Here is a 60,948-nt window from a genome sequence, read left to right as displayed (position 1 = left end):
TAGAATCAAGCCGATGGATTTCATTTATTCGATCCCACAAGGGAACAATTGCTCACCAAAGTCAAATCAATCTGATAATCAATTATAACTAAACAAGCTTCTATATCAGTTTGAGTAACAGTACTTCAAAGACGATAGCATCAACCAAGCTTAGATACCAATAACTTTAACTTCTAGTATCATATCGTGGTATTTGTAATAAAGTACATTTTGGGTAGTTCAACGACTAGAAATAAATCTATCAGCCTCAAGTTGTCGTCAACTCGTTCAGTGCTATCGAAAACAGAATAAATAATACCTAGAGTAATTTAATTCTAGTTTGCATAATATTTAGCTTAAGAATCATTCACCTTAATTAGCGTAAGTTATATTCATTTTATTAATTTATATCTATTGCTACACCATTTACGATCCCAATCTCAATTGTATTTCCATGAGAGAATTAAACCGTAATAAGTAAAATTTCTAAACTTTTTTCCAAATCTATTGCCGTAGAATAATCGCATTTCAAACACCTTTATATTCACAGAAGACCGTTAATTGCCAATTAATGTAATTTCTAGGCATTCTAGTCATAATAATCATGTTTTATCCACATTCAGAAACCAAAATTCTAACCTCCCCAACACAGAGAAAGTAATAATAATTACGAGGATGTTTTCCTGTTCATCCTTTATCGTTTATTCTATTTCTACAGAATATTAAAAATAACAATTAGAAAAATATTAGTTGGAGAGTATCCATACTTTAGGATAATATAATTTATAGCTAATTTAATCATTTATTCATCTATCTATTAATCAGGAACAGTAAAATTCTTATGTCAGTTACTGTATATTAAAGTAGAAATTATGCAAATTAATATAATTTCTTGTAGTACTGTCAACTTGTGCATTTATTGCACCGGAATAGTAAAATATTCTAATCTTAATTACATTAATAGAGAAAGGTTGCAAATCAATTAATAGCAATTGCAACCATTTGTCACGGTACGCCGTTACTAATTAAGTAACTGTAAATTAATGAATGCTTATGAATAGATAAGATAAGGTTATATGCTATGTTTTAATGCGCTTGTAGCTGATAATAGGATGGTAGAAATGAGATAAAAATAGAAGTTGTTAGCAGTTAATTTACTGTAGGTTTATAAGGTGTGTTAATCTCTAAAAATTGAGCTGTATATGGACGAAGGTTAAGCGTCTTAACACCTGATAGCTTGTAGCTATCTAAGTCTGAGAATATCGACATGTATATTTAGTAATGGTATTATACTAATTAATGTAACTTGTAAAGCATGAATTCTCACTCGTTAATATTGGAATTCACTGTAGAAACCTATTTAAGCGCGTGTGTTTGTAGAATAAAGTAAGTAATTGCTCAAGAAACGGCAAGACTTATATCGTGAAGAATAGTGTAATAATTAGTCAGTTGTCTGTGGAGATCAGCCGAGAAATCGAGTTCTCAAATACTTCTCTCATAGAAACTGAAAGTACTGGGAGAAATAGCCCAAGTTTTAAGTAACTACACTAGAGTTCTTTACTTTCCTTTGCCACAAGTGAGGGTTGTGACACCATTTCATTCATTTTTTCGTAGAATTATGTATCCGTATTTTAGAAAAGTAAGATCGTAATATTTATCGCCTTGCAAAAGGAACAACATAAATTACAGAAGCTTTCATTTCAGCTATCCATCGATCTCTACTTCAGTATGCAGATAAATAAAATCCTAGCTGCTATTATACAATCATAGAAGTATTAATTACACTTAATATTCATTTAAGCCATGTGTCTATTGCCAACTCCAGATAAGTAGATTCCTAATCAAGTTCATATTTTCGTAGGAGAGTTACACAGTAGTTTACATTGCACTCATAAAGACCACAAGGAATCACAAGTAGAATTATAGATCTTATGGCCATCCTAACAATCTGTATCACTGATAGGTTTATAATTTATCCTCTACAATTAATTTAATAAGTGGAAACTGCCACTCGCTGAACTAAGTAACCAAAAATATTCACCTAAATTTGTTTTCATCTTCTTGATTGGCATCGAATATCCTTAATATTCATGCTGTTCGAGTAAAATAATAAAAATCTTTTTAAGTAATTTTCGTCTTTTATTTATACAATTTTATATTTCCATACTATATGACTTACTAAAATGAAATTTTAAATTTGATATGCGATTAAATATTGGTCCTAAATTCTTTTAACGAGGGCAATATTCAAACATCTAAATTAAATTATGATGTTTAAGGCTTTAAACTGCATGTTGATCGATTTAATGAAATAATGAGTTAAAGTTCTTGCCAGTTGAGTGATGACAGACCATTAGAACGGCTTACCATCAAAATTTGTACCTGGAATATGAACATATTATAATATATCAATTTTATTTAACTTTCGAGGATTACAGTTCATTGATTTTAACGCAGTAATACGCTCAGCTAGATATCATATTGAAATTACACATAATATTAGAAACAAAAATCTAACATAATTTATCGTACACAAGATTTGAATGTCATTATTTCTGCAAAATATAGACAGTCTATTTTTAAGAAATAAACGGCAATGAAAACAAATTATAGAGCACCTTTAAAAATTTTCTTAAAATTTATATAAGCAGCCATTTATTCTTCAGATTTTATTATATATTTTCAGAAAACATTTTTCGCAATTTAGATGCAATATTATTGTCCAACTGATGCTTATAAGTTAAGATTACTAAGTTCGTTAATGATCAAAAATAAATTTTAAGATTATAGCAATGAATTCGTTGTCGATTTGTTTATTAAAAGGACTGGTATTCATAAGCTTATTCTTTTTCAGTTCATCATCATATTAATTATTTATTATTAACCGTTTACTATCAAAATAATGAGTTATGGTTGAATACTACTGATACATGAAATATTGATATTTAATAAAAGCTGACAAAAAATATGAATTCATTCTACCGAAAGATTCTATTTCAACGGCGAAAATAAAGAATTTTAAATTATCCAACTTGTAATCTAATAATGCCTCCGGAAATAGTTAATTCGTTTAATAAATTAAATTTCTAAATCATTCTACTATACTAATAAATTACGATATATTGCTTTTTTCATAGGCATTGTTAGTACGCTGCTACAAAATATGAAAAAAGCTGGTCCTGTGATAAAAATTAATCACTGCAATATTCTGTAAAAAACTTAGCAACTGCAAACAACTATACAGAACCGTAATAAAATGACCTGTTAGTAGTGTCAAATGTAGTAGTAACTATTCAAGTGCAATTTAAACTGGATAGGTTATGATATTATCAGAAAAACTGTATCTTGATGTTTATGATTACCTTATTATTCCAATTCACTAGCTGCTTTATTATAGGCTTCAATAGTAAATATTTTTGCCTGTAAAATCACTTAAATATTTTTTAACATTAAAGCGAAAATTTTAATGTAGCTATTTACTAATCATCCTCAGTGATAGATAAATCCGGAACTTGCTATTAATACTTAAAATTTACATATTTTATTAATTGTCGGAAATCGCTACACTTTATGAATAATCAAACCAAGCCGTTGTAGCTCAGTTTTCAGATAGTATTCAATTTCTAGGCTTATAGAAGTGCGGTAGATGAAAAAGGTTTAATCTCTTGTAAAATTGCTATTGAATCCAAAAAATATAAATAACTTTATCTAGATATTTAATAGATCTAATCGTATCTAAAATTTGCGATCATTGATATTTGAACGCACCTAATAATTATCAGGCTATTAAGCTATATTAAAGTTTCATACTACTTAAAAAATAATTAATGGATAAAAGAAAGTAATATTATGTTTATAAGGTCTAAAATTATATCGATTTGTTTAGACCATAACTTCTAGTGCAACGAATTAGGATCTTCTCGAGCTTCTTATTCAATAAAATTTCTCTATCTTATTAAATAATAGGTTTTTTGCAGTCGCATGATGACAACACATAATTTCTCACTCTCCCCGCATTAATCATTCTCGAAATTCATGTATTTCCATCCGTAGCTACTAACATATGGAATAAGATACATAATATCATACTTAAGTTGGCACCTATCTCGACATTTATTAAAGTTATAAAACATATGTTTTAGTATTTTTCTGATGGCACTCAATAGAAAACGATTCTTTTTCTTATAACAGAAGATATTACAGCTTTTTTGTCAATAAGCCTATCAATCATCTCCTACGCATAAAATAATTTATGCTTGCCTTATAACAGCGAGATTATTAGTCATTAGATTAATTTCTAAATGAATCTAATATTTATAGAACTGTATTCCGATAAAGCTATCAGTGGTCGCTACGACGATCTATATTAAAATAAACTATCTCTAGCAAAAGCCTTGCAACGTTCTACCAGGAATCACCGGTAATCCAATGCTTTAAACTCATTTAATAGGGAATAAGGTTATCATCGCTATAGATACTTGCTTTTATCAAGGATCTAGTGATAGGCTAACAAAAGTTAATGAGAATGCATTTTAAACGCTATTTTTATTCTTCCTTATGCTTGTTTCATATGAAATACAACATATCAACTATGCATAATCTCCAGCTAGAAAGAACAGCGAGGTACCATAGTAGCATAAATTATAGATCTTCGCCCGTCGTAATCAAAATTAATTTTCTACTGGCTGTTGCCGCCTATAAAATTGATGCTTGCTTCTGCGTTTATTACTTGTTATCTACTTTACAGGTGTTACTTTATAGACTATTAACACCTTTACCATACAAACACTAACGTATAGCCTAACACACAGTCAACTTCGTTACACATAATAAAATAGCATCAATTAAAATTCTCACCATGAGACCGAATTTCAACGCCTTATTCGCTGTTAGAGTCTACAAAGCTAGTGAAAGGTGCTAGGAATTTATCTAATTCCTATTCCTCTATCGCAATGGTATCCAGTTATGACTAATGTCATTTACAAGGGTACCTTCATATTATACTTACAGACAGCCCTTCTGCATTAAATTCTAAGAGAATGCAGTAAACCTACTTAAATCGCCGTTATATGGTCTTACTCTGGCTTCTTGTCATCTATAACATTTTATGAAGTAGCACCATCTGTTTCATTGATTCTCGATTTGTTTGTGGATAAAACTAAGTACCTAGACGTTCTCCCGTGGCCTTAGTTACTCCTATATCATCAAAAATGTTGAAATCTAGCCTAAAATGGTTATTAAATTCTGATACTTCCGATACTACTATTTAAAACATTCAGTTATTGAGCTGACGAAAGCCCTTGTTTGCTATCAAATAAAGTTCATGAAATTAGAACTATTACGTTAATATCAATTTACAAATCGTACAGGCACAAGTAGTTCTGCATCGATATAGCATTCATATACAAAACTAAACTTGTATGTGTTACTATGTTTGTACCCATATAATTTTTTGAACTAAATTCTGGAGTAGAATGCAAATTTACCGTTTGCAATCTTAAGATCCAATTTTTAGCCTTTTATAAGCCATGTAGTATCCATGGAAGAAATACCTATTATTTCATGAAAGCGATATATGAGAGCATGTTTTATCTCATGATCTATTTAAAAGTATACTTTAATAATACTTTATATATCCTACCATACTACACAGCATTGCATTTAGTAAAAATTATTCCTACCTTTTCATTAATAATAACATTTAATTGAATTCTGTATTAACTAAGAGCCAGGTTTTATTATTTCAGTTCGCAACAAGCAGCTATAATTCCATAATACTTTTTCCTATCTAAAATGGATATACAACAAAAAGGTATTTTCTGTTATCTTTTATGGTCCATATTATGCTTGGTAAGTTACCAAAGAAGGCTTCGCAAATAGCTCAAGATAACATTATTGTAACTCTTCTAGTTTACGCCTGATCAAGAATCATAGACTAATGAAATTTCTTTTTTCTCTATGCACCTTACTACCAATTCATTGGTGGAAATTTTATAGCAAATTACATACGGTAAGTGCCTGGAAAAGACGTAATTTGAGGGAGCCAGCATAAGATTAGTAATCTATCTATTGTATATATCCCTGTAAAGTATTTACGAAGTTTTTACTTGTAAAGTAGAATTGCAATTATTTATTAGTGTCTTAAATGACGCAACCTAATCTATGAGTAAGAATTGGATATTCTTGTCCAGAGGTAGTTATGAGAGACATAGCTTACAGCACTGCAAATAATATCTATTGAAATTTAGATTAGAAAACTATTGCGAGTAAGGCATCAAAAAAATCTCTCAACATACGATTGTGCAAAGAATGAACTCTATTTATGCTATGTACTCGGTTTCTATGTCCTACATGTAGACCTACCACGATAGCTATTATAGCAATAAGTCTGTGCTACATCTCACTAATCTTCGGTAGATAATTACAACTTACAATAAGGATTCTCAGAAGTGATTCTAAGTATCCATATCTATATACATAATATATTGTGCAGTCTTGATGTATGGAGGATACAAGTGCATGGCAGAATCTTCGATAATGTTGGAATAGTTAGCAAACAGAGTTATTGAAGATATTCTACTAGAGTAGCTTCGGTGCCTTTACTTACGCTTACTTTAAGCTAAATCCAGGAATCGTCCTTGTTTATGATATGTCTAAAAATCAAAAGAAGGTCATACTTGGAGTAGAACGATGATAAAATTAAGTAGAATACATACTTTAAAAATTTTTTTGCATGATTTAAATCTAGTAGCAAATAGAGAAGCCGTAACTCAGTTGCTTTTCGATTGATGTAACCTTGAAGTAGAATTATGATTAACCCAGGGTTACTATTCCTTACGAATCATATCTTTGTATGATTTAATCTAGTAGCATAGAGTAAAGCCATAGCTTAGTTGCTGTTCAATTGGACTAGTCTTGAAATCGTATAGCGATTAATCCAAAGCTATTACTTCCTTAAGGACGCTATCTTTCCATGATTTAATCTAGTAGCATAGAGTAAAATCGTAGCTTAGTTACTGTTTAATCGGAGTAGTTTTAAAATAGAATTGTGATTAATCCAAAGTTATTATTTCCTCATGAACGATATCTTCGCATGATTCTTTCTCTATAGGCCATGGAAACTTTGACGTCGATCTTTCCTCAGTCAATTCGGGTTATATCCAACCACCTGATTACTATCCTCCAATATTTCCTGACGTAGCAAAATATAACTGGACTTTAACTACTAAAACTGACCATACCATTATTATCAACATCGTTAATTTTAATTTGACATCGCGAGTTGATGGCGTTTGTGAAGATTACCTGCGGTTCTCTTCGAATTTAGATGGGTCAGAGCCAACGGTCGAAGAATATTGTGGCACTATCCATCCAAAATATATTCATCATCACAGTCGAAATTTATTTATTGAGTTTCGAAATACTCGTCTTCGTTCAAATAGTGGTTCTTCAACATTTCGATTGGGTTATTCATTATGTGCGTAAAACTTGATCAGCTAATCATTTTCTGTTAACCCACAATATCATGGCTTGACCTTTCTTAAATTTAACGATTTAAAATTATTATTAGATCACTTGTAAAAGTTAACAATAGCTTGAGAATCTAAGTAGTCGATTATTTAATTCGAATCTTTCCATTCCTATTATTTCTACCGTAACTACTAAACAACTTGATTTAATATTTGATTCTTAAAACTACTCTTTGACTAATTCGAGTACGTAATAGTACTCCGTTAGTTATAAGTTCTAGTTAGCAATACTTAGCTCAGCAACGAGACTGATTTTGTTCGAATTTCACGTACATAAAACTGATTCAATGCATGTCCCAGAGAATTCTCATCTATCGTCAATTTGTATCAGTCCGAGTAATAATGAATTATTGCATATCTCGTTCTAAATAGATATTGAAAGTAAGGCAATACGATTTGATTACAAACAAAGATCAACCACTGGTCGGCTATTAAATAACACCAATATGCCAATTGGAAATCACAGTCCCGTTCAATTAACCTGTGGCTATAATGGCCCACTAGTATCAAAAACTGTTATTACTTGGTATCAAAATAGTCGCATTTTAGGTCAATATAAGCCTAGAAATCCTCCAACTGTTAGTCAATCAACACTTTATAATCTTACATCATCCAGCAAGGGTATCGGATTACATTTAACAACCTTAATGGTCTACAGTCAATATCGATGTAGCATTGCAACTCCAGGACAGCTAATTTTCCTTGTCGTCAATTTAACTAGACAATCTGACTATCAATTACGTATTGTCGGACCTTATAATGTTATAGAAAGCAAAGAATTCATCTTAGAATGCGTAGCAACGTTCACATTAGGTAATTCTAGTAGTAGGGACTACTTTCAATGGTATCAAATTGGCCAACAATCTCAAATTCTTGTAGGTAAGTATCCCCAAAATTTCAACTTTTCAATCCATTCTACTTGTAAATTAACCGTCTTATGATTATCCTATCATGTTGGCTAGCAGATGATGATCGCTATATCAATATTGAAAATCGAGGAACAAGATCGATTTTACATATAACTTCTATCAGACGATCTGATCTCAAGAATTATAGAACTACGTTTAGATGCAGTTATTACGGCAATGCTGATACTAAACATACCTTCCATAGTGTTTACATCTTATCCTTCCAGAATAAATCATCAACCTGTCGAAGCCAAATGAAAGATGGCTACTTCTGGCCAGAAAGTCAGGCTGGCGCTGTAGTTTATATCAGTTGCAGAGATAATAAAATTGGTGAGCTATTAATAACTCAGCTTTAAATTTAGTTGCTACAGTACGAAGTAAGCTAATAAAATTAATATTTTATCATCCTTAGATGTGTATGAAATCTTTCATATTTTATATTTTATTCTCAATTTTTGCCCTAGGTAATGCTAGCCGTAAGTGTTATAATAATTTTACTGGAAGTGAGACTAATTACTGGGGTGCTGTATCTGTCATCCATTGCACCAGTAGTTCATTTTGGACTTTGCAACAGGAGGTTCTAGCATTTTACGCTCTATAAATGAGTCATGATCACATACAAACCTATCAAGTGCTTCTGCTGCAGCAGGTGAATAGTAGACTAATCTTTGGCAACATTTATTTCTCCAGGCATCCCGGCCGAACGCAGAAAATTATAACGCTACAGCTATTTTAAGCAGATTGCAAGCCTTAACTGATCCAGTTGCTAATCGCACCTTAATTAGCGGAGATATTTTGGCATCTACTTCAATCCTGCAAAAACTAATTAATATCGAAGCTGAGCAGCCTGTTCAAGCTAGCGATACCTATGTAAGTGCTATAATTTTAAATAGGAAAATACTTCTACTATGGTTAAGATCACGATTATGGAAAAATAGAATACATCCATTATTAGTGGTATAATCTATGTGATGATCTATTAATACAAACTGCAGTACTAATTATAGCACATGCTACCGTACTATATTAGTATTGGTATTAGATCAGATAGTTGGCATCAACAGCTCAGGTAAACAGCTAAAACCTCTTCAATTCGCTTTTACTTTAATGTGCAAAACATTAATGGCTTCTAGAGATATTAAGTCACAGAATGAGTTAAAGAAAAATTAATAATGAAATCCTTAACCACAAGTACTTCATATAGACTGCAAAAAGTTATTCGCTTCAACTTTACCTGTAATTTTACTTGTAATATACGAAGCATTCATGATTCTAGAAATACGTACCGTATAAGATTACAGCTTGAGCTAAACAAAAATTAGCAATAAAAATATTTATCTACAAGAAGTTGATATAATAGAACCGTTTATATCACTTCCTTTTACAAATAGCCATTAGCTACAACACTTTCCTGAGGCAAATCTAATGTTTGCATATAGCGTAACTCGAAATTGATGATACACTAATATAACTGCTAGAATTTCATCAAGATTGCAAGCAATTTAATTGACTTAAGGAATCGGGCGCAATGGATGGAAATACAGCAGGTTCGATCTCATAAGTAAATTCAAATAGTAATAATCTCCGTAATTCCACTCACATAGGAAATAATTTAAAGGCAAATACTGTGAAATAATAAAAGTTATTCATTCTAGGCCATAGTTATTATCTTACTTATTTTTGTAGGAACAGCCTGGAACAACAAAATTAAGCCAAATTTTAGAATTATTAGCTAGAAGAATTGATGTTGATAACCGAACGATCATTATAGCCACTGAAAACATAGGTTGAGTTCAAAATGATTTTTTATGGTAGTTATGAAGCAAATTCCATATTATTCATTTACATTTTTATATTGCTTTAGTGTGATACATTTTAATTTTGAGGTATACGTATTAAAATGAAGATTTGAGAATGTGCAGAGTATATCGATTACTCAAATTATACGTATTTCTAACTATGCACATTGAATTAGTATAGTTATATCCAATGTTTGCAATCCTGAAGATAATCTCATTTAGTAAATAGAATCATGTAGGACTATGTGAAATTATCTACGGTCCTAAACATCGCATCTATGTCATCTTATAGCTATAGAAATTAGTGCTATAAGTACGGAAACGAACCAAAGCTATCATTTTCCCGGCAACACCTTTAAGCCAATAGCTGCTACATCAAGTAAAATATATTTGGGGAAAAAAATTCCTGCGTGGCTGAATGGAAACGATATTACCTTACCTTCTTCATTATTTCAAGGTATCTCCACTTTTTAGTGTCTAATTACTAATTAATTGTCAATTTATATCTAGAGTTCTAAGAAAGTGCGTTCTTTATCTTGAATTTGCTGTATATTATATTACGTTAATTTTTTATACCACATCTAATCCATGCTCAAGCTTCCTTTATGATGATTGCTGTAGAGATTTAAACCATTAGCTACGATATTATTTTTGCTATAGCCATCATAGCTTATTAAATCCTTTAAAAATGTTTAAATCTTAATAGATCAAGTTTACTATACCGTCTTATTCTATATCTGCAGAATATGAACATTCATCCAAGATTAAAATAGTTAGTCTGGCTTATAAAACATTAAATGAACTATTTCCCGCAAGAATAGACCCCAATTTACGGTAAGATGGAGCAAATTACTGGCTTTCAATTGCTATTATAAATATTTCTCTTGTATCATCTTTTAATCTAATCATGATTTTTTCCTATAAGCTTTCTGTATTCTGTTTCGTATTTTACAGCATTATTTACGTATGATTTACCATTCGTAGCATTAAAATTAACTTAAAATTACAGACCAAACTTTGAATATTGGACTCCAAATACGTTGATCATTTCCACATCACTTTATCCACCACCACAACAAGATCTAGAGGAGTCAGTTGTTTATACCTTAAAAAAATTATCTATTAACGAGGTAATTTCATAAGTATTTGTTAACTTTAATTTCCCAGTCTCTGAAGCCGATTTCAAGTACTTTTCCACAAGGTGGCAATAAGATTGACCAGTTTCGATTTCTATTAAGCTATACTATCTAAACTAAGATTACATTTATTGTATCTCTAGTCTTGGTATGATAAAAAACAATTCATCGCAACTGAGGAGTTTTCTTGCGTATTTTGGAATTATTCGAAAGGGTAAAAAATGGAAGTTTTCAAATAGTAATAAAAGACCTTCTAATCTAAGCTATTAACTTAATAAGCTAGAAAAAATAAAATTTCTAACTTAGCACTCACAGCCCACTATCCATAACATTTATGTAACAAAGAGTTGTTTTTTATCTGTTAAAATGATTAGCAGAGAAGGAGCTTGGTCTGATGAAGGATGTAGTTTGGTCTACTTGAATAGTACCCATCTTTCATGCCAATGTGATCATCTAACTAATTTTGCTGTTCTTATGCGATTATCAGAAAGAAATGTGAGTATTAGGACGCTTAAAAAGAACAGTATAGACGCCATTGCATATTAAATTATAAATACTGGAAATTGCTAGGAATTTAGAAACATAAACAGTTATTAATTAATTATTGCTTATTACAGAATAGTCAAGCTGTTCAATTTTCTCTTGAAATGATTACTTATTTTGGCTGCGGAATATCTGTCATTGCACTAACTGCCACCTTAATTATCTACGGGATTTTGTGGAAGTATGATAACTTAATTCCTAATTCTCAGCTAAATTGCAATGCCATATATGCCTTTAAATGCCGGTAAAACTGTTTAATATTACCCGATGCACCTATATATCTTACCATTATATGGCAAGAGTTTACAATATCTCTATTTGACTAGCGCAATAAATTATACTAATGACACCAGCTATTACTAAGCAAGCATATAACGTAACCCTTAAATATAGTTTACAACTTGATCTAAAATTTAGCTTGTTTACGAATTTTCTATTATTATGGTGGTAAGATTTAGCATTTGTACGTCTATAATGACAGAATGAGTTACGGTAATTAAACTTTTAATAAAGTATGAGCTGATCATTTATTAGCTCTTCTACGCTTACTTTTCCATTAATTACTGTAAAGATATTTAAAGAACCCAACCAATAAAATCCATATGAATCTATTTGCCTGGATGGTTATACCAAATATGATAATAATGGTGGTCGATTTAGCGAAGAATATCAAGGTAAAGTTAAAAATCTTTTAGATTCGGTCTAAATTAATTACAAGGTGTTAAATTTTAAAATTCATGTAATTTTATCGAAGATTAATCAGATAGATACACTTTTTTTCTCTATTTTTTGTATACCTTTCTATCCAGCCTAGCATCGACTATCAGTTATTAAATCTAATAGAATTTACATAAGAAAGCTTCACTTTTACCTTCTATTATTACTATTTTAGGTCTTGTGCGCAATATTAGCGTGCATATTACATTTTTCATTGCTAACTACATTTATGTGGATGTTAATTGAGGGAATTCACCTTTACTTGGTTTTGATTAAAGTATTTGATGTTAATGAAAAATTTTTATACTACAATTTGGGGGCAGTAGGTATGATTTTTAAGAATCGACAATGTCTCATCTTACGAATGAATTCGTATAACCTGTTCATAGCTATATAAATTTTCAATGGATATTTAACATAATTTGAAAAACTGCTTCCAGGTATTCCTGCATTAGTAGCTGTTCCAACCATAGTTATTAATTGTGGAATCCATAGCGTCGATTTTTATTTAAGTACCCAAGGGTGAGCAAGATAAATAAATATTCTATCAAAATCATAAAATAGGAGTGTATCATAACCAATGTTGTTTAATCAGGGAATGGCAAAGAAAATTTTAGTGTTGTACAATATATATTGTTATTAATGTTTCTTTACAATTTATCCACCTAGCCAGTCTTGACACAATCATTCATTATCCAAGTTAAAAATTTTCTTTATTAGTAGTTTATTCCTCTACTTAATTAATAATGATAATATCAGAACTGTTAGCTTGAAACTAGATCATAAACTGGACAAAATAATAGAATAGCTTTTAATTATTGATAAAACATTTTTGAACTCTTACTAATTGTAGCTGCTGGCTATCTGCTAAAAATTGGATTATTCTTTCCTTTATAATCCCATTTGCCTGTATATTCGTGGTATGATTGCCTACTAGTTCAAATGGAATATATATGGCTTTTCTTATAATACACGGAAAGATTTCTTGAGCTAACAGATCATTACATTTTCACATGATGTTTAATAGTATATGTATTCTATGCGAAAACCAGTGTGAATTTGATACGGTACATTTCATTGATATTTTAATTCCTTACGGTAACTAAGCTTCATACTGACTTCACTCTAGGCCAACATTATTTTTTGTGTGATGGCAATCCATACCATATTGCATACGCAAAAAATATCGGCTGATGCCAAAAAATTACATAAAATTAAGTAAGAATAACTTTATAATTATTAATCGCCTGGCTTTTGTAATTAGGCCGATATTCACTGTAACAATCTTGGACATACGTTAGCACATTTTCTTACGACACCCATATATTATTTTAGGATTGCGTTAAGAGGTCTAACTATTCTAACGCCAGTCCTTGGCTTAACTTGGTCTTTTGGCTGTCTTCTTTTACTATGGGATAGTCCTTTCGTCCAATATTTGTTTGCAATTACCAATTCGTTACAGGTCTGTTATGGCTGCCAAATTATTGTAATGATATTAATTTGAATTAAGGATCTTTTTAAGCTTCAATTAAGAATGAAAATTCTATTTTTAGGGCTTATGTGTTTTCCTGGTTTACTGTCTTTTTAATCATAATGTAAGTGAATAACGTTTACTTTTGATAATAAAATACAAAGCCTGTAAAGATGGAAGTTTTATAGTATCATTAAATAGTTTTTGAGAGCGGTGTAGAGAAACGTTAGTCTTTATTGCAGCCAGAACTAGTAGAATCATGTTAAGGCTCTATGGCGTGAAAATGATATAATCTAATTTAGTAGCTATTGTAATCTAGAATAAGGTTAAGCATGCAAGTTTACAGTAAGAATACTAGAAGTATCTCTTTGATTAAGGAATCGCTTTATATTGAATGAAAGCATACTATAAATTTTGAAATAGTATCAATATATCAATAAGTGAGATTGAGTCTTAGATAGTTTATGAATTAGGAAGTTTATAAAAATAATTAATTTCATATTTCTTCGATTGACAATGTCGCAACTTTTAGATTTTAGACATACCTGTTAAGACATAACTATTTACCAAGTATAACATCAATGAATATTGTTATAACTCTCATTCGAAAGGCATAGTGTACGGATTCGGCAGTAGCAAACATACGCAACTATCTATATTTGTTGATAGTGATATGATAATATATTTGTATTTCTATCTGTTCAACTTTAAATCAAGGTTATATTAGTATATAATATATAAAGTCGATCTAACAACAGCTTGCATAGTTAAAGGCTAAAATCTAGTTAAACTTTAATCCGTATTGAAAAAATTAAATACAGAAATTGGTGACTTCGATATTATTATAGGTTCAGGAAGCATATCAAAAATATCGAAATCACAGTAAAAAGTTAGCTATTAGCTCTGATAAACCTGGGTAATATTTATCGTTTTTACTATATTGGCTTAATAATTTGAAGATAATAGATCAACATTAGATTCAGATACTTTCATTTATAAGCTTAGAAATTTCATTATTAATGATGAGTTTGCTTGTATCCACGACAGCTTCATAGTAGAAAAGTTGACAGAACCTCAAAGACATAATTTAGATTCTAGGTAAGTAAACTGATTGGTAGATCTCAGTTACTGTACAAGTACATTATTAATAAAATATGGTATATTTAACAGAAGCGCCATTTTGCTAACGGTATAGTAGAAAATTTTTGATTCATTTCTTGGTATGAAAGCTTCTGTACCATCGATAGTAGCTATCGAATAGTTAAACCTTGCTAAAGCATCAAAATAACAATGTATCCATCGCACTTTATAGTAATACGTAGCCTTGAGCAATGCTAATGAAATATTAGTCTACTATTTCAATACTGTCTAACATTCCCATATATTTACAATTTACTAATCGATAATAATTGGTAACCTTTACATCATTATACTCAAGATTGGACTAAAAAAATATAATTAGGATATTTTAGAATCTCATTTCATAATTGCTCTACGATTGAGTAATTTACAGATTAACTTAATAATAAATTGATCCGCATAGCTGTATCTTATTTTCTTGCTCTGTTTAAGTAGTTATACTACCTACTTTTCTATTCTGGATCAGATTTGATACATTTGTATTTCCTCTATTATAGTCGGAAAAATCAAGCAGATAAAGGCACCATTCAAACTTGTACATCGGAATTTAAACGATCATCGCCATTACTATCGGCGAATAGCCAAGAATTGGGTGATGAAAGTCTTCACAAATCGAACAATTCATTAAAGACAATATCAGAATCGGCATTAGAAATTACCAATCATTCCCCAAATAGAAATAATAGTTTAACAGATAGTCTTGCTAGTAGTACACAAAGTCAAGAATCATTGCAAGTCAAGGATGAAATTGATGAAGATTCAAAGGATCAAAAATCAAGTAATAGTGATTGTGATGGCTCAGGCGAAGAAAAATCTTCACCTAATCCGAGGGAATAAAACATTTACCACTTAAACAGTACATTTCTGCAAGGTATGAGACGAAGCAACATCCACATATAGGATTTCGGTTGGCTCACTACCATTGAGATTGATTTATATCTTAAGCTGTAGGTGGACAATGCAACAGATAGTAATCTCATATCAACTAAGATCGAAAGAGCTGTAAAGATAGAACAAAATTATTTCATGCATATTTTTACCAATTTACTAATCAATGTAGCTGTAATGCAAAGCATGCGCTAGTCATCTAAGCAAGTAAAGGATTGAAGGTTGATTTATACCTAAATGCTGATTAATGGATCTACTGTACTGTAGGTGGTATTCAATTAATTTTAAGGGTTAAATATGATTTTATTCAAGGTTAAGATTTTTTCACTTTCTATTCGTAGCATGACGTAAATGCAGTAAGATAAATCTACTCTAATCCACTCTGAACTTCTACGTAGAAGTCAAGATTGGCTGTAATTCACTTCTAGCAGAATACGAGATTTGAGGGAGTTTTTCTAAAGGTTGACTATAACATAGTAATAGAAAATAAAGTAGGTAGATATGACTTGATTTTTGGTTGTCCATTTCATTTTTATAGCGTTGTGTTCTCATGCTATTATTCGTGGCATGTAAATAGTAGAAAATAAATATTACATCATTACTGACGCTTTAAATCTTACTTGAAAGATTATAGTAAAGGCTCAAATTGTGCATTCAAAATTTCCCTTTTGAATCAATTTTTAATTTCGACCATTTTAGCGTCGGAAATAGTAGTAATACAGTATACAACTTGATTTTTGATGTGTCCTAGCTAGTAATCAATTAACCACGAGAAGTATCGTATTGGAGTGATTGAATATTAAAATGTTGTGGCAATTTCTTCAACTTTCTATTCACATTACAAATTGAACTTTGATTGTTTTAGCGCCTCCAAATGGTAATAAAGTATTAACTGAAATGATATTTGTCCACACTGAGCGATGTCCTCTAGTTGACAATCTGTAACACTTTGCTATATGGATGATCGAATGTCAGATATGCGAATTTCTTGGAATTTTTGAAATCTTATAATCTACTGTTTTGTATTTTGACCCTGTACTTCTGAGCCTTTCAAGTAGCAATGACGTGTTGAAAAAATAAAGTTCTTGTAGTGGTATCCTTGTTGGCACTTCATAGCAAGCTTTTACTTAGGTAATAGAGTATAGAAATTATCTTCCACGGTTTTGGTTTATGCAAACTGTAAATTTGAAATTCTACCATCAGTTTGCTCTTTAGCACCTTTGAACAGTCATAATGTATTGATACTTGACAGTAAGATGCTGTTAAAGTGATTGAGTGCTAAGAAATGTACAAATCTCTTCCATTTTCGAACTGGGCCAACTGCAAATTATGAAATTCAATCGTTTGTTGGTTTTTTAAACGTATGGAGTGGTCTTTAGGAATGAAACCGTTGAAGCAATAATACTTTACTTATCAACAGATCCACAATACTGACAGCAACGAAATTATTGCACTTTTCAGTATTGCTAGGTCAGATTAGCTCAAGGGGCAACAGTAAAGGTAGGAGAGACTTTAAAGAGAACGATATCCATGAAGATGATTGTAAACTTGCTGGATATCACATACTTGAGCCTGCTATATTTACTATTCGTTTTTGATTTAACATACATTACAGTAGAATATAGTAAGCTGAATGCCGGTTTACTTATTTTTTGCAGCTTTCGGCAATGTCTAGTCCCTCCCTTCTTTCCAGTAGTGCCGTGTAGAGAGGGACAATATTGGACGAATCTCTCCGGGACAAAATACGAGCGTCGTATAGTAGAAAAAAAAATGAATATTTTGTCTCGTGTCAAACCTACCCTGTGCTGCTTACTCATTACATAGGGTATAGTCCACTGTGCACACATTAGACTTTTATATCGTCAAAGTGGATTTTACCCAGTGACTGGGATAAATTTAAGCGTGAAGAGGTGTAGATATAACCACGGACTCTTAGTAAATTAAATCGTATAAATGGAATAAAATCATTTTAGCCTCATGTACTTCGCTCTTGAACAGCTTCGTAGAATACTAATCATGCAACTTTATGCTGCAGAAAATAAGGAAGCCTGCATTCAGCTGTTGTTGTCAACATGTTCTGTAGAAGGAAATTAGATATAACTTCAAAAGTAATACCAATATCTAGGGCTGTTGATAATAATTGATTGGTATCTCTATAAGCAATGTTTGCGATCATTGAAGATTGTTGATTTCAGCTTTGTAGAATACTAATCATGCAACTTTATGCTGCAAAAAATGAGGAAACCAGCATTCAGCTTCCTGTATTCTGCTGTGGTGAAGCTGTTGTTGTCAACATGTTACGTAGAAGTAAATTAAATATAACTTGAAAAGTAATACCAAAATCTAGGGCTGTTGATAATAATTGATTGGTATCTCTATAAGCAATGTTTGCGATCATTGAAGAATGTTGATTTCAGCTTCGTAGAATACTAATCATGCAACTTTATGCTGCAGAAAATAAGGAAGCCTGCATTCAGCTGTTGTTGTCAACATGTTCTGTAGAAGGAAATTAGATATAACTTGAAAAGTAATACCAATATCTAGGGCTGTTGATAATAATTGATTGGTATCTCTATAAGTAATGTTTGCGATCATTGAAGAATGTTGATTGCAGCTTTGTAGAATATAATACTAATCATAGAATTTTATTATCATACTAAGTTCTGTAAGTATTGAATGATGTTGTTGGCAATGGTTGCGTTGTCATCAAGTCAGACAACGTCTTGAAGCAGCTACGCGTTTCTGTTATGGTTGTTCTTAGTCCTTCTTTTCTAACATCTGCCATGATAAGAAGTTTTCTTTGCCTGATAGAGCTTGTTGTACTATGACGTAATATCTCCATCAGTAGAGAATCAGTCATAAAATCGGCTATTCTAAAATGGCTTGTGTCATCTACACTCTCGTTCTAATGAGTTTTGGAGATTTGGTTACATCTCTAAAACCAAGCTGGCAGCTCATTTCGAGCACGGCCAACTGCAGTATACAATATAGCGTACGATTACCGACGGTGTATATTATACACTTGAAATGATGAGGAAAAAATGGGCCTAAACATCGCTAGTATAGCCAACGATCGTGTCTTGTCTCTCCTTTCTCTTTCCAGTACTCCCTGGTCTGAGTGCTCTCTAGTAGGGATTCTCTACTACTATCCTCAAAATAATTAATCTGCATAAATGTTAATACGTTCAATCATCCACTACTCATCTCTGGGCTATTCATGGCGCCGTCTACAGCTTAGTGGTACTGTACACATATGGTTAAGGACAACTCCCTTCCACGGTAGTCTATTGCAGTCTAGGTGTACTGCAATACTACATGGGCACTTGGGCAGGTCTCATCAGCGCAACCTCGTCTTTCGTCATCCCATGCTACTTTTAGTGGTCATTTAGTTTGCAAATGCCTTCAGATAAAATGAAATCTACTCCTGCTACCATTTCCGATCCACCTTGGTTTTCGGTTACAATATGGCGTTATATTTTAAGTGGAACATCTTGTATGACAGCAGGAGCAAGTAAGTACCGTAGACTGATGAATGAATAATCTACTGTACTCAATTTATAGCAGCCATCAGTTCAAAAATGTCAATGATGACGGTGCGTTTCCGTTCCAATCAATCATTCAATTACTGTCATCCAAAGTAGACGATTGATTATACGCCGATAATGAATAAAAGAAACACAACTGGTCATTTCTAACTGATCCTGTCATATTTTGAGTCAGGTATTAGTCTACCATTTGCAAGCAAAGAACATCATTAGGTAGTCTATTAGATACAGTAGACGATCGATGGGGTCTGCTGGAGTGAGGGAGTGCTACAAATATTGCCATCTATTTTTCTCAGGTAGTCAATATATCCGTTCATCGTGCCTTCGATTCACAAATACGATATGTAAGGTGCAATTACTTTGCTATACTAGGATATGTATACTGTATAGTGGAAGTCGCTATGTCAAGAATATTCACAAGTGCACCATCGGCATTAGCCGAGACTATAAACAGCCGAGCACTAGCTTTGCTGCTCAGTTCTAGTTAGTCACTTGCAGGATCTTTTGACTATTATTGCTAAGAATATTCTTACGTTTTTCTTTAGTACATTTTACGATTAAGATTAACGAAAATAAAGTGAAGTATTTAAACCGATTACTCAGTAGTAGCTTATTTGTGTAGCTGAGAGTTAGTTCAACTACGATAGGTCCCTAAGTTAGTTGGGAACACGAGTACTAGTGAAGATAGTGTTTAAGACCCGGTTTCTTGTTACAAATGAGATTTTTAACAATTGTACAGTATGTAGTTCTACAAATCTCTTACAATTCTTAAAATGGGATATTCTATGGATAGATTGCAGTAATACTAGTAGTACTGTATGTTAGAATATGGCGTCATTGTGCTATTCATGAAGGACAACTTCAACGTTATCACTGACAACATCGAATAAGCTGTACACACTGTGGATAACGAGAAATCTTTCTTTTACGAATCTACCGACGTACTACATAGTGTTGTAGCAATCCTATTTAAATTAAACTGTACTATTTGTTATCATAAAGTTACAACAAGGATTAATGTGCCCTAGACAAGACGATAAATGGTTACAGTGTAGAGTATCGACGTTCTAACAGTTTGTTATTGCTTTGAGCGATTAAGCTTAACGACCACATATCAGATATGATTCGATAAACAGATATATGCCTAACTTATACTGTACAATTATGTAGTCAATCATTCATCACTGTTCATTGCTGATATACAATCCAGAACGCGGCAATTTATCATCTTATGATCAGGTAATATGTGACCATGTCTAATTTCTGACAATATCGAATAGCTGTACACACTGTGGATAACGAGAAATCTTTCTTTTACGAATCTACCGACGTACTACATAGTGTTGTAGCAATCCATTTAAATTAAACTGTACTATTTGTTATCATAAAGTTACAACAAGGATTAATGTGCCCTAGACAAGACGATAAATGGTTACAGTGTAGAGTATCGACGTTCTAACAGTTTGTTATTGCTTTGAGCGATTAAGCTTAACGACCACATATCAGATATGAATCGATAAACAGATATATGCCTAACTCATACTGTACAATTATGTAGTCAATCATTCATCACTGTTCATTGCTGATATACAATCCAGAACGCGGCAATTTATCATCTTATGATCAGGTAATATGTGGCCATGTCTAATTTCTATCCTCATCGAACTTACTCATGTATTTTTCAATTGGATGGATGAATATAACAACATTCTGTAAAGATTGAATTATAGTACCAGTCTATTCCAATGATAAACTCTGCATGAGATGGTTACATGATTGCCACTGATGTTACCAATGTAATCATGGATATCCATTTAAGTGAATGCTATTAAATTCACATCCACAGTCAGTTATCGTTATTTCTAGCTTGTTCGTACATACTATTGGCCAAAGCGTTAAAAATCGATGTAGTTTGATGTACTGTGTGTCTTTATTCTTGCAGTTACAAATCCAATCGATGTCATCAAAATCAGATTACAGTTAGAAAATGAATTATCTGAAAGTAGTCGCGGTATGCAAATGTTCAAAACGCGCTATTATAGAGGTTTCCTTAAAGGAATGCTTCAAATAGCCAAAGACGAAGGTTTCCGTGGCTTATGTAAAGGGTAAGAGAATGCGACCAACCTGTTTTACAAGTATTATGAAGTAACGATGATATAAGAGTAATGTAAAGTTAACGTACACTTTCGTCATTAAAACATTGATAGAATAATTTTCCTAGAATTATCTCAATGATAACTATTCTCTTATAGCGTCCTGTAACTTTGCAATACAGTACAAGTAGTTTATCCTTATTGCGTAAATTTACCACTATGCCTAGTAGTGAGTAACATCAAGCTCTTCTCCGTTAATACAATTTTGTAATAACAATATACGAGTTTTATAGCAGATCGAAATAACATGCAGCCAAACAAGTCTAGGATGAATTTCCAATCACAGAATGTAGATTCTGCCAAAAATGACTACTGTTTAATCGCGTCCCATTCCGCTAATTATTTAAAATGTAGTCAAATTATTCAGTATCCAAAATCGTAGGATCATATTAAGATTAGTCTTCAATTCTACAAAAACTAATAGTTTGCCTGTGTTCAATAAGCCGCAGTTTTGCCATCTAAATACAGTGCTTACTCACTCTCATTATATTAAGAATAACATAACGTAGCTGTGGTGGCAATCAGTTCTGACAGGTCTATCAAATGGTAATACTATCTGTTAAATGAGCACATTATCGTAAACCGTCAGCAAAGCGACGGGAGTTTGCACTAGTCTCCTTTAAAATGGTCCATTCCCTTCCTTTTTGAATAGAATGTTCGCCTCTGTCGTTCGTGAAGGATCCTATAGTACACTTAGAATCGGATCTTACGAACCATTAAAAGTTTTAATGGGAGCTCGTGATGTAGCTCACACACCTCTATGGAAGAAGGTTGTTGCAGGTGCAGTCTCTGGATCAATGGCTAGTTTAGTAACTAGCCCCATTGATTTAGTCAAAGTTCGACAGCAAGCCGAAGGAAAACTAGCTTGTAAATCTATAGTAAAACGTTATATTTATTATATCCTACTCACATACATTAATCACTAACCACTTTACTTAAATAATAATTCTGGCTAATAAATGTATGGTCATCTTGACTGTTCTAGTTGGTCAAAGTAAGCGTCATGCGAACGCTTTTGCTGCCGTACGAGATATAATCAGACAGGAAGGTCCTCGTGGTCTATTAACAGGCATGATGCCAACAGTACAGCGTGGTGGAATTGTTACCGCTGCTCAGTTATCCTCGTATGATCATACCAAGCATACTATTCTAAATTTTGGTTAGATCTCAATCAGCTTCTTAGTTTACTTTGCAATAATAACGATTACAACTGGGATTACGTAATTTATGGAACAAATCATTCGTAAATATGGATGCATGTATTTAACAGGTAAGCCAATAACGATCACTTTTTTTTATCGCAGGTGTGATGCGTGAAGGACCAGTTCTTCATATAGTTTCCTCAATGGTAGCCGGATTAGTTTGTGCATTCTTTACCTCGCCTGTTGATGTTGTTAAAACACGAATGATGAATCAACACAAAGGAGAGAAAATAATTTATAGGTCAACGTTAGACTGTTTCGTTAAAACTTGGCGTGCTGAACGCCTTGCTGGATTTTATAAAGGTTTTATACCCAATTGGATGCGAATTGGACCACATACTGTTATAACTTTTTTTATATTTGAACAGTTGCGTCGGATGGTCGGTATTGCACCAATTTAGTTTTAAATATGAATAGAAGATTATGCAACGGTACACAGTTAAATTGATATTTTTTCAATCTTAGTGCGTGAATATTTGTATGGATTGACGTATACTAAACGCTATTATTAGTCATGCGTAAACATACATGCTGTACGATAAAGTAAATCTACGATATTAATAATTATAAATGGATCGTGGCAGTATTTATGCGAGTTTACATGAACCCTAGAAGTACAATTTTACTAGTAAAATAATATTGCTACTAAACAAGGCAATATTCAAAACTGAAACGTATCGTCCTAAGCTTATAAAGGATTTTACCCATAAAAATTTCTTACTTGCTATGGTAATCATAGTTTTCTAATTAATCAAATTGAAATTTCATTTTATGACAATCAAACAATTATTGAAAGATTTTGCTGTTGTCTTGCATACTGCTGTTGTAGCATTTTAACGATACCTGCATAATGAGTATTTCGGATTCTAGCTTATCAGTATATTACAAGTGTAGATGTTGTGGACTGAAGTAATTCTATAGTTATACCTGCACACATACAGGCACTTCAAAAATTTATTATGCGTTGTGTTCCTTGCAAATGATGCATGGTACAGTAAAATAGTATCTGTAAATGTGTTATGATGACATTGGAAATAAGATAAATAATTTGATATTTTTTAACATATTCAAACTACAGTATAATATTGCAGAAAAAGCAATAAAATAATATAATATAATTACATCTTGTAAATAAAAAGTAGCGATAATAAAAATAATCTGTTTATAACTAATTTCTGATATTGTAAAGCTAAAGATCAACAATTAATAGATAAGACGTAGATTAATTAAAGATTACAATCGGCGTGATATGATAGAGTAGTGATGTGTTATTGATACGTACTCGTCCCTTGACAAGAGGGTTCTAATGAACGGTAACAAATCAAGTAGCACACCAGTACACTGTATTGTTTTTAAATAGGATACAAAGGAGCATTACTATTATGTCGTTAGATACTGGCGCCTGCTCTAAACCATCTAAAAAACTGTTTTCAGATTTACTGTAAGCTCGTGACCTATCATGTCAGGTAAAAATGCCATTCAATCAAATGGTACTGACAAAAACATGATATGCATACGCCTAACAATAAGGGTTAGTATATGAATTTACCAAAGTATTATTGCGTATGCATTCACTGCCGATTGTATATAATTATTTACATTTTCATATGTTAACGGAAATTGATGCAGTTGCAAACCGCCCATAGTAGCTAAAAGTTACAACCAATGTAAAGCCACTATCATTTTCAGTTAATAATTTTTTCACTTTAGAGTTTAGTTGAAGCACTCACTTTTTACATATAAATGTAGAACAGTGTAGTCCAGTTAACAAATATTTAACAAAGCCAAATTCTGGAACGAGATTAGAATAACGCTTGCATCGATAGCTTTTCCCGTGTACTTTTATCTACTGTTATCTGGGTAGGATAAAATAATAATGCAGGATTAAAACTTCATTGCAGAAGCAATCTTAACAATGAACATCAATATAACAACTTGTAAACGATACTTACTCCATTCCATATCTTTCTCTGTTCAAGAGCAGCTCGTGATCTTGATTTCCATTTGGCAGATATACCCTTAACATCGACTCTTTTTATGACCATCAGACCACGGGGCGGCATGCTAGATTCAGAGTCATTATCTATAGACATTTATGTAAATGTTATCGTTTTCCAATCGTACTGATGCGAAAGAAGTTGCACTAAAGAAAGTATCTTTAACTCTATCATAGCTTGTAAAGTCTTATAAATAAATGAAATGTTAATGCAGGCCAAATTTTTACTTACCGTCACTGCTCATATTGCAGCAATAAGATTTCTGATATTGTAAAAGCTGTGATGGCGATATTGATCTCTCCAAGACAATGACTGTTTCAGCCCACTAAATCATTTAAAACAACAATTTATCAGTGCTAAGTATTTGAAAGCAAAGTGAGCTTTCCAGCCCGATTGAAGTACACTATTCCTCGAACACCTATGATAACCCATAAGCGATCTAATGCCACGAAACTAAACTAAGCACTAAGAATTTCTCTGATACACTGGAAGGTAAGATGTACAGTAATAAACATAAGGCTTTCCATAGCATTAATACTTTCAGTACAGTCCCCAAACTGATGTTATTAAATATTTCATTTAGTGTAGTTCAAATTTATTAACATAATAATTACAATTCTATAGCTGACTTGCCGGCGATAATTAAGCAATGGCGTATTAAATTTATCTCATGGTACTTAACACAGTGTCTTCCAATAATAAAACGTACGTGCACGTAAAACAATTTTGATATCAAATTACAATCTCAATGATCTATCGCTACGAGTTTCCAAATCTGAATGATATCATCACGCTATTACTACAAGTTAGGTTGCGATATTAATTAACTGGCCAGAATTGTCATAGCGGACAGATATCTTATCACCGATCACTCTAATTTTTTCAAATATTACATTACGGAACACAAATTAAAGTGTTACAGCTATCGTTTATTCACCTGCTTTCTCCATTCCTTCTCTGAGCGATCCGATACTGATTGATATGTACTTCCCATCATAGCGATAAGCATGTTTAGTAATAAGATAGCCACCAGGATCGTAAAAATGACGAAGAAAACTTTCGCCAGAATAGGAATAGCCGCTAAGTCAAATTCTAAATACTGAGAATCATAGCAAACACTATCGTCAATGATAACTGCTATTAAATTTTCTAGTTACGTTTATAAATATTAAAGTAAATTTCAAATTGTTACTCTCAATATTTACGTATTTAAAGTTTACTTTAGAGCAAATTAAATTAAGCTAGAATTAGCTGACTTTCTTTATTTTTCCAAATCTTTTAAGGCAAATTTACTTCTATCATTTCAGAATGATTTAATTTTTATAGAAGTATAGTCTATTATATTTCGTTTTTCTTACACAAACAAATGGACATCAAATAAGAAATATCAAATGGCTGAAATTTGCTAACTCACACACCAATAATGTAATCTCGACTAAAGCTAAACAATTCGTTAACATGTTCAACTTACTGGAAAATGGCCTATAGTCATCTTAAATAAAGCCATCATAGTACCAAATTCACTGTCGAAGACTTTGCTTCCACAAGCTTTGTACATAAAGAAGTATGCTGATATAAAAGATAAAAAATGCAAATAAATTTAACTTTAAAGCTACGCGTTAGCGAATCTACCGTACATACTCAACAAGAAGAGTCTTAAAATTACTGTAGATCTTTTTACCTTGTGTCATGGCTAAAATGAAAATTACGTAAATGATGATAAATCTAGCTATATCTCCACTTAGCATTCTCGAAATCATTTCAACAAATGGGCCAAGGAACGATATTCCACTAATAGAAAGATGACACATAACATTAATTTTTAAATAGTAATTAACATATTTACTTACATACAGTATTTAACAGTCATTATTTAGCATGAATTGACATAAAAAATGTAATTTTATCTATTAACAAACCGGCAATAAAATAATAAACCAATCCAAGCAAATAAAACACCGAAAACGACAACAATATCTTCATAACTCCTTCCACCAGGTATAAATCGGCCCGGAATACAGAGAAGAAAGCAGATGCAAGACAGAACAAACGAAGCATGCGTAGGAACATGATACTGTAAGAAAGGTATTATTGTAGAAATAAAAATTCAGGAAATAAGACCTCTATTGATAATAAAACCTGGAAGTTAACTGAATCTTACCAAAGACCTTAAATAAACACTCATTCCATTACTATGGATAGCTTTGCTTTGCAATCCCAGATACATTATAGCTGAAATCAGTGTTAATATTTCAAACACATAACGAACCTAGAAGATACAAGTATACTTTAATATGTGCAGCAAACTCAACACCAGCTAATAACCAAAGCATTTATTACATCGGCTGAAATTGGTTTGAATTAATTGCTAGGCATACAAGAATAGCTTTCTTGTACATTTCATCAAAGTCGTTTACAAGAGATCTGATCTGTGGATATTTTGACTTACATAATCTGAAGGTTGTCTTGGTGACAATAAATCATAACTAGATCGGGTATAAATCGCGGTACTCATGAAAGCCAAATAAAAGCAGGCAGCAATAAAAGAAGCCACAAAATTTTTCTGACGGTAAAATAGTATGGCAACAAGCGGAAGAATTTTAGAGTACTGTTCTAATATTCATTATTGATACTAAAATATATTGCTTAATCTCTCTACTACAATGTTAAGGTATTACAATAAATGCAACAAGAAAATTATAATTAAAGGTAATTTATGCTTAAACTCTACGCTAAATATAAAGTACATAGCTATTGTCTAATTGCGATATACAGGTGGCATATATTTTATAATTTTGCAATAAACATAATTACTTTGGCATAAGCCTTCCATTTTTCATCCAGTAGACGATAAATGACTCCACTGTTAACCATTTCCAAATGACCATCTGATTCTCCTGCCACAGCCAATGCTAAAGCTGATTCAAGATCTAAATTTTAAGAAATTGGATTATTGGAGAGATAAACTTATATAAATATAGTTAGATCGAAAAATATTAAAAAATAAAAATTGCAATTAAATTGCTCACTTGTTCTACCATCAGGTCCAATACTATCTAGATGTTTCAGTGGGTAAACACAACATTGAATATCGCCATACTTCCATGCAATCTAACAATTAAAGCCGAAATATTCAGAAATATGCTTAAAACAATAAGCTAAAGAAACTTTATTTGTCCAATGGACGATGATAACTATATCTTGTGCACTAAATATATATATTTGGTAAATATACTGCAGATACACAGTATCAACAATATACAATGCATTAGGCTTCTATATTTGGTATCTAAATTACCTGGCTCTCCAATTCCAATAATTTTTCGAAAGAATCATTATAGCCTAACTGTGTAGCTAATGTTAACGGTGTTAAACCGGCTTTATTTTTGATAGAACGATTAGGTACTGAAGTATGCTTCATGACATAAGAAATCATGTCTAATTTATTATGAATTATAAGCAGATGCAATATGGTATTTCCAAAGGTATCTTGAGCATTGACTTGAGCGCCTTTATCGAGTAAATAGTCGTACATGTCCTTTCTTTCAAAGCAGGCAGCAAATGCTAATGGATATTCACCATAATAAGCATAGCCTTCATATTCAAGCGTATCTAATTCCAAAGGTAGGCTATCTTTTATTCGTTTTCGTTGACTTTCCGGCATAAAGAAACTACCACGTGCACGCTGATGAATGCTGGCATGACATTCATCAATCAATATTTTAAGCAATTCTTCATCATCGTTAACTATGGCGATATGGACGCAACTTTCACCTACAAATAATCATATTATACCATCATGAGATTTAGTCTCGGTGCACATCGATCAGGACTAAAGAAGACCGCTGAAATTATATCCGGGCTGTAACATCGATAATACTCTATGCTGGCATCCCATCAGTCTAAATATCGCTAATGATCATATGCTCTACCTTGAGAAGCGTCGAATGGTAATAGCAGGAACTACTTAATAAGTCAACGGACACAAACTGCTGACTATATCAAAGACTTGTCGTTAATAAAACATACTGTAACTGTTCTTTCAAGTGGATCTAGAATATCTATGCGTACGTATGTAGCAATCACAGGTAGTATTATGTATATATATATATACCTTTGTTACAATACTTAAGATTAGCAAATATTCGTACACACCGACAGATTTTCCTACTACATTGAAATGATTTTAATGTTCCTGCGTATCAGTGCTAGTATATTAACTTAAATTTAGCAATAAATTCAACCTGAACGTCTCATTCATACTGTGCCTCTATCATAATAATTTCAATCGCTTACGAAAAGTCTAACGTGAGTATAGGCGTAATGAAGTAATCATATGTTCAAATTAAACGTAAAAATTTCAAATATGAATGAAAAATTTCCTGATGTTTATAGATCTTGGCTGATAGCTTGATATTAAATTGTTACTTTGTAGCTATACTTTTGTATCGGTCAAAATAACGTACAGCTAACAATTCGATTCGATCAGTCTACAAGGCTTAGCTCAGAAATCAAAGTATCAATATTTACATTATCACATACACATATTTTGCCCGTTTAACCTTTAAGTGAGTCATTCCGGACCAAGTATCAATAACAAATCAAGGATAAAGCATAATTATAAATAATAGGTAAATAACCTGATCTAAGGGGTAATGGGATCATAATAATCAACGAATGATACGGAATGAAGTTGTAGGCTTGTACCTTGAAGTATTGAATTAAGATTTCAATATTTTTTTGACTCACCATAATATTCCGGTTTGATGTAGATATCATGTGCCATCGCCGGGTAAGCTTGCAGAAGGCATTTAGCAATTGCTCTGTGAACATCTTGATTGATAAGGAAGCAGATATGTAACGGCGTTTCACCCACTGCTCCGCGTTTATTCGTATCCCAACAGACTAGTAACTTTTCGTCATCACCATCAACAGTATCATAATCTCCATCACATCGTTCTGGATCGGTATCCTAGTACGGAAATGGAAAATATTCACTTTGATATTTCCGTGTTTATTTATTTACCAAATCAACGGCTTAATTCGTAAATTGCACGCATTGTAGCGAATATCATATATAATAATAATACATCATCAATTTCTAGCAACTAAAAATTTAAGAACCGTGGATCGGATTTTTGTAATCGGTACTATTTTAGAGACTTTGGAAGTGCGAGGATAAAAGAAAAAGAAATATCAGCATTTTATGGTTAAGAAATGATTTACAACTATTTTTACGGCTGCTCAAATTTTACGAAAAAACTATTCCATCGACTTTACTGTTCATGCATCGTAACGTTGACGATATAAGCTATGCGTATTATTCACTCATGAACCTTTCGTGATTTTTATTCGTTTAGCATAAAGACGGATTCGATTACGGTACGGCTAAAATGATCTCATGATAAATACTCTATATTTTTTTATTACTCATCAGTATAGGCAGTCAAGTCGAAACTATTGAATGATATGTAATTAAACTACTATACCAGGATCGCCTAGACTATTTCTTCTACGGCCGGGCAATTTATGAAGGTTTTTTATCAACCGATCCTACGTGAATTTCACTTTAACTCCCGGTCTTTCATATTTAATTTAAAAGTACTGTACGCATGAGATACAGTGATGAAGGATTAAGTACAGTATATCAATTTTATTCGCGATTGAAATTACGCGGCTAGATATTTGGTGTACTGTATATCTATCGACACTTTAGTTTGTCAATCGCGAATACTTAGTAGTAACATATACGCGTACATACTTCAGTATAAATTTAATACGAAAGCTAATTCAAGTTATTTGCTTATGTTGTGACGTCGAATCAAATAAAGTTAACTAAATAAGATATGCGTCAAGTTAATTCCTCGCAGCCGCATGTTTACTACTGTCAGTACTTGAAAATAACTAAAAACTGAATTCGTGTAATTACAGTAAATTATAGAATTATATAATGTATGCGATTATAGGCATAATAATAATATCATGTATGCTATGAAATCCACGTTTTAGCTTCCACGTGAGAGGCTGCTTTAAGTTAATGTAGTGCCTATTCTTTTGTAATGTAACAGTCTCGTAAATTCTGATTTGATATTCTTCACTTTTACTCTACCGTAAACTAGCTCAGTAAGGGATATAACTTGTTAAAGCGAAATCTGGTAAAAGCGCACTCCGTAGAATGACGACGATACTACTGTGTCATCTTGATGCGAGTTAAAAATTGTAATCGTTGTTTTAGATAAGCGATTCAAAGTAAACCCTAGTACTACATCCATGTCATTAATATAAGCAACAAAATAATTCTGGGATCAAGTCAATTTCACAGTGGTAAACCCAATCCGTAATACCCGTCAGTATTCAAATAAATTGAAAAGTTGAAAAAGAGGAAAAAATATGAAAGTAGCTACAGCAGATTTTCATTCTGTCTTTGAAAACATTTAATTACTATAAGAGTTTCAATCTTACCCTGGATTTGTCGTTGCATAATAACTGTGTGGGTGTAAATTGACTTAATTTGGTGAAAATTCCACAGCCTTGTTCACCTAGTAAATTCTTCGTAATTTGAGATTGACTGATGATTGCTTGAGTCTTCTCGTTCTCACCTTCAATATATGAATCCACTAATGAACCACCACCTTTAAAATCAACATATTTATAGACTTCAAATGATTCACAATTCTTAGTTTGATTTTTCCAATCGTCATCGATTAATACAACACGACTTCCATTAATCGATTTCGTTTCATTTAATGGCTTTACTCCGGCATTGCCCATCTTGGCCGCCTAATAAAGCACTTTTCTTCTTACCCAGCTGCCTCAAACTCAGGTGAAATGGCCAAATAGTTCTAATTGAATGGTAATTTCCTATCCAGTAGCAGCGATTATATAATGATCCAATAGGTCTGCAGGGACGTTGACTGTAGAATCAACACCTTTTGTAAGCCTGTTATGACTTTTCAACAAGGAATCTAAGAATCTTTTTCTAACTTTTTTCTTCAATAACGGTGCACGTCGATATTTTATCTAATAATTATCATTCATTTCCTGCTTATAACGTTACTATCCACATTTTTTCACTGAACCATCCTCGGTTGTATACTTAGAATATCGTAAAAAGTACAAAAATGGATGGGGTACACTGATTTTCACTGACGAATATTAATCACTAAAAGAGAATTTCCTTTGCAGAAAGTTTTCACTGGTGCATCAGCAAAACAGGTCGATCGACCGCTATGGAGTCATTAGGAGGTCATCGTACTGCGCGACATCATACTGTACAGTACGTACCTGTATCGATGACGATTCAGCGCGTAGTGACCTATAACTCAGGTCATAAAGGGTGAAGGGGCTGTCATGGAGTCCTGTCATGGCAGGCTATACAAAATTGCGAAAAATACATTATAGTATGAAAAATTCTTGGCATTTCAGGACAATCAAAAATCAAACAATGATTACTATAGAAGCAAGTAAACACCAAGATTTGAGCAAAGTAAACAGTTCTGGAGTCTGGCTGGAGTGTAATATTATACAGTATATTGTACGGATGTGCTTAGCGATACTCAGCAGTCAGCAATGGTTACTGTCAGAACTAGAACCATGATCAAGTGTAAACTGTACAGTACTCTACAGTACATGTAATACAGGATACAGTACAGTATACTGAATTTTACCGGACCTCTACAGTACAGTACAGTACAGTACTGACAGTACAGTACAGTACAGTACATTTTGGTAGAGTACTGTACACTGTACAGTGTACAGTACTTGAAGTGCAGCAATGCACCGCCATACGGGTACATTGCTAGACAATCAGAAGCACCCGCACCCTCAATAGCCAAATACGGTAGGCACCGGAACAATCAATCTCCATGGCAACGACGGATGTCACGAAATAGAATTTTTATATAGATATACTAAAGCAATACCGACGAATTCACTATATCTGCATATTACAGATTCCTTACCACGCAATACTTATATTTATAGATTGCGTGCAATAATTTTACTACTTTCTTTGACTTTTAGCAGGTCTCCAAAGAGGTGAAAGAAATTCGATCTTTAAATAGTCCCTACTACAACTACAGTAGCTGTAATAGTCAATAGTTTTGAGAATCAGAACCATGAATTTATAAAGGTGGATTCTGTTTGCAAGTCAGTAAGATCTACAATATGGTAATATCATTGCTTATATAAGTAGTACTTAGAACCAAAATGCTTCGGCTAGAGCAGCGTGAAGAATGTTCATGGCCTATGCGAACATCACCTCCTCCGCCTAGATGTAATCTATCATTTTTCTACATTTTACGGTATACCAATTGTAATAGTAGTTGCAATACAACGGAACAGAGTTTATTCCAATGGCTACGCAAGATCTGTAAAATTTCAAATCTTTACTCTTCATCCGACTAATTCTAGCCTTGATACAACAATGAACACTACCATATTAGTTATTCTCTCATTAATATGTAAATATCATACAGTACAATACGTATTTGACGGATAATTGATAAATCGGTGAAATCTAAATTATATTACAACTACCAAATTTGGCCAAAAATGAGAAAATGAGCATATTATATTAATGCAACAAATGGAAGGATCGAATGTACGAGTATATTGAAGAATCACCATCCACATTTCGTTGTAAATAGAACCTGCGTCATTTGTAGAATTACTTGATGAAAATATGGAAAACGAATTACTCAATTACTAGCATCGCAGAACTTGATGTTGACTTGCAATTCCTATATATCCGCTAAAAACTAATTCATAGTAACTCTTGTTTACTTACTAATAATAAACTAGCCTTGTGAGAGCTGAATGTAGGCCAATTTGTTCATATCTTTATCCAGACTAGACACTATACTCCAGCATTAGACTAATTGCATTACTATGAAGTAATAATATAACTTCTTACACTTGTCTCTCTCTTTACAATTTTAATCATACTGCGATCACTACGTCGCATGTTACTTCCTTCATAACACCAACTTAGCACATACTACGTATGATGCTTTACCTAAATCTCTAACTTTGTTATCTACAACGACTTCAAGACTTTAAGAATGAAATTTAAATAGTTCATACTCTTTTAGTAATCCTGCTTTACAGAATTAGTGTCAGCACTCATTCATTCTCGCAACTTTCCATCTAGTACAAAGACAACGCACAGTAGAAAATTTTGCAAATAGGTGTCGTGTTAAATTTATTTAGAAACAACCTTATTTTTACTAGTGTCGTTTGGAACTTTACACTATCAGATCGTAAACGATATATTGAACGAAATTTTATCTTAATCAGTTTTCAGTGCATCAGTTAAAGTACAATTTCCATTTCAGATTTAAGCACTGATATCGTACCCTCTACGGCAATAACAGTCGTAATGTAACCGTGTGGTATTATAGTATAATGAGGCCATATTGACTTCTAGCGTGCTCTTGATGTTACTCCATGCGCAGAACTACAATACGCTTATAAAATTGCAGTTTTCTTACAGAAAAATCGCAAATTTTTGCGTACTCGATAACCATTTGCCAGTAATCATTAGTAGCAAAAGTTCCTACAACATCTATGAATAATTCTTAATAAAATATTTATCTAACCGGTAACAGTAAGGCAAACATGAAAAATGTTCAAATTTAGCACCATCGGCTAATCTTAATGAGTTAAATATTTTTACGATATTCATTATTTTCATTTACATCGTGAATAAAAGGTGAGATAGAACAAAAACAACAATTTATATTGTACAAAAGCAATCATAGATGGTTATTCTAAATTACAATCTTCATTAAGAATGCTTGGAATGAGCCATAATATCTGCTTATTTCTCGTTATAAACTATAAAAAACGTTAAAAATTACACTTGTCAATTTACGTACAAAAATTACAAAAAAAAGGCAAACAATCTTAATTTACCTCGTCCATCAGCTACCGGCCTAAGATTATCTTCGGTCGTAGTCAATACACCAGCAGTGGTCACCTACACATCAAAAAAAAAATAAAAGAGGTTATTACAACACAACTATCATAACGCCGAACGTCTTCACGACGTATTTTCGAATGTACTAACCATATCACCAGAGATACCTCCTGACATACAACCAGCATGAGAGGAAGCTTGAAATTGTATTTCATCATCTTGATTTGATCTACTAAATTCGGTACAATCACTATCTGACAGGCTAACTTCTTGAATTCGTATCACTTTGTCACCATCTGGACTCATATCTACGTGTGAATTAATATTCGGACAGCTATAGGATTGAATAACCGGTTGATCGCCAATGGCATCAGTAAAAAATACATCACTCGCTTGAGTTACAGGGCTAACACTTGGCAAGGAAACGGCGTCAGTCGTACCATCGTTAATTTGAAATTGACTATTACCAATTTCGGCAGTGCCACCGACTCCATACCCATCATCCAAGATCTTCTTAATTTTAAACCTGGAAGGATGAGTTTCATCGGTAACTGAAACTTTTGGCCCCTGTTGATTCTCTTCCGATGATTTCACTACTGATTCGTGACCAATTACACCAACCGTGATATCGCCTATACTTACTGTACGACCATGTGAACTGACTTCTAAAGGTTTAGTTACCTGTTGATCCACTTTAATACTGGTGTTAGGAAGCATACCCCCAGTAACAACGTTAGCATTGGTCGGCTGCTCATGTTGAGGTACATGCTGATCAACTACATTAACGGCAGCATTTTGAACAGTGGGTTGAACATTTCGAACAGGATTATAATGGTTTTGGACCGGTGGCTGGGATATATTGTAATTTTGTTTGTTATTGTCTGATAATTCATATACAGTATTCCCTTGATTTGTTGTTCCCTGGTCAGGTTTAAACTGAAGAGGTGAAATTTGTGATGGTAATGGTACTGGATTAGAGTCATTTACATTAACCGACGATACTTGATTAGTACTAGGTTCCCAGCGATTATATGTTACATTAAGGCCATCCGATACAGCTGGATTCACAGGTGTCACATCGCCAATGCTTTCATATGACTGCTGCGGTATCTGTCTAAGACGTTGCATTTGCACCAAGTTTTGATAATACCGTCGCGTATTCCAATCAGTAACAGGATCTTGAAATGAAACAGGTAAAGTAGGCATACTTTGACGCAACGGTATACCAAGTAGCACCGATGGATCGTACAATGTTTGTTGTAATCGATTAAAATTGGGATTTCGTAAATCAGGCGTACCAGCTTCAAGGCTTCCTTGAGTGGCTTTCTGCTGCTGTGTCGTTATGAAATTAATTAAAAAATGATATTGATCATATGTCAATTCACACCCCGAACATAAGTTATTAAATAAATGCGTGGCAAGAGTGATCATATTATGAGACATAGTCTTCGCTTGCTGTAAAGTCGCCTTCCAAAGAGCATCAGCTTGATCTGGATCAGGTACCTGAGATGTTATGCCACTACCCCACGCATTAGGATTTGCTAGTAGTGATTGTTGAGCAGCAGACAATGCTGCTGGTGGTTTCTGATTAGGGTTAAACATCTGACTTGAAGGCTGTTGCAGTATCGGTTGAGAATTGTGCGCAAGTCCAGCGTTATGCGCAATTTGTGCTCCTTGATGAACAACATTTGCCACATTCTGACCAGCAGTTGGATATTGCAGCAATGATTGTCGTGGTACATTAGGCAGTCCACCTTGTTGTCCATGATATAATACAGAGGTGTTTGGTTGCTGTAGCAATGCCTGACTATTAGCCTGCAAGTGGGCAACAGATGTTGGAGACGGTTGTGTTTGACTATTCTGTTGAATTCGAGATGACAACTGAGTCGGGGCATGTTGATACTGTGAAGGATGTAAATTTGGCGTAGTGGTAACAAAAACTTGCTGACCAACACTGTTTACGGTGTTATTTTTATTCTGTAGGGACTGTTGCTGTTGATTTAATGGTTTTTGATTTGGAACTCCGACCTGTGATTGAGATGTAGACGTAGGCATTGACTGAACCACTTGAGGCCCAGTTTGCGTTTGAAATGTCGCTTGGAGTGTTGAGACGGTAACTGATTGTGGATACTGTTTTACGGCCTGATTTTGTCCTTGTAATGGCATGCCTTGCTGTAAAACTTTTGGCTGTTGCATCCGATTCATGGATTTGCCTAATGGCAGAGTTTGTGGAGGAATAGGATAATTCTGCTGTTGATTTGACATCGAAACTCCTTTACTAGTAACACCTTGATTGTCATGGATACTTTGCATACTAGTTGATGGATGAAGAGGTGTAGAGTAAATTGAGCTTTGGTTTACAGTTGGTTGATTAGAAGTATTGGTCTCGACTTGTTGTATAGTCGATTGAGCGACTGAATTTTGACCAATTACTGTTTCAACACCTTGCGTAACATCAGTTTTGGTAGTGCTTACTTGTGGGGTCGAGACAACACTATTAGTTTCTTTCATTTTACTCGAAGTAGCATCTTCATATGCCTTGATAGTTGCAGTAGTATCTGTTACACCAGACCTTTCATTTCCGTTTTGGGATTGTTGTTGCTGTTGTTCATCTTGTTTTATTACCTACGTAATAAAGGAAGAACCAATTATTACTGCCTCTAGTGATAATTATCAATATTTAACAGACAACTTTTACAATAATCTTACAGCTTCCTGGCGAGATTTAGCAACCCCTTCTATCTGTGTCGATCTATCGTCATCTGGTGAATTTATCTATTGCAACATACATCGAAATAAATTGTATAAGATTTAATATAGTATCCTATACTATAATTTTTGCAAATAAGATTTAATCTCCTTACGTTACTATCTTTGCTATCGGATGTCGAGATAGTCCGATGCTGATCACTTTCAATCTAAATAAGAGTTTATGATATCAATTATCTTATCTATCTTTAGCTACTATGTCATCGCTAAAGAGCTAGTTGGTTACTACAACAATGGTAGTACTGTACAATCAGAAATTTGGGTATAGTTATGTGTCACCATACATAGTTTGTAATCGGTACATAAGTGTATATCATCATAGAAAAAATCAAAAAGATTGAGCATTAGGACCATAGCAAAGTTTTGTGATATACCTCCTGTGTACTCGTCGGTGTTCTATACTCTGCATTTTCTTCCCCTTTAGTAGAAACTCTTGATTTCTTAGATTTCTCGGTATCGATGATATCTCGACGATTCTCGATAATGTCACGTATTTGTTTACAAAATATATTTGAATGGATTTCTCGTAAATGACCGTGTTCGATCTAACATTAAACAATAAGACTTGATTAACTTTGATTCAACTACGATACCTAAATTTGAAAATTCAGCAATTATGTAAGCACGCCATAAGAAATTAATTTCATACCATATTCTTTGCCATATCCTCAGGAGTATCATCATCTGATAATCCAAACTTAAAAGTTATTGTCTGCTGTTTATAAGTTTCAAAAGAACATTCTACAACCTCTCCTTCAGTAGATATAACTGTCAATTTTGGCTTTCTATCCTTTGCAGATTTACCCCCTCTTGGACGTGTAGCAGATTTGTTAGCTGAAACTGCTTTGTTCTCACTGTCTTGTTGAACAGTATTAGCAGTCTCTGACTGTGCAACAAGCTGATTAATTAAGTCTGCAGCTTGATCCTGAGTATTTTCTACCTGTTTCTGATATATAGAAAAACAAAACGTTATTAAATTGATCAATTAAGACAATAACAACTTTTTTTATTGCTGTTCGTTACGTTATTAAGGTTGATAAAATAATTGACTCAATTTGTCGGTAAAGTAATTGCAATAAAATAACCTTATCACTTTCATCAATGTTACTTGTTTGCCTTCTTATTTCGAGATTAACAGTTGAAGGCGCTTCTTGTGGCTGTTCAGTACTCTGCGTTACTTGTTTACCGACATTTCCAATGCTTCCGTTGTCAATTGATACGCTTCTTTCCTTCTTTGCTTGATCGATTTGATCTCGGACAGCCTTCACCACCGATTGCTGTTCCTCGCTCGTTAGTATACGCGATGATACCTAAATACATAATAAACAATATACAAAAAAAATGATTGTTAACATATTCATTCAATTCAATAGTTGATTAATGATCTATATTATAATTGCTCAATCAATCATAAAAGGAAATTGATTTAACCATTTCGTTAGCAATTTTTTCTGCATCATCTGTTTTCAAGTTAAAAGCAAACTGAATTGTTCGATCGTCCTTTTTTTTCTTCTTTGGATCATCAACTCTAAGAGCCATATGTAGTGTATCTTTCTCATGAGAGTCTTTTTTAACTTCTATTTTAACTTTAGGTTCATCTTCTTGAAAGAACTGATGATTCAGCAGAGCTTTTATCGTAAATCTAGTATGAAATAATATGTCCCAATGACGTCAGCATAGTCTACAATTTCAATATTAACCCCGAAATCGATAGCAAATTTGAAAAAAAAGTACGCGATCGACATTTTTAGATATACCTAGCGTCTCCTTGGCGTCGCGTGCAACCTTCAATTATGTCTTTCACTAATGGTGATTCTACTTTATCGAAAGATTGCGGTTTAACTCCCTAGTAATAAACAAAATGATATTTCAATTTTTACTTTCCAATTTTATATCATATACCAACAACCACATACAACTTCAACAATTTTTTATATAATAACGAATTGATCATTGAATAGTTGTAATCCAAATATACCAATACTAATGATTAAGTACTAACACTTGTAACAAGACGATATATTTGGGCTGCATTTTGACATTCCATGTAAGGATATTCATTCGTAGTCATTTCTAGGAGGCACATGCCAAAAGCGTACACGTCAACAGATTCATCGTAGTGTTCTTCATACATTTCAGGCGCCATAAATTCCGGTGTACCTATGATCCGTTATTATATTTTGCCATTATACATTACGGGTAACATACAATTAACTTTTAACAAGCGTACAGTAGTGGGATTAAGAAAGCTATGTTTACAAAACATAAGGAATGTACAGTACAATTAATCCTTTATTACATTAAGTTCTTCTGGGCTATCAATATTTTATCATGAACTGTAAAAAAAGCTACACAGACTAATGAGAATAAAAATAATTATTTCATATTGGCCCACAGTTGCAATTGGACGTCAATACGTAAGTCAATTCATTAGCAGTAAAACGAAAAAACCAGCTAAATTGGAAAATCGATCTTGAAAGCCTAAAATCTATTCATCGTACTTGCTATTGTATTCCTAGTAACTTATAGTATAATGCAAGGAAACAAATATGAAACAAACTATGTAATGCAATGTTAGCTTAGGCATGGCAAGAGTAGACGTTGAAACAAGGGATAATCTCAGGATTACATTGGATAACGTAATCACTTACCGATCACACTTTTGGCGTACGATTGACGGCGTAGTGTAGCCAGGCCTAAATCACCAATTTTTACGTTACCATTAGTGCCATTGACGAAAATGTTGTCGCACTTTAAATCACGATGGATTATAGGTGGTGTTCTCGTATGTAAAAACTGTAATCCTTTCAGAATTTGACGAGACCACCCACGTAATATTTTCAAATTAATTTTCGTCCCTTTAAATCTCTTCAAATATCTAGAGTCATCAAAGTTAACAAATGGAAAAGTATCTGTTTAATTTAAGTATCATTCTTTCTCTCATCATTGCATTAATAAAATATAAAAAAATGTTGTACTGCAAAAGTGTAAAATAGCTCATTCCAACTTGATGAAACTAATTTCTTTACTCGATTCCACCCTCTCTCGACTTGATAATAAATTTTGATACTACCCTTCTTGTTGTCAAGTTATACAATAGTAAACTACCATGACACAAAGACTCGCATTCTACACATAATTGCACCATTTTGAAGACACCGTCGATGGTTTGGAGTTTAGGTGAGGATATAATAGCGCTTATTATTCTAAATAAAGCAGCGTTATAAATTACGCCCTCCTAATTGCTGGCTACGAGTAGATCGATCATAGCTAATGTCTACATACTGTTGCTATTAGTTGATGAGTGGCCAATGGATCATACTGTCAAAAAAATATTAAACGATAACATCAACTCTTCTTATATTGTATGGTTGCTGCACCCTACCAACCCGAATGGTAACCACTGACAATCACAGGCTTCACAAGGCACAGCAATACGTACAGTAGCTCATATCCGGCAATTTTTGTACAAGATATTGGATGAAAGTACTGTATAATTAGATGAAAAAAAAAATTTGAAGGAAAAAATAAACCAAGGATAACAATAATACAATAATATCGTTTCCAGTTGAATACAAGGATGGAAAGGGATTGCTGTTAATATACCATTATTATAACGATAATAAGAATGAATAGTAACTCCAATCAAAATGCTATCTTTCATATCGGAGTTGTTGCGGCTATTCTAATGCTAATCATTCCTACCATAAACGCATCAAAGCCCTGCAGAGTGTCGTAAACGGGTAAACAACCTCATCCTTTAATTGCATTAAATGGCTAACCACTACATAGTGTAGTAAGATCGATCTTGTATGCTTCTCAAGCACCGGTAAAAACTAAATCATACGCTTAGGAAAATTTCAAAATAATTTTGTTTGTACATGGAAGAGACATTGATATAGCAATGGCTTCCATGGCTGTTGAAGGTAGAAGGGAATGAGTATTTTGTATTGTTTTCAAAATGGTTTTGTATAGTCTATTGGCATAAAGCGACGATTAAGGTTAATAAAATTTACGCCAAACTACAGTATCTATTGTATATTACAACACTGTGTAGATGATACTGCACTATAGAAATGATTAAATTAATGGGATAGCCGTAGCCATCGAAGTTCAAATTAGGTTTTCCTTTTCTTTCATAGGTAAGAACTGGGACAATTTAGCTTATTCCGCTACCAGTCATAATTTTATAGTTTTAGTACGCTATTAATTTACTGCACCACAACTAATATAGTAAATCAATCCATCCGGTTACAGTAGAGTATATATATATCTATATATATGCACTCCAAATATACACATTGCCCGTCCCATCGATGCGATCTCTCTCCATACGAATATATATATATATAGATTATACTTCGTATAGAATAGAAAGAACGGCACCGTAAGACTTGTAGGAGAATGATTGAAAATTCATCATTTTTTTTCTTTTTAGCGTTGTAAAACAGCTTCAATTAATGAGTGGACCATAGGGTACTTAGAGCAAGCCATAGCATAGGCTAATCCATTGAAACCCAAGAGAAATCAAATCAATATCCACCGGGGGAGTACAGAGGGAGTCTTTAACTTTGCATACCAATTGAACATATCAAAACAAACAGCTGATAGAGTATATTGTAGTTATAGGCTGGCAATATCGTATTCTAGTCAAAAGACTATACTGTATCAAGGTAAAAGGTTGATAAACCGCGGGGAATACAATAGCATCATCTACAACTGTTATTTATTGCAAATGTGAACTATTATTGTAATTTACAATCTCTTATTACTGTAATACGAACGTTTTTAATGTCCCTGAAGTCATCAATTCGGTAACCAATATCAAGGTTTTCTTCATTTTACCATTGCGTAAATCATTCTCGGCTTCCCAAGAGTCATGAAATTTAACAATGTTGGGGTGCTGTAGTTGTTTGAGTATATCCACCTCTTCCTTGAAACGTGTACGCTCTAATTTGGTATATTTTCGATCCTAAATTATCCAATAAAATTATGTATCCATAAGAATCATGACACCCGACTTGGGCACACAAAAAAAATAAAAATTAAGGAAAATGGAATAAATTGAATAAGCAATTGTTGGCTTAGTTCAAGGGTAAAATGACTACCATCCATACTATGATGCCATCATCGTTTGATAAATTTGAAATGATGTGGCTTGAAAATGAATACACTGTGTTTCTACGATAAGCCAACATCATTGATTTTATCAGTATGAGAGAGTGAGCAAGATGATTGTCATCATGACTATGAAAAGTACAGGTTCCATTTTGGATTGTATGAATATTGTATTGTATGGAATTGAGGTAGTAGGCCATTGATAGAAGACGATCATTTGGAGTCAAGGGTAATGGAGAGTTTACCTGCAATTCACACCAAGCAACCGCAACACCCGTTTCTGTATCTAAACCTTTATACACTGTCTTGAAAGAGCCACGACCAATTTCAATATTGAATTTTAAAAAGCGTCCATTAGGGTTAGATGCAATGGCATTTTCTTCCACTTCTTCACCTTCATCGGTAGAATGGGGTTGTGGTTGGGAAGCAATGGATGGACTGATGGGTAGAGTTTGCTGAGATTGCTGCTGCTGTGGTAGCAATGGCTGGTGCGGCTGCTGTTGAGATGGTTGTTGCGATTGTTCATCGCTATTTTCTTGATCTTCCTCAGGTGTAACTCGTTCACGCTGGCCGGTTATCCTTTCGTCTTTTTCCTTCATGACATTGACCTGAGTATCACTCGAGTAACCATTGACCAATTTATCTGCTTGATTGCCAACTTGGGCGGAAACAGTTATCTCATTGCCAACGTCCATATTCATTGTGAATGGTGCAATGGAGGTGATCGAATATTCAATTCAAAGTAGACTAATCAATACGTTGGAGACGAATTTTGTTAAGCATGATTGATTGGGGAGAAAGTGGTCACTACGAGTATCTACAAAGAGCAATGGACACCGACCGTCCAATTGTGCCTACTCCACTGGATGGAAGTTTGAATTTAAAGAAGGAAAACCAACCAACGATCCACTCTAATTGTGCTGCGCAATGCACAGTCCTGTACAGTTTAACTGTACTTTCTAGCAAGCGCTAAATTCAAGGACCAAGACGCTTGGCAATTTCCTGATTCAGAGAAAAAAATGGATTCAAAGACAAAAATGGGCACCCAAACTGGCTAATCCTCTACAGTACAAGGGATTGGCCGACAAAGGCACAACGTGTTGCAATCACGACCACTTACTAGACTGGTTAGTATCGCTTCACCACAGGTTGGCTTCAGCCTTGGTGTCATCCTTCAAAAGCGTACAGTACTGTTATCAGTGAGGTTCAATTTTGGTGGGTGAAGTGTCATTAAAGTCAGTCGTACCCGCCACACCGCCATAGGATTGGATGCCGTCGCATGCTGTACTGGAAAACTGCCTGTAGTGTATTGTGGTCTACCGTACTTTGTACTGTAATTAGCGACGGAAAACCGGCTTGGAGAATGCGGTCCGGTCTAGTCGAGTAGAGTACAGTACTACAGTGGACTGAAATGGCTAGTGCACACGGCAGACACATTCTTGTTATGGTAGGCGAAAAAATAGTTTTCGATCCCTTAATTAATTAATTAATCAATTAGTCCTGCATTAGTCATGAATTTGGAGAATGGATGAGTCATAGAGCACGATTAGGCTTGATGACTGTTAAAGGTAGAGTGAAAATCCGACACAACGGCCCCAATTCTTGCCCAGTGCCTATCCATTTCAAGGCATAGTGTGTCATCGTGTCAGAGAAATCCGACATTCCTTTTTCCAGTAGTACAGTGCATACGTCATTGATATGCAATCCTGGCGGATATCGACTACTACTGTACACAGCCGAGTAGGGTCTCGAGTCTGCAGTATAGTAACTCTTGTTGCAACAATCACTTTCAATGACTCCCTACGGCTTGTACTGTATATATAGACGCCAGCCCACTACAGTAGAACAGGAATGCCTAAAGCGAGATGGATGAATACTGTCCATGAATAACGGACAGTGACAAGAGTACAGAACGCGTTTTACAGTATGACATTCTCCGAGATATCGGTATGAACTTGTTATTGATGAGGAAACAAAGGGGGGGGGGGGAAAAAAATGGATTTTTTCTCCTGGCCTTGGTTTTACACTTTGTAAAGCGTATCTACGAGCAACTACCATAAGAAAAGATAGACACTGTATGTTAGATAGTATGAGCAAGGGGAAAAAATAGACTCGATAGTTTATCTACGTGATCTTCTTCTCCTTAGAACATTCTCTGTTGACTACCTACTACAGTACTAGTCAAGTCGTTTTCTTCTCTCAGTCTGTGCCTGTACAAAATGCTATAGTACAATACTGTACTGTATTGTACTGTGGGGACAGACCAGTGGACATCCATCACTCAGCTGACGTGACCGACTGATCGTGCTAACTGGATTTTTTCTCCTGGCCTTGGTTTTACACTTTGTAAGCGTGTCTATGAGCGACTAACATAAGAAAAGATAGACACTGTATGTTAGATAGTATGAGCAAGGGGAAAAAATAGACTCGATAGTTTATCTACGTAATCTTCTTCTCCTTAGAACATTCTCTGTTGACTACCTACTACAGTACCAGTCAAGTCGTTTTCTTCTCCCAGTCTGTGCCTGTACAAAATGCTATAGTACTGTACAATGCTGTATTGTACTGTGGGGACAGACCAGTGGACATCCATCACTCAGCTGACGTGACCGACTGATCGTGCTAACTGGATTTTTTCTCCTGGCCTTGGTTTTACACTTTGTAAGCGTGTCTACGAGCGACTAACATAAGAAAAGATAGACACTGTATGTTAAACAGTATGAGCAAGGGGAAAAAATAGACTCGATAGTTTATCTACGTAATCTTCTTCTCCTTAGAACATTCTCTGTTGACTACCTACTACAGCACTAGTCATGACGTTTTCTTCTCCTAGTCTGTGCCTGTACAAAATGCTATAGTACAGTACTGTATTGTACTGTGGGGACAGACCAGTGGACATCCATCAGTCAGCTGACGTGACCGACTGATCGTGCAAAATGGATTTTTTCTCCTGGCCTTGGTTTTACACTTTGTAAGCGTGTCTACGAGCGACTACCATAAGAAAAGATAGACACTGTACAGTATGTTAGACCGTATGAGCAAGGGGGAAAAAATAGACTCGATAGTTTATTTACGTGATCTTCTTCTCCTTAGAAGATTCTCTGTTGACTACCTACTACAGCACTAGTCATGACGTTTTCTTCTCCTAGTCTGTGCCTGTACAAAATGCTATAGTACAGTACTGTATTGTACTGTGGAAAGAGACCAGTGGACATCGTGGATCGATCATCCATCACTCAGCTGACGTGACCGACTGATCGTGCAAACAGGAGGTCGTGTTGAACTTGCAGTGACTGCGTGACCATGCCGGTGTAGCGTGTGCAGTGGTAGTCATTCACGTTACACAGACAACGGTTGGTTGTTACTCACTCCGATTTGACCACGATGATTTGGGCTTCAACCCGTTTTACCGGTTCCAACTGGAGTACGTGTGTTACATCGCAATCAAGTGTCACTCCGACTCAGTGGCATGCTTGTCCATACAGTACAGTCTAGCGAGCTTGTTGTTTTTCACTCTACTACGTTTCTACAGAGTTTTTGTACTGTCCTCCAGTCTGTCCTGCGTATCCAGGTTCAACTAGACTACACGCTACATTACCAAATCGTCTTTGACTCCGTGAGTCTGTATTCTGGATGAATGTTCCAGAAAGCGCTCAAGTAAAAATTCTTTCCCCCCAGTACTGTACTGTACTGTATGAATAATTCATTGAATATTGGATGTTACAGCGCAAAAAAACTTTTCAGGAATTTTCTCTTTTTTTTCTTTTACCGCTGGTTTTTTGCTTCCAAGGACTCATTCGATTGTACGCATGTCATTCATTATACAGTCTATACAATTGCTTTTCACATTCAGTACTGTGCTGTAAATCAGCGCATATTTTTATGGTTGATTGGATTACGCAACCCGTCCAAACTTGAAGTGTGGTTCAATAATGTCGATGAACATCAAATTGAAATGGATTCCATCAACTTACGAGCATATTGTTTGTTTTTAAAATCTGCATTGAATTTCTACACCCTCTATTTTACTCTACCAATCGTCATCCTCGAGGAGGACCAAACGATGTGTGTTTTAATGATGTCGATGAACATCAAATTGAAATAAAATCCATCAACTTTCGATCATATTGTTTGTTGTTTTTAAAATCTGCATTGAATTTCTACACCCTATACTTTACTCTACCAATCGTCATCCTCGAGGAGGTCCAAACGATGTGTGTTTCAAATAAAATCCATCAACTTTCGATCATATTGTTTGTTTGTTGGAAAATCTGCATTGAATTTCTACACCCTATACTTTACTCTACCAATCGTCATCCTCGAGGAGGTCCAAACGATGTGTGTTTCAAATAAAATCCATCAACTTTCGATCATATTGTTTGTTTTTAAAAATCTGCATTGAATTTCTACACCCTATACTTTACTCTACCAATCGTCATCCTCGAGGAGGTCCAAACGATGTGTGTTTCAAATAAAATCCATCAACTTTCGATCATATTGTTTGTTTGTAAAATCTGCATACAATTTCTACACCCTATACTTTACTCTACCAATCGCCATCCTCGAGGAGGTCCAAACGATGTGTGTTTCAAATAAAATCCATCAACTTTCGATCATATTGTTTGTTTGTAAAATCTGCATTGAATTTCTACACCCTATACTTTACTCTACTCTACCAATCGTCATCCTCGAGGAGGTCCAAACGATGTGTGTTTCAATGATGTCGATGAACATCAAATTAAAATAGAATCCATCCACTTTCGTGCATATTGTTTGTTTGTAAAATCTACATTGAATTTCTACACCCTATACTTTACTCTACCAATCGTCATCCTCGAGGAGGTCCAAACGATCATCCGGTACCTTCATCAATTACAAGGATAGGATAGAATGGTCAAAATTCCCTAGTTGAACTTAATAACCAACATCAACGTGACGACAACGTTATTACGCCACTGCTTTCCTCCTACTGAGCTAAATTTGAATAATTCCCCTAATGAATGATTCACTGAAGATGACGTCAGTTTGGCCAACATGGCCATCATCAGTAGACTTGCACTGCTGGAATCAGAGACAGATAACTAATGTTAGCGATGACAGTGTTATCATTGTTGCATGCAAATTGCCAAGAAGGGAAATGGAAAGGACTCGATCAACGTTGAACTTCAAGAATAAAATGATTCCTCGTTGTTAACAAGATTTCGTGTAACCAGTAGTACACAACACGTCGTATTGTAAGTTGCTTTGTACCGCTGGTATTGGATATCAAATTGCCATCCTGGATAGCAATCAATACGATCATACAATGAATGAAATGATATCATCATTGGTTCATTTCTACTGTCCAAAATGCAAATGATTTTAGCCTTTTTAGCTTGATGACTTATCTTAATCACAGCAACAATGCTATAAAAGCGACATACGCGTATAGTGTATGATATGATATCCTTATTACGATGACACACAAGATGCCAATCGTTCAAGTCACCATGGACATAAAATGGTATTCAATAAATCAGCCAAAATCCCTATTCATCGATGATACTGCCATTGAGAAGATGGTACTGCTATCAAGTCACTCACTTTACGTTTGCCCTAATCAACGCAATACTTTAATCCCCGAGATTGCATAGCTACTATCAATAGAATACTGAAATCCCCGAGATTGCGTAGCTGCGATCAATAGAATACTTAAAATCCTCGACATTGCATAACTACTACCAATATCATACTTAAATCCCCGAGATTGCATAGCTACTATCAATAACCTCAGTGAAACTATCCTAATCACGCAGTTTGTTTAATCGATTTGCAAAGTTAGGAAATTCTCAAAGGGTATGCTACCCTGTGGTGAATAAAATAATAAATTAAACTACAATATAATATTAAGAATAACGAGCAAAGTTACAATCTGTAACGTGGCAATCAATGTAAAGGTATATAACCCGGTAAAGGCCACCCTCACTCTGTATGTTGAGAATCTGCAAACAAGTGATACATGCATGTACTTACTTACGCATATACTATTTATTCCAATTCGGCGCCTAGTAGCGAATAGTAAGGTTTCGTGAGGTATAGTTTTAAATTAAGAATAAAAAAGGAGTATCGTAAAGACAATCCTAGGATTGATCACAACATACCAGTATATGTTGTACATCATAACGCGTAAACACTGAATAACTTTTACTGTCTTATTATTCCCGTCAAAATGCTGTATTAAAAGAAATTATTTAAGCTCTTCACCATTATTTAATATCAACTTTTCCAATCCCTTTGGCCAATAAATATATACTCGTATATAATAATCAAAGAATTCTATCAAATATCAACAAGCATCACCCATTCATTGATCTTTGAGATCAAACACTCTCCATACCATTAAACTATGTATTAATGAGAGTACGTGCACAATAAAGCGATATTAATCGATGCAAGGGATTAATTATTACAAACCGAAAATTATCAAGCTTGATAAAGAAACTATACCAACTTCAATTGTGCATAAAAGTATGGCAGAAAAGAGTACTTTATTGAATCATTAATGATATAAAATGTCTAAAATCGATAGTAAAATCCATTACTGAGGTAAAGGCACTGACTAGGTATAACACTAAACGTTGTCCAATGCGATAGAATTCATGGTTACATTTCAGTTGCAAGAACAAAAATGGCAAGTCTTATTATTCACAGACTACTAGAAGTACGGTAGCAAGACACAATTTAAAAGTCCATGTTACTGTAGTATTTTGTCCCTGTTTGAGTACGAAGTTCAGTGTATTTGCAAAATGCCTAGTCAATTCGCAAACTGTAAAAGTAGCAAAACACGTAAATCAGAGAAACTATCTTTACTCATACAGTAATATTACTAAAAAAACAGAGAATCTCTATTTTTTGGATGATTATAATTATAATAATAATGACTAATTTGAATAATCAATATATACTCGTATGTAACTTGCAATTACTTCAGTAATTGCTAAACATTTAGAGATACCATTATCAATAAAGTAGTTATTATTGAATGGATTATGTTTTGATTAGGAAAATTATTATTTATTTTTACAAGTTCTCTGATTGTAATATTTGTTGTTACACTTAACATTAGCTTTAAAGCAGTAGCATCGGTTAATAATACAAGATCTATGGCAATTTGCAAAAGGACTAAGCATTTCGCGAATTGACTGGATTTTGTACTTGGACCATAACAGGTTGTGTGTTAGGTTACCAAAAAATAGATATTATTGTGATGCTCATATTCCATGATTGCTAACTACTCTATTAGAAATTGTTGATGACTAATATTAGCTGGTAGACTAATTACAGTACGGTACAAGATTTGTGTGACATGAGATTCTGTCATTGTGAAAATACCCAACACCGAAAGGTGCTGTACATTCATAGAAGAGTAGTGATATTTTAAGCAGATTGATTTGCATTGTAGAACGTAATGATAATCTGTTTGATGACTCATGTCTGATAGTAGTTAATTATGCTATCATAAATGTGTTGAAGAACTGCGGAGATGAGCTCGCATTGGAGAGAATTCACTTCAATTATTGCTTTACTATTCCTAAACTTTGTAATAAAAGCCTTTTTCAAAACTTCATTCGACTAAGACAGTTATTTATGAGATACTTTTATTACAACTGATTGAACCGTTAAAGGAGCCGCAAAAAAATGATAGAATCTCACTAGCTCTGTAATGCTGCACACTTGCTGTATAACTTTCGATATATGCCTTAGGTATGAAAGGATTCTATACGGTAATCAGCAAGGCAACATTAATTTTGTTTACAATAGATAAAATAAATTGCAAGTAGTGATAATAAAATTACATCTAAACCTATTCGAAAGAATGGCATCAACCCAGATTATTTCGAACTTAAAGCTTTGTGACTAACTATATTATTGAAAATTTATCATGGTCATCAATTTACTGTAAGTTCATCATGCAATAACTAATTAACAATTGATGAATTTTAGCTAGCAAAACATAAGTCCTGGATAATACGCCAATGCTATTTATGTAATTGCGAATGGAGTCGATCGACACTCGGCCACTTTTTATTACATTTCATATTATCTAATCGCTCAAAATGTACACACCGTAATAGATCTATTTCGTGGGGTAACTTGAATATAGGCTGTATTATCTCGGATAGAAAATTGGGGGAAATTCCCCTACCCCCGAATAGAGCTATACACGTAGCAGTTATTCTAGAAATCAGAACTCTGATGACCATGAATAGGGGAAACTTAAGATACTACTATTTATCAAGGCGTAAACTTCAGCTGTATCTAGTTACGCAAGTTTGCTAGTTAAGGATAAGTAATCATATTCATAAATTATAATAATAAATATTACAAAATCTGAATTAATGACTATTAAAAATAGGTGTTTCTAAGCACTTGATTACTTATTCAATCAAAGAATCAATATGGGCATTTTTTATACTACTTTTTCCCAAAATTGAATACTAGCGATCGTGTCTTACGGATATTTATTGATTTATTTGCAGCACCTAATTAGCTATTCTCGATCCCCTCTATATCATCAAAATCCATTACACTTTTGCCAACGAATTTCAATCTGGTTAAGGTTAGGCTATATAATCGCTGCTTAGACATAAAAATACAAAATACATATGCTATACATCTAACTTATCCATCGACACGAACAATTTCAAGAATCCAAACTTCTATTCTTTGCTTTATAAATCTAAGTTATATCTCACTCTCGTTATCCCAAATTCACAGAAAGCACACTCTTGGTCGAAACAATAGCCATGTTGCACCGTAAATCAGGTACAAAAAGACACAAAAGTAATGTAAGCCAATTTTTCTAAAACTACTGTTCTTTTTATCATAGATAGAGCGGATACTAATCTAATTTATCGCTAAGTTAGCCTATTTCGAGCGGATGTTAATATAATTACCCCATGCCATCCTTTTTTAATGCTCATTACTAATTAGATTTAAAAAGCAAAATCCTTGAAGATAGATGAAAATTCATGATTATTGTTAATCAATCATATGCACTTAATTTTTGCGTTATAAATATATAGCAGATTACTCTAGATTAGATAGCGAGCGGGTTATGATATCAATCATATGGTATTACTAAATCAATGCCGTATTTAATAATGTTAATAAATTGATACAATTAACGGCAAAAATTGTTATAATTTTGTAAAGCTAAAGTTAACAGCCTTACCATGTGACACAATTGCAGCTTAAGAAATGACGCTCCAAATCATATGGGGATTGCTTTAATTTCAATTATTTAGTGTACAACATTGAGATATTTTATTTTAGCCTTTTAAGCGTGAATAAAGGCTTGAATACTATTAAACTTATTACAGTTTACTCATAAAAGTGCTATAATAAAGTACAGTAGCCCTTTATCATATATTTAACTTCATGCAACATTCCATCTTTCCAGTAAGTCTTCATTTAATAAATTCTGCCATTAGTTAGAAACATCCATTTAAGGCATATTTATTATTCAGGAGAATTCATTATTATAATTACATTATACCCCACCTTTAAGAATATATAATAAGCGGTCAAAAATCTTATCAATATCCATTTCTAGCTACTGTGCAACAATAATACATACATCACAAAATTACGAAGTAGACTAGAAGATTATCGTAAACGAATAAAACTAAATCTCATAGTATTGCTTTAAGCCGTTTAGTTTAAAAGTAGCCATATCATATTTCAGATCAATCTTATCGGAGAGTCCAACATATTCCACTCTCTGTATCATAAGAGGTAGCAAATTTAAATCCAGCTACTTCGGTAAACTTTTAGGCACCCTACCATATTTATAATACGACAAATTAATGACGAGTCTTAAGAATCTCATTGTAACATTAGTTTAATTACGTACTTAGAATAAACCTACCACGGCAATCTACCATTCATTTATTCGTACCAAGAATTTACCCATCAAATTCTAGTGGATGATATGAATCAATTGAAGACATACGTGAATGTCGTAATGATAATGTTATCAACAGCATAGAAGAAAAGTAACTTTCAAATCATGACCCACTACTTTAACGATTCACCGGCTATTTGTTTGGAAGTAACCCCTCTGCACTGGATAATGTACAAACCAATATATGTCACTCTTCTACAGAATACTGTAATTTATCATCTGTTATAATATCCTTGTACTAGTCTTTATACTATAAATCTATTAATTGAATCAAGAACTCCAACACTGATCAATTGGACCCAGATATTCATTTAATTATCATGTATTAACATTAGAGATCTTTTAATAATAGCAACGGTATGGCATCTGCCTATCAATTATTAAATATTGGAGTCCTTTACATTACCATAACTATGCTACAGCCATCAAAACTTTCTACTACTGTCGTTCTCTTTCAATTCTACAATTACTTAGAGATTTGTACCAGTTCATTGAGCAAGCACATATCTATCTAGTTAAATTCACCGTCTAAGCACCTGATAATCTTTTCTCTTGCAATTTTATGATCAAGATGTAAATACTATTAAGTAATTTGCTGATGGTTATTGAGAATTGCAATCCATCATTTTTAAAGTCAACTATAACACTATTTCTATTAATCTCTCATCAATTAAACTAGCAAATGGAAAATTTATAATTCTAATCTAAGATAATAACTTGCACAATTTTTATTGACCTACAACAGCGTTAATGGTTAAGATTGATATATATTGATAACTGCATATTTTCATAATACTATCTAGAGTACGCATATGTACTGACTACTTATTAATGTTCATGTAGATTCATTATAAACCAGCTTATTTCGTAGTAAAGTTTGGATTCATAGCTAAGCATAGGATAGACGCGTCATTTATTGTGATCTCCTAACGATGGGAAGATTGTCAATGTGTAGAGTCGTAAACTATCGATAGATATCAGAAGGACAGGCTGGACAATAATCTTATAATGTTAATTTTCTATAAGTGGTTTTATCTTTACCTCGTTCCTAACCACGATTTATAACACATCGACTACTGTTTTTTTGATAATTCCTGAAAATATAATCCCTTGTAAAGGACGATACAGACTTTAAACTTGTTTACGTGAAACCTGTAGAGTAAATACGTAGTCTTAGAGGTAATAATAATAAGAATATATCATTCCTTGAGGGCTGTTCAACGAATTTGTCTGTAGATATTTGCTTTACTTTATCTTGTCTCAGAATTATTTGTTACCACATTATCGCAGAATATTATACGTACAAGACTTATACTTGGATATATAGCTAATAAGAACTATTCGCACATGATATTTCTAAGCTAAGTACTTTCATAAGAAAGCCCGAAAAATTTCTAACATTAATGACTTATTGCGTATGCAGTTGAATTACATGATCAGTAATCATTTTCTAACTTCAGTTTAACAACAAGGCTACTGATATAATTAAAGATTTAAGGACTTTTACATATGCTCGTATTTGCTGTTACTTTATATTAATAATTTGACCTGATGTGGGCTATTTCCTACGCTATTACTTTTAGCCTATCTCTCGGATAATCAATCAAGCTGTAGTAAAAATTTTGCAAAGATGTAAAAACATGAAGCTTTCTAATTATAGCACAAGAATTAAAATGCATAGTGATGAGTTAGTAACGAATGGCATCTTTTAATAACATCGTACAATAAAAACAATTAATTATTAACTTGTTTACAAGAAATTAGCAGCCAAGAACTAATGTAAAAATAGCTCAGTGGTAATAACATCGCCTTTATTTAATTCATTATTACTACAAGATCATTTTCTATGTAATCAGAAGCAGATTTGTAATCCTGAACTATCCAATCACCATTTGAAAGTGATTAAAATAATTTTTTATGCCGTAATTTTAGAAATGATACAATATCGTACTCCGGATGAAACTTGGCAACTTCAAAAGGAAATCACTAAAGGAGGCTTTGGAGTAGTCAAGATTTTCCATAATAGAGTAAGAGCATTATACGAAACAAAAGCAGTTGGATCCACTTTTAAAAATCCTATCTGGTTAGGAAGAAGTGCAAAATTAAAATGAATAGTCTTGATTTTTCTATACTGTGCTATAGTGTTCATTATGTGTCCTTATCGAATTTGTAGCGATGAAATTAAACTTAATGGTCCTTTTCTGTATGTAGACTAATGTGACAAGCTGTATTAGCTGATATTCATTGAGTTCCTGTAGGCACCGCTAAATATGAATGTTATTGATTTGTTAAAATAGACACCCTACAGCCTAAAGATGTAGACAAACATTGGTACTTTTGCATTAGGCATAGTACTTATCGGATACAATTGAGAATAAATTGCTAATTTATTGTGTTTAGCAGGTTTAAATTGAGCACTAACTTGTATTCAGAGTATATTAATTCATTGACACTGCTGAGGTCAAAAAAGTATTTCCTATTCGCTAAAGCTTAGTAGAGATGAAGGCTTATAGACTTTTAATATTAAAGTTAAAACCGTAATACGAACAGCAAAGTTACTAATTAAATATTAACCTGGAATAGGTAACAAAGGAAAAAATCGTTGTGAAATCTTTGAAAAATATTAGACATATAAATACGAATAGTATACGTAAATGGGAAGAAGAATATAGTAATATGGCTAAACTCTCTCATAAAAACTTGGTTCGTACAGTACACGCACCTGATGATCTATTAGCTAAATTACAGAACTATGGCCATTCAATTACTATGGAATATTGTAATGGTGGGGATTTAGCAGACGTAAGTACATATTGCAAATCGAGATTTTAACGGTATGTCTCGTTAAAAAAAAAACTGAAAATATTTATTTTATTTGAATTTAAAATGATTATAAGGCAGCTTCCAATAAAAATTAAATCATATATTACCTTTCTGCACGTTTTCTATACGCTAAGTGTAGGAGATATTTTATATAACTCGTTACTATTAACTTAGAACGACAGATTATTTCTTCATTGTACGTTAACACTTTCTAAAGGAACTAGACGCATTCATGCTTTAATAATATGTATTGTCACGATATATTAATGTAACGTTACAGAAATATAGAAATAAATCATTTCGAGATGTCGATTTTACTGACTTTACATTCTACTAATTGATTGATTATATGATTACTGAATACGGCAACTAAATAGCATTTAGCTGCAACTCGTTTTGGCTTAGACGAAGTCAACATCAAAAAGTTTATCAATGATATAAGTAACTATTGCATTTACATCTTCTATGCTAGGTTGCTATTGCTTAATGATAGCCCTTGCAGTCCTTTATAAATAATGATGTTTAATATTGTTTTTCATCGTAATTGCAATAATTTGCATTAGGTTCTGCAATTGCATGTATTCATAGCAAACGAATAATTCATCGAGATATTAAGCCAGAAAATATCTTATTAATGTCCCACAACGGCGAGGTTTGTCAGCCGGCATTTTTTATTGCATCACTTGATATTTAGCAAATTTATTGTTAATCATCGTAGAGAAACCAGTTTTAACTTTCGTTCAAGTTTTATTCAGTTTTCGAGGTTATTAGATTAGGATATACTAAATTATTAATAATATTTTATAGCATACATATAAACTAGGTGATTTTGGTATCTCCAAGTTCTGTACCGGAGCAGAACCTAGAACTGTTGCCAAAACTTTCGCAGGAACGAGTCCTTATATGGTAGAGAAATGTTTCATGATAATATATTAATTAATAGTGAATGTTTCATTACTAATTTAATTCAATACCTGTACTGTGAGTATACTGTATGTATGCATAAATATATATGGAATGATAAGACATCTACAATATTTATCAGCTTTTATGCAGTAGGTTGCTTTTCTATATTATAAGATATAGTTAAGCAGCCATATTATAATATTGGTTGCAATGATAATAGAAATTTAATACATCATATACATTTGTGTAATGATATGTATTACAATTTTTGTTAGTAGGTAGGTAGATAGGTAGATAGATAGTCATATCGATAGGCAGAGAGCAGATAAACATTCCAATTTAAAGTTTGTATAGGTCGAAATAAAAATACTCACCTTTAATGACATGTTTCTAGGCACCAGAAGTACAAATAAGAATTCAAGAATATACAAAATCCGTTGATATTTGGAGCTTTGGTGTGGTCATTTACGAATGCGTTACTAAATCACTTCCATTTTCAGACGTTTCTCTACAAGAAATGGAAAAAATAGATTATTTTATGGAAAAGCCGGTAGAAGCAATTCGAACCTTTTTGGATTCAAATGGTATAATCAATGATAATCATAAAAAATTAGAAGTATAAATTGATAAATAGGTTATACTAATTTACAGCTTGTATTTATAACTGACTATTGAAAACATAGGCAAAGTTCAATTTTCTACTGAACTGCCCATTGAAAATAATTTATACGCGTAAGTACCAGTGTATCACTATGGATAATAAAGAAAGATTATATTGCTAAAGATTGAATATTTTTGAGAATAGTTCTAACATTAAGCAATGATACATTAAATAGCCGAAATAGAAACCTAATCTAGGAGTTTTAGGAAATAAGATATTAATATTGATATTTGCTGTATCCTACGGAAACAAAATTCTAGTCCAACGATTCAAAAAATTACAAATTTTCTACAACTGCTATTGGATGGCAATCCGAAACGTCGAGGTGGTTACAACGAAGTTACCAACACTTATCAATGTTTCAATTTTAATGAGCTTGAAATTTTCAAAGATACAAGGGTAAGCATGAATTCTCACCAATATTGATGATCAATACTAAAGGTAACCAATGTTTGGTTGTATTTTTAAGTTAATTCATATAGTTTTAGCCAATACATTGGAAATTTATAGCGTAGAAGATGATTCTGAAGGCCGATTAAAGTAACTATTGTATAATTTTTAGAAGCTATTGATTCAATATAATCATTTTGATGTAGATTATCCTCTATTTTAATCAAGTATGCTTCGATATAAACTGTTAGGCTAATCAATATCATTTTTCTCGAATAGTTTGGACGAAATTAGAAGAACAAGTTTGAAATCTTTTGGTCTAAGCTGCGATATCAGCGACTATAAACTTGTTCTTCACACCGCAGTTATGGATGCTCGATCCAAGGTAAGAATAACGTAAGTGTAATTGATGTAGGATAATTAAGATCCAGTAAAGAGAAATATGACAATATTTCATTGTTTTTGCTAACTAAGAACAGAAATTTGCCCATGAATTTATTTTTCCACTTTTTTATTTGAATCCAAGCCATATCTTCCAAAAAATAAATTATCATTATTTAGGAAAATTTAGATCATCGACTGTTACTTCAGTTAACATAGTATATCATTTCTGGACAAATCCCGCCCATCAAATCAAATAATTTATCATAGTAGTTACATTTAATATACGTTTTGTTTTTACTCGCTTCTAACATGAAAGCGCTAATATTCTTCAAATCTATCTTAAGGAAAAATTTAAAATTGTACTATACTAAGTGCGCGAGAAAGCCATGGATAAAGCAGCTCGATATTTGCTCAGTAATAATAACTTTTCTGTTTGTATATCATTACATACTATCTATTAATGTCACTAAAACCAGTTATAAAAACTTACAATTAGAAAATGCCAGCTTAAGCCCTAAGATATATTAAAGCATTTTATGGTAATAGAACTATACAATAATACGCCTATACTTACATCTTAAATCAATCAAATTTCAGGCAGATAAAGTATTTACTCTGATTCCGTTTAGGGCTTTGTCATATATATTTATTACGATTCTGTGCTAATAATATATAAACTAATATAGTATAATAATTTAATAACGATTGCTGAATAAGCCATGAAGCAGCACGATTGCTGATAACTTCATAATTTTAAGCAATATCTTCTTATGTTTATTAAATTGGATAAAATATACGGCCATCTTGATATGTCATGAGTAAATTTCTGTAAAATAGCATTCTATCAATCTATTTTACATCATTACTTTTATTTATGCTGCAATGGATCGAAATTGATTGGATTAGCGAACCAAGAACAGTTGGATTACAGCTATGGATCTAACCATGAACAAGGAAGAAAACATCATAACATACGATCAGGATATCAGAGCCAAATTAGCATTTTTGAGTACGTTTTTTTAGACCAAATGCGTAATTACGGTCAAAGATTGAAAAATGTCTTAAAGTCTGACTCATATCTGTTTATTTACCATATAGAAAACTTCTGCAAACGCAGAAGGTTGGAGAATATGAATGAAAAGGACAAGTATCATCTGGTATTTTAATTTATTGGCTTACTTCTCATTTCTTATTTCATATGATATCGGCTAATCAAGTTGGCTGATAAACATTTACTAGTAATCTAACTTAAATTTGCCGATTGATAGACCGGTTACATAGTCTTTAATTATCACAGCATCCTAAAATCTTCCCATTAAAATTCAGTATGCATTTAGGTTAAGCATAAATCGGTTATTTCTTTATATGGACAACATCCTAAGCTACTGTAAATTAGGGATAGAGAATACTGGCTCCTTATGTAGGTAAGTCATTATTTCGTTATAGTGCAAGTGATTAGAACAGATTTTTTTTCATCACTGGCGTTGCCTTTCAAGAGCAAGGTTGATTAATCTTTTATGATCCTTATACGATTGGAATCAGCATTGAGCAGCTAAATCACCTGAATGTTAAATTTAGAACTGTCAGAAAAAAATATCAAGATATGCAACAAAGAATGAAAGGAATCCTATCTCAAATAACCGAGTTTAATGCGATCTATAAATGTTATGAGACTTTGTAAGTATTGCACATCAGATATTCCATTTCCAGATTTATGTAATATAATACTACTAATTGTTAAATGAGATGAAAATTTAAATTGATTCAGCTTCATAAAAATGGCATATTTGGATGTTGTACAATATAGAAAATATTGATATGAAAATGGTAACAAATTTTAATTATAGTTTAATTTTGATTTTGAATCAGATTTAGCTGTGATCACCAATGGGTTATCGAATGTTTAGATGAAGGTATGTATTTATAGGCCTAATTAGTAGCAAACGATACAAATTGTATTTGTAGTTTCTATGTCATAATATGGTGATAATTTAAAATTATTATTATGCATGTTATAGAACAAAAAAAAGAATGGGAAACTTTAACTGCAACACGTACTCGAATGAAAGCTTTTGAGAAAGAGATGTCGGAGCTGGTAAATAATCAATAAGCTTCATCTTATTACTTACTTTAAAATTCAAATATAGGGTAAAAAATTGATTATGTATGTTGCTCTTTAGATAATGGAGTTATTTTCAAGCGCTGATATGTTAGAATCACTTACATCAATTTAAAAAAGTATAATTACAATTCGACTTTTAGGAACAAAATATGGTGGTAATCCAAAAAGAATTTGAGATTTTTCAAAGTAAAAATCTAGAAGAAAACATTAGCAATAGTATGACGGAATTTACTAATAGGTAAGCAATTGACTGATAGCAATCAAGTCGAAATTATCATGAAACGCTACGGTGCTCAATAAATTTCTGTTGGTGTAAATGGTTGCATTGCTAATAGTAGACACAATTAGCTATTGATTGCTTGATGAGGGGATCCATTATTTTCATTTTGCTACTTCTAATCATGATGATAGCGGAATTAAATTGAATCTATTTAATTATATTGAAACATATAATTTAGTATTTTTATAGACCGATTTCAATCACAAAATGAATTTGTTATATAGCTTTCACTCATGATTGCAAATCTTCACCACTAGTAAGATAGCCTTTTATCACGACGATATTTTAGAATTCTAATTAATATAAGTTATGAATGTCGGACTAATGGACTCGATATATTACTAAACTTGCCGTCGTCATCAAAAAACAGCTTTTGCTAAGCTAGATTCTTCGTTTTTCAAATAACTTTTATCATACATTCTCACACTATAAATTTAACAATCCTAGAACATGGTTCTCCCTCTTATTTAAATTAGAAAATTATTTCATTACCCAGTCTGTTCATTTAAAGTTGAATATAACTATCAAAGCATATTCTCTATTTATAGTCAATACCGATCAATTTTCACTAATAAAATATTTACTCTTCTTTAGCAGTAATAAAATTTCGATAAATTATCAGG

At 33.1% G+C, this 60,948-nt stretch overlaps 6 protein-coding genes across 6 annotated transcripts in view; 4 read left to right on the top strand and 2 right to left on the bottom strand.

The window, feature by feature from the left end:
* Positions 1–5,772: 5,772 nt before the first annotated feature.
* TRIADDRAFT_62265 (uncharacterized protein) lies at positions 5,773–7,464 on the top strand (the record flags this gene model as incomplete). Its single annotated transcript, XM_002118199.1, has 2 exons — positions 5,773–5,791; positions 7,091–7,464. The coding sequence occupies 2 exons, from the start codon at positions 5,773–5,775 to the stop codon at positions 7,462–7,464; spliced, it is 393 nt and encodes a 130-aa protein (XP_002118235.1).
* A 490-nt stretch (positions 7,465–7,954) lies between these two features.
* On the top strand, positions 7,955–16,059 carry TRIADDRAFT_62264 (uncharacterized protein; the record flags this gene model as incomplete). The annotated part of the gene is made up of 22 exons (XM_002118198.1): positions 7,955–8,387; positions 8,471–8,746; positions 8,881–8,993; positions 9,107–9,286; positions 9,895–9,963; positions 10,103–10,202; positions 10,508–10,672; positions 10,959–11,049; positions 11,225–11,345; positions 11,495–11,565; positions 11,726–11,846; positions 11,969–12,138; positions 12,466–12,568; positions 12,787–12,937; positions 13,052–13,133; positions 13,465–13,531; positions 13,741–13,829; positions 13,947–14,073; positions 14,165–14,206; positions 14,931–14,998; positions 15,130–15,180; positions 15,720–16,059. 22 exons carry the CDS (start codon positions 7,955–7,957, stop codon positions 16,057–16,059), a joined length of 3,030 nt encoding a protein of 1,009 aa, XP_002118234.1.
* A 3,462-nt stretch (positions 16,060–19,521) lies between these two features.
* TRIADDRAFT_51193 (uncharacterized protein) lies at positions 19,522–23,411 on the top strand (the record flags this gene model as incomplete). The annotated part of the gene is made up of 5 exons (XM_002118197.1): positions 19,522–19,621; positions 21,598–21,760; positions 22,461–22,675; positions 22,794–22,967; positions 23,113–23,411. The coding sequence occupies 5 exons, from the start codon at positions 19,522–19,524 to the stop codon at positions 23,409–23,411; spliced, it is 951 nt and encodes a 316-aa protein (XP_002118233.1).
* A 767-nt stretch (positions 23,412–24,178) lies between these two features.
* Positions 24,179–31,778, bottom strand: TRIADDRAFT_62262 (uncharacterized protein; the record flags this gene model as incomplete). The annotated part of the gene is made up of 13 exons (XM_002118172.1): positions 24,179–24,199; positions 24,963–25,093; positions 25,239–25,332; positions 26,479–26,576; positions 26,689–26,798; positions 26,927–27,081; positions 27,169–27,276; positions 27,457–27,570; positions 27,822–27,937; positions 28,037–28,118; positions 28,306–28,781; positions 29,757–29,979; positions 31,470–31,778. 13 exons carry the CDS (start codon positions 31,776–31,778, stop codon positions 24,179–24,181), a joined length of 2,037 nt encoding a protein of 678 aa, XP_002118208.1.
* A 7,513-nt stretch (positions 31,779–39,291) lies between these two features.
* Positions 39,292–43,214, bottom strand: TRIADDRAFT_4059 (uncharacterized protein; the record flags this gene model as incomplete). The annotated part of the gene is made up of 6 exons (XM_002118171.1): positions 39,292–39,337; positions 39,453–39,541; positions 39,698–39,855; positions 40,347–40,573; positions 42,480–42,667; positions 43,059–43,214. Coding segments are annotated over 6 exons (864 nt in total), but the record flags the coding sequence as incomplete, so codon positions are not given.
* A 12,221-nt stretch (positions 43,215–55,435) lies between these two features.
* TRIADDRAFT_62259 (uncharacterized protein) overlaps positions 55,436–60,948 on the top strand; it is a gene marked incomplete at both ends in the record, with an annotated part of 7,541 nt that continues 2,028 nt past the window's right edge. Inside the window, 17 exons of the mRNA XM_002118196.1 lie at positions 55,436–55,561; positions 55,960–56,023; positions 56,146–56,234; positions 56,390–56,488; positions 56,883–57,072; positions 57,172–57,220; positions 57,410–57,548; positions 57,619–57,689; positions 57,819–57,924; positions 58,830–58,932; positions 59,022–59,080; positions 59,250–59,347; positions 59,502–59,600; positions 59,793–59,836; positions 59,942–60,018; positions 60,186–60,283; positions 60,920–60,948. The exon at positions 60,920–60,948 is cut by the window's right edge and continues 24 nt beyond it. Coding sequence (XP_002118232.1) covers positions 55,436–55,561; positions 55,960–56,023; positions 56,146–56,234; positions 56,390–56,488; positions 56,883–57,072; positions 57,172–57,220; positions 57,410–57,548; positions 57,619–57,689; positions 57,819–57,924; positions 58,830–58,932; positions 59,022–59,080; positions 59,250–59,347; positions 59,502–59,600; positions 59,793–59,836; positions 59,942–60,018; positions 60,186–60,283; positions 60,920–60,948 — 1,540 coding nt within the window. The remainder of the gene's footprint in view (positions 55,562–55,959; positions 56,024–56,145; positions 56,235–56,389; positions 56,489–56,882; positions 57,073–57,171; positions 57,221–57,409; positions 57,549–57,618; positions 57,690–57,818; positions 57,925–58,829; positions 58,933–59,021; positions 59,081–59,249; positions 59,348–59,501; positions 59,601–59,792; positions 59,837–59,941; positions 60,019–60,185; positions 60,284–60,919) is intronic.

Source organism: Trichoplax adhaerens, genomic scaffold (assembly GCF_000150275.1).
Source record: "Trichoplax adhaerens TRIADscaffold_39 genomic scaffold, whole genome shotgun sequence".
NCBI lineage: Eukaryota > Metazoa > Placozoa > Uniplacotomia > Trichoplacea > Trichoplacidae > Trichoplax > Trichoplax adhaerens.
Note: the sequence above shows the minus strand (reverse complement) of the source record. Positions and strands in the feature narration are given on the sequence as shown.